A 65,765-nucleotide genomic window follows, 5' to 3' on the forward strand; every position below is an offset into this window, starting at 1 on the left:
CTTGTCTTTCCTGAACTTATGGCGAGGATTCAGGAACTGTCTATGCATGTCGAAGCAAGAAAACTTGCGACCGGCCTGAAGCCAACGAAACTCAAGAGCTCCCTTGCATGTGGGGCACGGGAACCTTCCATGCACACACCAGCCAACGAATAGCGCATACGCCGGCAAGTCATGCGTCGAGTACATGTACCAGACACGCATTATGAAGTTCAGTTTGCTATAGGCATCGTATGTCTTGAACCCATTATCCCAGGCTTCTTGTAATTCGTCCTTAAGCGGTTGCATGTACACATTCATATTTTTCCCCGGATAGTTGGGCCTTGGAATTATCAACGTCAGGAAAATGTTCTTTCTTTGCATAATCTGTCCGGGGGGGAGATTGAGTGGAAAGACAAATACGGGCCAACAACTGTATTGAGCTGCTGTCATACCAAACACACTGAACCCATCCGTGCTGATGCCGACTCGAGGATGCCTCAGATCTGCCGCTTTGTCACCATGTAATTCATCAAACTTTTTCCACGCAACACCATCCGATGTGTGTACAATCATCAGATTCCCATCTGCATCTAGTTCGGTTCTTTTGCCCGTTTTGTGCCATGTCATCTGTCTGGCCGTCTCTTCGACCATGAAAAGACGTTGAAGTCTTGGTACGATTGGCATATACCGAAGAACACTAACGGGGATTTTGGTCTGTGTCTTCTCACCCATACCGTTGTCTACCACAACATACCTGGAAGACTTGCAAATGGGACAATAGTTCAAGTCCGCATAGTCAAGCCTAAACAAGACACATCCTTTCTCACAGGCATGTATCTTATCATAGGGAATCTTCAGTGCACGGAGGATTTTGTCCGACTGGTACAGGTTTGCAGGCATTACATGGCCTTTGGGTAGAAAGCGTCCAAATATTGTCATCATTGCATCGTAGCATTCTCTGCCCAAGTTGAACTGAGCCTTCAGAGCCATTACTTGTGAGATGGCATCCAACTGACAAAGCTCAGTGTGCTCATGGAGCGGACGTTTTGAAGACTCCAACATTTCATTGAAGGCCTTTGCAGATTCCTCCATCTCCTCGTCCGAATCTCGAGCATCATCAAAGTCTTGCACCATGTTTTCCATCCCGGTACCATGCTCGTCGGTGCGACGACGATCCACCTCAGCTCGGTCACATTGGGCAGACTCACCATGAAATGTCCACACCGTATAATCGGGCGTAAAACCACTCTTCTGCAGGTGTTTGCCCATTTCAGCCTCTGTCCTCTTTTCCCAATTGCCGCACCGTAAACAGGGCACCAGGTTTTCCTATGGCCATTTGCAAATGCGGCTCGCACAAACCCCTTGGTTTTTGTGAACCATTCAGTGCTCCATTTGTTCTGACCAGTGTGACCGGTGTACATCCACGCACGATCACTCATCTTGACTTTCAGAGCTACTAGACACACAACAAATATATATATATATATAATTCACCATGTATATATTCATCAGTTGATCTACTTTGTCAATTTTATTACGTCCATGCAACCTACACTCTAATAGGTAATGATAGGTCCTAATCCCACCCGAGTATGTTTAGATTGGGTTCATTTTCCCATGCTATGCTCCGGATCCTATGCAAAATTTCGGTAGCACCTCCCCGATACACGTCTCTGCAATAAACAGAGAGGATGTGTACCCGGAGAACAACAGGGGAGGCACTGACGAAATTTATGCGTCGGATCCGGAGCAAAGCATATGGGAAAACGAACCCAATCTAAACATACTCGGGCTGTCCATGGATAGCGTTGGACAATTCGAAAGAATCAAGGTTATAAATATGCAAATGCATGCATATTTATATCTATGACGCTTTCGAACGGGAGACACATATTGGTTACGCATACTGATGATTCAAGACACATATGTAGCTAGCTATCAAGTTTCATCGGAATAGATCAAATAATTAATGGGGGAGGAGGACATGTCATTTGTGCTCACCCACGAACGAAGGGGCAGAGCTTGTCAAACGCACGGCGAGGTCGTCGAACACCAAACCTCGCAGCGATGAAACAACTGCACATTTAAAACTACCCGATCAACACAATTATATATGATGTTTTTCATAACAAAATCGAAAGATATATGACCTAACTAATAATTCACAAATATATGACCCCGTCGGCTTCTGGAAGGCCAAAGAACACCTTTTCGGGAGGTGTCGGGGGCTGGGGTGTCGTGTCGGTCTCGGGGTGCCGTGTCGGTCTCGGGGTGCCGTGTCGGGGTCGGGGTCGGGGTCTCGGGGTCGGGGTGTCGGGTCGGGGTCGGGGTGCCGTGTCGGTGTCGGGGTCGGGGTGTCGGGTCAGGCTCGGGGTCGGGGTGTCGGGGTCGGGGTCGGGGTCTCGGGGTCGGGGTGCCGGGTCGGGGTCGGGGTGCCGTGTCGGTGTCGGGGTCGGTGTGTCGGGTCAGGCTCGGGGTCGGGGTCTCGGGGTCGGGGTGTCGGGTCGGGGTGCCGGGTCGGGGTCGGGGTGCCGTGTCGGTGTCGGGGTCGGGGTGTCGGGTCAGGCTCGGGGTCGGGGTGTCGGGTCGGGGTGTCGGGTCGGGGTGTCGGGTCGGGTTGTCGGGTCGGGGTGCCGTCTCGGGGTCGGGGTGTCGGGTCGGGGTGCCGGGTCAGGGTCGGTGTGTCGGGGTCAGGGTTGGGGTCGGGGTGTCAGGGTCGGGGTCTAGGGGTCGGGGTGTCGTGTCGGGGTGCCGGGTCGGGGTCGGGGTGCCGTGTCGGGTCGGGGTTTTTTCCTCTTTTTTCCTTTTCTTCTTCTTCCTATTCTTCCTCTTCTTCTATTTTCTTCTCCTCCTCCTCTTCTTCTTCTTCCTTTCCTTTTTCCTCTTCTTCTTCTCCTCCTCTCCTCTTTTTTCTTCTTCTTCTTCTTTCCTCAAACTAAACTAAACCTAAAACTAAAACTAAACCTAAAACTCCAACTAAAACTAAATCTAAACTAAAACAAAAACTAAAAGGAAAAAACAGAAGAAAAAAAACAGAAAAAAACAGAAAAAAGGGGGGCTCACCTGGGGGTGGAGGAGGCCGGTGAAGGAGGGGGGCGGGGCGGTGGAGGAGGCGGCCTGGGGCGGCGGGGGGGGGGGGGGCGGGCCTGGGGCGGCGGGGGGCCGGGCCCTGGCGGTGGGGCGCGGGGCGGCGGGGGGCCGGGGCAGGGGGGGGCGACGGGGCGGTGGGGGCTACGGGGCCCCGGGGCGGCGGCGAGCCGGGGCGGCGGGGGCGACGGGGCGGCGGGGGGCCGGGCCCGGGCGGTGGGGCGCGGGGCGGCGCGGGGCCGGGGCGGGGGGGGCGACGGGGCGGTGGGGTCGACGGGGCGGGGGGGGGGCGGCGGCGGGGTGGGAGGAGAGAAACGGCGAGGGAGAGAAGAAGTGAGTAACGGGCGGGGGCTACGGGCCGTTAGGTAGTGAGCTCTTTGCCGTCCGCCCCTCTTTGCCGTCCGCTTTTTTGCCTCTTTGCCGTCTGCTAGCGGACGGCAAAGAGGTGGCCCGTTAAGTTTTTCCCAAACAGGCGGGGGGTGGGGGCCACCTCACTCTTTGTCGTCCGCCAGCGGACGGCAAAGATTCTTTGCCATCTGCTGGCGGACGACAAAGAGCTGGCAGATGGCAAAGAGCTTCTTTGCCGTCTGCCCTTTCTTTGCCGTCTGCTTTTGGGTAGCTGATGGCAAAGAGCTTCTTTGCCGTCAGCTAGCAGACGGCAAAGAGCTGGCAGATGGCAAATTAGCTGATTCCAGTAGTGTATGTAAGAAAGGAGCAAGTGCATCTACTTATTGGAACAAGCCTGACAGTGGGAAAGCTATAAACTTATAATGACCGCGTTCGGATAAAAGATTGCAACCAAGCAGATCTGGAAAATGTATTATCAACTATAAAATATGGGTTGCAAACCAAACAACTAAGCATACTTTTTCAGATGATAACTATTGCAAACCAAACAAGTAAGCAGAGCACATGTATATACCTGTATCACTGTCTTGGAGCCAACAAACGCCTCAATTTTTCTCCAACCGCGATCGAACCTGTTACGCAGAAACACAAACAGAGAGATACATGTAACTAACGAGGACAGACAGACAAGGTAACAAGAACTCCACAGCTCAATTAAGCCTATGCTTCTTCTTTCACTCTAGTGTACCATTGTGGCAAAGCCATATATGTATGTACAGAGGAACTTTGTTTCGTTTCATTCTGAAAATATGCTGCCATTCTGGAAACTTGGATGACTGTTTTTCAATGGTTTTTGAATGAAAACATTATGACAGCTTGCAAACACAGGACCATGTCATTATCATGGCAGTCCACTATATATTTTTATGACAAAATACATCATTATCATGGCACATTATGGCCATTTTCTTACATGATGCCAAGCTGATGACTGACATCTGTTCTTGGCAAATGATGAGTCTCTGGTGCCCCTTGCAAATTGTTGATGCCACATTGTACTTGTACCCCATATGTTTAACCCCAAACACACAAACATCACCACAAGGACTGAGATAAAAACTAATACTATCATGTACTTGAAGAAACCCTGTTCTTTTCTCTTTCCCTGTTGAACCTGACACACACTACATCATCACATATTTTCCTAGAAATTCAGTACAGCATGTTGGGGGTGAGGGGCATCACCTCGAATCACCTAGAGGACGCCGACGGGGAGAGAAACCTAGGGGGAAGGAGGGGAGGAGAGAGGAGGAATCACCTAGAGGACGCCGGCGTCGAGGAGGCTGCGGGCGGCGATCCGGAGGAAGGGGCCCATGATGTCGTTGTTGAGCCGGGGCCAGGCGTCACCATCGTCGGCGTCCTTGGCCGCCTTCTTGACCTTCCGAGCAGAAGAAGGCACGGGCGGTGAGAGGAGGAGGAGGAGAAGCTAGGGTGATGGGGGAAGGGAGGGAGGGGACGTACGTGCTGGGGCGGGGCGGCGAAGGAGCGGCGGGGCGCGGGGGCGGCGGCGCGGGGGAGCTGCAGTGGTGGGGGGCGGCGGGGGTGGAGTCCGGCGGGGGTCAGGGCGGCGGCGTTGTGGGTCGGGGCAGCGCGCGGGTGGATCTTGGCGAGGGAGATGGACGAAGGGGAACTGGCGAGGGAGAGGGAGGAATTAGCTATAGGGGGAAACTTACTAATGGCGCACCACGAAGCGGTGCGCCATTAGAATGTTTTTTATATAGCAATGGCGCACCCACGATTGGTGCGCCATTAGTAAACTTTTCTTTATATAGCAATGGCGCACCAGCCAGAGGTGCGCCATTAGTAATCTTTTTTATTATTATTATTTTTTGTTGCATCTAATAATTTTTTAGAAAATGAATATGAATATGAAACAGTAATAATTTTTTATAAAAACAGTAATAATATTTATGAATATGAAAAAAAATCATCAAATTTATTATTTGAAAATATAATCAAATTTGTTTTTTTTGCAATTTTAGTTGCATTCATTTGTGACGGTGGAGCGGGCCGGGGAGGGTGCGGGGGGTCGGCGGCGGCGGTGGAGCGGGGGAGGGTGTGGGGGGTCGGCGACGGCGGCCGGTGGAGCGGGGTAGAGGTGCGGGGGGTGCTCGGCGGCGAGGGGGACCGGATCTGGCGAGGTGGGATAGCGATCGAGATGGAGGGGGATCGAGATCGAGTGTCCATGAAATTTAAAAATATTCATGAGTTCAAAAAGTGCCCATGAAATACAATCGAGAAATGAAGGCTACAATTTAAATACAATCGATCTTAGCTAGCTATCTGTTCACAATCTTCTTGCCCTTATTTTTCGTAAATGGAGTTCTTCTCTTGAACGGACGTCCTTTAGGTAGGGTGGTCCTGCTTCTTCTTGTGGTGTATGCTGATACTTCATCGTCGTCGTCATGTTCCATCTTCGGGTCGCCGTACTTGTCGAAGTCTTGCTCATTGGCAACTCCATCCATTCCGATGATCTTCCTTTTGCCTCTCCTCACGACTGGGCTTTGACGGGTCGGTAATGAAGAAGCATTGGTCCACTTGGGAAGCTAGTACCCATGGCTCATTTTTCGCGGTGACGTTCGCGCCTACGGTCTTGGATTTGGCTTCGGGTATAACCATGGTGGTGAAATACCGGTCTTCTTTTATGACGCTCTTGGCCCATCTGACACGGAACATCGAGACCTTCTCTCCAGCGTAGCTCAGCTCCCAGATCTCCTCGATCCTTCCGTAGTATCTGTCCTTGTCGTTACCGGTGTAGGATTCCATCGTTACCCCAGAGTTCTGATAACCATCGCTCTTCATGTACTTGTCCTCGGTGTAGAATGTGTAGCCATTGATATCGTACGCCTCATACGTCATCAGGTTGTGCTCGACGCCCTGTGACAAGGCGAATATGAGTTGTTCTTTCGCGGAAGAATCCTCATGTAAAGGGTATGACAGAAGCTTCTGCTTGAACCAACGCGTGAAACATGAGTTGTGCTCTTTGATTATATCTCTGTCTGTCCTCTGTTGGCTTCGGTCATTGTACACCTTCTCAATAAAGGTTTTGTGCTCTACCACCCAAGGATCGACCACGTCTATGTGTTGTAGCGCGACTAGGTTTGCTCTTTCAAAGTCGGCGAGTCAACCATCGAAGTCGACATGCATTTCGCGGCGACCCTCACGGTGACCCCATCCAGCGAGCCTGCCGAGGTGCCTGTTGACGGGCAGACGAACGGGGTTCTCGATGCCTAGAGAATTCGTGCAGTAGGAGATGCACTCTTCGGTCAGAAAGCCCCTGGCTATGCTTCCCTCTGGACGTGACATGTTGCGAACGTATCCTTTGATGACACCATTCATCCTTTCGAACGGCATCATGCTGTGCAGGAACGTCGGGCCGAGTTGGATGATATCCTCCACGATATGGACCAGCAGATGCACCATAACGTCGAAGAATGCGGGCGGGAAGTACATCTCAAGCTCGCATAGTATCACCACGATCTCTTCCTGTAGCCTTCTGAGTTGCCTCACGCCAACCGACTTCCGAGAGATGACGTCGAAAAAGTTGCATAGGCCAAATAGCGTTCCACGGACGTGCGCGTCCATGATCCCACGGATTGCAACTGAAAGTATCTGTGTCATCAGCACGTGACAGTCGTGCGACTTCATCCCGCTGAACTTCTGCTTCGCTGAGTCTAGGTATCTGCTTATCTTCCCCGCGTAACCGCAAGGATGTTTTACTCCTACGAGGCAGGTGAAAAACTGATCGATCTCCTCCTGACTTAGAGTGAAGCACGCGGGAGGGAAGTCAATTCCGGTCTTCTTGGCCTTTTTGCCTTTGCGACGACTTTCCGTGTCCTGCTTCGCCTCATCATCATCATCATCAATAGCGTGAAGCTCCTCCCTGATGCCCATTGATTTCAAGTCTGCCCTTGCTTTTGGCCCATCTTTGGTCCTCTCTGGCATGTTGAGCATGGTACCAAGCAGACTCTCGCACACGTTCTTCGTGATATGCATGACATCAAGGCTGTGAGGCACACGGTGGATCCTCCAGTACGGCAAGTCCCAGAAAACAGACCTCGTTTTCCATAACTTCAGCAGTGGCTCTGGCGCCTTTCGCTTCTTTCCCGGCTCTGGCGCCTTTTGCTTCTTTCCCGGTAGTGGGCAATCTTTCCAATTTTTCAACAGCTCGTCTATTTCCTCGCCGCTCCTCGTACGCGGGCGTCTTCGGGGTTCGGTTTCACCATCTAACAGATCCTTGCATTTCCTCCACGGGTCATCGTCGTGAAGCCACCTTCAATGTCCCATGAACACGGTTTTCGAAGACCCGGGATCTCTATCTAGTTGGCGATACGTTGTGTCATCCATGCACCTGACGCATCCAGAAAATCAGTGGACCACCTGCCCCGCGAGATATCCGTAACCGAGATAGTCGTGCACCGTCGTGAGCAGTGCGGCTCTCATAGGGAAATATTCTTTCTCTGCGGCGTCCCACGTATTGGCTGGCGTTTTCCACAGCGTGTATAGCTCCTCTTTCAGCAGCCCCAGATACAGATTGATGTCGTTCCCTGGTTGTTTCGGCCCTTCAATTAGCATACTCATGTGAATGTACTTCCTCTTCATGCACAACCAGGGGGGAAGGTTGTACATCCACACAAACACAGGCCAGGTGCTATGTGTGCTTCTCTGGCTGCCAAACGGATTGACTCCATCGGTGCTCGCGCCCAGCACGATGTTCCTTGGATCGTTCCCAAATTCTGGGTTTTCGAAGTTCAACGCTTGCCACTGGCTCCCATCCTTAGGGTGACTCAGCATCTTGTCTTTTTTATTTATCTCCCGATCATTTGTGTCATCTTCTCGCTTCTTCTCCTCCCTATCCGTGTGCCAGGGCAGGAGCTTTGCTACCTTAGGGTCCGCGAAATACCGCTGCAGACAAGGAGTGATCGGAAAGTACCACACCACTTTTCGAGGAGCTTTCTTCCTCTTCTTGTATCGAGTGACGCCGCACACCGGACATATGGTAGACTCTGCGTGCTCGTCCCGATAAATGATGCAATTGTTCATGCACACATGGTATTTCACGTGCAGTAAATCCAGAGGACACACGATTTTCTTCGCCTCCTTGAAACTGGTCGGGCACTTGTTCCCCTTGGGAAGAAGTTCGTGCCAGAATGACATGTTCTCGTCGAAGCATGCGTCGGTCATTTTGTGTTTTACCTTCATCTCCAGAGCCATGAGCGTTACTTTCAGGCGGGTATCCTCGGGCCTGCATCCTTCATACAATGGAGTAACCGCGTCTATCTCCAGTTGATCCAGCTTGGCTTTCTCTCGGGTGGCAGCTCTTGCGTTATCCGTCGGCTTGAGAAGCAGCTCTTGAATATGAGGGTCCTGCACCCAGCCCATCGATGGTCCATCGTCGTCTGCTCTGCCGGCATCTTCATCTTCATGATCATGCCCTTCGTCTGCTCCCGCATCTTCCTCATCATCATGTCCGACATCTTCTACATGATGACTGTGTACAGCATCACCGTCGTGATCATGTCCTGAAGATTCTTCGTCTTCTCGCCCGCCCGAGCCACGGTGGTTGTCTTGCTGCCCATCCTCATTTCTTGCCCGACCCCCATGGACGACTTCATAGTCATCTTCATCACCTTGCCACCGATAGCCATCCATGAAACCACGCAAGAGCAGGTGGTCCCGCACCTGCCCGAAATCCGGGTCCGCAATAAGGCTCTTCAGCTTGCATCTTCGACACGGACATCTTATCTCCGTCTCGTTCTTTTCAAGCATCTCGGCCTTCGCGGAGCTCAAAAACCTATTCACAATGCCTTCGGTCATCGTGCGGACCATGGTCGCCTGCGGGGTAGAGCAAAACGATATTTTAGAACCAAGAAAAAATTTGGCATGACTTTCCCTAAAAATAGGACCAAAAAGAATGCATAGTGCCAAAATTCTCGCCGAAACGGAAATGAATCAACATTCCGGCAAAATATTGACAACTATCGCATTTCAAATACCGGTACCTGCAAACACAAACATATATGCAACACCACAAACATATGGAACACCACAAATATACATAGATCTAGCTAGGCCATAAAAAGTGCATGTGCACGTTGTTCGAGAGGGAGAACAACATAAAGATAGCTTCCCCCTTACTTACCTATCAAAAAAGGTAATTTAACCACTTAATTTGGATGAATTTATGGTGAAAATGAGGTGAGGAGGAGGAGGCAGCCGAGACAAGCTTGGAGGAGGAGGTGGAGAGAATGAAGTGGGGAAAGTGAGTGGGTAGGTGTGGTTGTCCAAAATATCTAGCTCGTCCTAGGTTACTAATGGCGCACCACCACCTAATGCGCCATTAGTAACCCTGGTTACTAATGACGCACCTACTGGTGGTGCGCCATTAGTAGTTTTGGAAAAAACAAAAAAACACTAATGGCGCACCAGGGAACTATGCGCCATTACTAGTATAAACTAGTAATGGCGCACTGTTCCCTGGTGCGCCATTAGTAGTTTTGCAAAAAAATAAAAAAATAAAAAATATATAGTAGTGGCACACTATGTGGCTGGTGCGCCATTACTAGTTAGAACTAGTAATGGCGCACTGTGCCCTGGTGCGCCATTAGTATGTTTGGAAAAATTAAAAAAAATTGTTACTAATGGCGCACCGTGTGTCTGGTGCGCCATTAGTGTCTTTCACACTAATGGCGCACCAGCACATGGTGCGCCACTGCTACATAGCAATGGCGCACCACATTTCTAGTGCGCCATTAGTGGCCATTCCATCTATAGCCCTTTTCCTAGTAGTGATATCAACTAATCCATGTCTGATCATCACGTGAGATGGGCTAGTCATCAATGGTGAACATCTCTATGTTGATCATATCTACTATATGACTCATGTTCGACCATTCGGTCTCCAGTGTTCCGAGGCCATGTCTGTACATGCTAGGCTCATCAAGTTTAACCCAAGTATTCTGCATGTGTAAAAATGGCTTACACCCGTTGTATGTGAACGTAGAGTCTATCATACCCGATCATCACGTGGTGTCTCGAAATGACGAACTGTAGCAACGATGCATACTCAGAGATAACACTTTTACCTTGAAATTTAGTGAAGGGATCATCTTATAGTGCTACCGTCGTTCTAAGCAAAATAAGATGCATATAAGATAAATATCACATGCAATCAAAAATATGTGACATGATATGGCCATCATCATCTTGTGCTTTTGATCTCCATCTCCAAAGCATCGTCATGATTTCAATCGTCACCGGCTCGACACTTTGATCACCATCGTTGCGTCGTGGTCGTCTCGCCAACTATTGCTTCTACAACTATTGCTAACTCATAGCGATAAAGTAAAGCAATTACATGGCGTTTGCATTTCATACAATAAAGAGACAACCATAAGGCTCCAGCCGGTTGCCTGATATCTTACAAAACATGATCATCTCATACAATAATGTATATCACATCACATAATATCCTGCAAAAACAAGTTAGACGTCCTCTACTTTGTTGTTGCAAGTTTTACGTGGCTGCTATGAGTTTCTAGCAAGAACCGTTCTTACCTACGCAAAAACCACAACGGTGTTTCATCAAGTTTGCTGTTTTAACCTTCTTCAAGGACCGGCCGTAGTCAAATTCGAATCAACTAAAGTAGGAGAAACAGACACCCGCCAGCCACCTTTATGCAAAACTAGTTGCATGTCAGTCGGTGGAGCCGGTCTCATGTGCGTGGACATGTAAGGTTGGTCCGGGCGCTTCATCCCACAATACCGACGAATCAAAATAAGACGTTGGTGGTAAGCAGTATGACTATCACCGCCCACAACTATTTGTGTTCTACTCGTGCATATCATGTACGCATAGACCAGGCTCTGATGCCGCTGTTGGGAATCGTTGCATGGAAAACAAAACAAAAATCTACGCACACGCAATGTTCTATCCATGGAGATGCATAGCAACGAGGGGGAGAGTGTGTCTACGTACCCTCGTAGACCGTAAGCGGAAGCGTTTCACAATATGGTTGATGTAGTCAAACTTCTTCGCGCTTCAACCGATCAAGTACCGAACGCACGGCACCTCCGCGTTCTGCACACGTTCAGCTCGGTGACGTCCCTCGCCTACTTGATCCAGCAAGACATCGAGGTAGTAGATGAGTTCCATCAGCACGACGGTGTGGTGACGGTGATGGTGAAGTGATCTCCGGAGGGCTTCGCCTAAGCACTACGAAAATATGACCGGGGGTGTAAACGGTGGAGGGGGGCGCTGCACACGGCTAGGCAACTGTCTGGGGTGTGCTAGGTGCCCCCCTCCTCATATATATAGGTGGGAGGGAGAGGGGAGAGGGCAAGGGGCACCCCAAGTAGGTCTGAATCGTACTTGTGCTTCCTGCCCTTGGCCGCCCCCCCCCCCCCCCCCCCCCCTGCCATGTTTATCGGAGGGGAAAGGAAAGAAGGGGGAGATGGAAGGAAGGGGGAATCCTATTCGACTCTTTCCTTTCCCTTCCCCTCTTTCCTTCTCCTCCTAGGCCGGCCCATATGGGGGCGCACTAGCCCCTTGTGGATGGTGCATTTCCCCTCTTGGCCCATAAAGCCCATATCTTTTGCCGGAGGTGCCCGGAACCACTTCCGGTGACTCGATAAGTACCCGGTACCCCCCGAAACACTTCCGGTGTCCGAATACCCTCGTCCTATATATCAATCTTTACCTCTCGACCATTTTGAGACTCCTCGTCATGTCCATGATCTCATCTGGGACTCCGAACAACATTCAGTCACCAAATCACATAACTCATATAATACTATATCATCATCGAACATTAAGCGTGCGGACCCTATGGGTTCGAGAACTATGTATACATGACCGAGACACCTCTCCGGTCAATAACTAATAGAGGAACCGTAATGCCCATATTGACTCCTACATATTCTACGAAGGTCTTTATCGGTCGAACCGTTATGACAACATACGTAATTCCCCTTTGTCCATCGGTAGTTACTTGCCCGAGATTCGATAGTCGGTATCTTCATATCTAGTTCAATCTCGTTATCGGCAAGTCTCTTTACTCATTCCGTAATACATCACCCCGTGACTAACTCCTTAGTCATTTGCTTGCAAGCTTCTGATGTGTATTACCGAGAGGGCCCAGAGATACCTCTCCGATACTCGGAGTGACAAATCCTAATCTCGATCTATGCCAACTCAACAAACACCTTCGGAGATACTTGTAGAGCATCTTTATAATCACCCAGTTACGTTGTGACGTTTGATAACACACCAGGCATTCCTCCGGTATCCGGGAGTTGCATAATCTCATAGTCGAAGGAATATGTATTTGACATGAAGAAAGCAATAGCAATAAAACTGAACGATCATTATGCTAAGCTAACGGATCGGTCTTGTCCATCACATCATTCTCCTAATGATGTGATCCCGTTATCAAATGACAAAACATGTCCATGGTTAGGAAACCTTAACCATCTTTGATCAACGAGCTAGTTTAGTAGAGGCTTACTAGGGACACTTTATTTGTTTATGTATTCACACATGTATTTAAGTTTCCGATCCATACAAACCTTTATCATGAATAATAAACCTTTATCATGAATAAGGAAATATAAAATAACAACTTTATTATTGCCTCTAGGGCATATTTCCTTCACATATCGCCCACATCGTCACAAGCACCCTTGTGAGGTCCTCCGCCAGCAAAGTGTCCACGAGCCAATGCATCCAATGTATGGGATCATTCATGCGGTTTGATATTGCTAACTCTGTCAACTCCTTGTCCACTAAGGCCCAGACACACCTAGCCATCCGATAGTCAAACAGGGAGTGACGCCATGTATCATTAGTCACCCGACATATTGATAGCACACAAGGCATTCAGGTGTTTCCGCCATGCTCCGATGCTTGCGCACATTGCCGGTCCAGACACAACTTTTGCCAGGAGTGTGGCGATCAATTTGACCACCCTAAAAATTGTGGCATGCCACACTTGTGACACAAAAGTGTGGCAAAGTGTGGAGGGCAACCAAACATGCCCTTAGTGTCATTTCCTTTGCATCTGAGACTTCTTATGCATGTGATTCATTTTGCACCTATGGCAATCCATGAGGCACCTAGCAAATGGTTTTCTTTATATTATTCTATGTTACTCAATATTCTATATTTTTTTCTATGATTCCATAAATATACTTCTACGCATTCCCGCATCAACACGTGGAGCTTCATCTAGTTGTTAAAATAAAAGTCACCAGATATTGAATAGGCACTCCCCCTATGCATGGAGATGCAATATTCGTTGAAAGTGAAAAATATGGTCAAGCCTTTTAGATGCTAGTCGAAGCAAGAAAATACACCTACTACAATTATACTCCCTCCATTTCTGTATACAAGGCCACTTCATTTTTTATGTCAACCTTTGACTTATAATTTGGTCAACAAAATATGGGTTACATGTCATCAAAAATATATCATCGGAAAGTTCTTTCAAATGTGCATCCAATGCCATACTTTTTGTGGCATATAACTCACTTTTTGTTGGTAAAATTAATGGTCAAAGTTAGACATAAAAATATGAAGTGGCCTTGTGTACTGAAATGGAGGGAGTATATTATTTTTGAATTGATAAATGTGAGCGGAAGAGAAAAAATTAACTAAATATGCGATAATTTTAAAAATGTGTACTAATATTAAAAAATTGAAAAACAGGGGGAGCTCCCTGGCTCCACTTTGATAGGAAGAAGCTTGACCAAACCTAGGTCCAGTACAGGTCTCAAGTGTTTTAGCCAAAGCATAAAAGCAGAGAAAGATTAAAAATAATGGGCCCAAACTACGAAACCGAAAAACATTCTCCTGGAGATTTCTTCCAATATTACAAGGAAATTGAAGCTATGAATGGCGACGCCAAATATGCAGCTTCAAGGGTTGAGACAGGGCTCTCAGATACCACTCCAATGTGCTTCTTGCATGCTGCATCACCATTGTCACCAGCTCCAGGGTCAACTTCCGGGAGATGACCTCCACCATTAATGCTAGGGTTCATGGTCACCCCCACTCCAGCTACAAAGGCAAACGTATCGTCTACTGAACATGTTGGCAGAATTGCTCCACCTTGTCCAGTATATGATCTTTGTAGATCAGGCCCCATTTTCTAACCAGCGGTATGACTAGACACCAGATCAGGTTGAGAGATATCCAAGAAACTCCATTAAAAACAATATTGTTCCTGTTTTTCCACAAGGCCCAGAGAACAGTAGCACAGATTCTATTTAAAGCATCTAGACTTTTTCCTGCAACCCAAAGAGAGGGAATTGAAGTAACATTGCTCCCTAAAGGTCTACCAAAGAACTCACTAACTTTACCCCGCACTTGCTTTGCTACTATGCAATCAAAAAACATATGTTGAATGGACTCATTACAAGAACAGAAAACACGGTCTTTAGGATTCCTGAATTTTCTCTTCTTGAGGTTATCCCTAGTGATGAGCTTGTTGTGGAACAAGAGCCACAAGAAGACATGAATTCTGGGTGGGATCAACAGTTTCCAAACAGCAAAAATGTAAAAAGGCACCACCCCTCTAAAACTAATGATTGCATACAGGGCAATAGATGAATACTGCCCGGAGTTTTCATATTGCCACAATAGAGAATCAGTAGTCTGTAAAGGAAATGCCCTTGGCTATCTCAGTAAGCTCAAGCCAGGCATTCATCATATTATCATCAAAGTTCCTTCTAAAAGAAAGTTTATGTGTCTGATCATCCCAAATCTGTTGGATAGTCTGGCACTGGTCTCTACAGATGCAGTAAAGATCCCGGTATTGCATAGCTAAAGGGGATGATCCAAACCATAGATCCTCCCAGAACCTATTGTTTTTACCATGTCCTACCATCCATCTAGACCCAAATTTGACAGCTTTAGCTACCTACCCAAATAACTCCCTTCCCGAAGTTAGAGGCCCGAAAGAATCACTACAGAAAATGTTTGGGGAGTTAGACATATATTTGGCATCTACAAAATTCCTCCATGTTTTCCCTTATCCATTAATGTATCTTTTAACCCACGACCCTAATAAACAGATATTTAGATCATGCAGGTTGGGGATCCCAAGACCCCCAAACTCTTGTCTCATACACACAAGTTGCCAGTTAGCTAGATGAATTTTCCTGTGCCCCAAGTCATTCCACAAGCAGTTAGTCATTTGAGAATTACTAAGGTCAATAGCCCACTTGGGGAACTTGAAAAAGGAGATCAAGTAGATGGGGATGCTTGCTAAATGGGATTTAATTAAAATGATCCTGCCCTTATAAGAAAGCAATTTCCCCCTCCATCCAGCTATTCTCTTCAGTATCTTATCTAATAAAGGCTGTAAATCTTCCCTAGAAAACTTGTCAAAGTGAAGAGCAATCCCTAGATATTTAATGGGAAAGGACCCAATAGGGCAACCAAAAACATTAGAAAGCTCTACAGTTCTGTGGGGTGCTAGATTCAATGGAATGAGCTCACTTTTGTCATAGTTGATCTTCATCACGGACACTTGCTCAAAGCAGGTGAGGACCTATTTCATGTTAACAGCCAGATTAGGATCACTATCTACAAATAAGATAGTGCCGTCTGCATATTGTAGACTAACAACCCCCCAGGCAAAACATTATGACATGGACCTTCGACCAATCCAAAACTTGTAGCTTTATTAAGCATTCTAGTCAACACATCGACTACAAGATTAAACAGCAGAGGAGAAAGGGGTCTCCTTGCCTGAACCCTCTACTAGTAGGAAAGAGTCACTCTCATAGCTGTTAAGTATATATTAATATTAATGTCATTGAAAATAAGTATATATGCCGGTGTCTTATTGGTCTGCCAAAACTTATTCACGTTATGTTACACAAGTGCATGCATCGCAGAGGCAAACTCTGTATCTGTATGACAACGATAGCACACTAGATTAATTCAGCCGCGTACAGCTAGCTACTGAAGTCGGGTTGGCTACTCAATACCGTACAAGTGCTTGTGTAATTCGTACATCTCTGTGTCATCCGGAAGAACCGCTCTTACACTCTCCCTTTGCTTGCACCTCTTTGCCCACTGCGTGAGCTTGGGGCACTCCACGTCAAGGTGAAACCGTCCAAGCTGCTCGTACCCATGAAACATGCTTGAAAATGGGATAGTAACGATGTCTAAGAATCCGAATTCGTCGCCAGAAAAGAAGGCCTTGTCCCCGAGCACCTCCTCTAGGCGTTTGAGTTGCTCGACCAACTCATCTTTCTCCTCGCCCTTGCTCTCCAGAAACCTTACTTGGGCGCCGAACACCTAATTTCATTCAGGTCATCACATACTCATATAAATTAACGCATCGCATCGACGAAACAAAATTTACTCCAACAGAAAAGTGACAATAATTTGCATATATACCTTGTGGTCAACGAAGTCAGCCCAGAACCTAGCGTCAGCCCTGTCGACTGGGTCGCCGGGGAGCAGACGGGTTTCCTCGCCCCAGACCTCGTCGATGTACTCGACGATGTTGACGGAGCCGCAGACTGGACGGCCGTGGTGGATCAGGATGGGTACCATGCGGAGAGCAGGGTTCATGCGCCGCACCAGATCGCTCCTCTCGCGGACGCGGAGGTCCTCCTCCACGTACTCGAACGCCACGCCTAGCTCACGCAGCGCGATCCGCACCCGCATGCCGAACTCGTTGGCCCAGAAGTCGACGCAGGTCACCTCGCTCTGCCGCCCGGCCTCCGTCTCCATGGCTTTCTCCATGTCCTGTCCTGTCTTCAAGGTGGGAAGAATTGCAACTTTGGATTGGGTCCAACTCTGGTCATTGCACACAACTGGGATTTATATATAGGCGAACCAACCAGCTCCACTGGAGGGTTCGATGGCATCATGTCTGACGCCTATGTCATTGGACCCGCTATAGTTTCAACAAGTAGAGAAAAGTAAACATCGATCAGGGAAGGGTACCCAGTCTAACGCTTAATATTCATTGACAGGCACCGGTACTTTTCTCCATGCAAGAAGGCAGCACATGTGCGATTTAGAGGAGATCCTGCTGCTTTCCATTGCATCATGGCTGACACACACACTAATAATTAAACACTTAATTAGACCGCTGTTGTTGTATATGCCCGACAGGTGGAAAGTCGGTCCCTATCAGCTGATAGCGATATCTGTTTTAACTTAACCTATGAAAGAGATGAGGGAACCTTCCAAGTTCCAAGTAGCTAACGCATGCCTAGTTGAATATCTTTCCCTAATCTCTCCCTAATATAATTATATATATATATATATTATATATATATATATATAAAATATAATAAAGCACAGATCGACTTTGTCGGGTTCACCGTCACAATACGCTTTCTTTCTGTAAATTTACGCTTTCACCAATTTAAAATATATAAGCGAGGTGGTACTAATTCGGGGAACCACGTCGTGTGCATCAAACGATCCAAACAATACCCGCCCGTGCGCTTCGGCCCAGTAAATCAGGCCCACATGCCCGTTTGCAGCCCAACAAATAATGGCGCAACCACCAGAGCTAGTTGTGTTTGTTGTAGAAAAGCACGGGCTCTCCCTCTCCTCCCGATCTCAGCCGCCACGAGGCGACCGACCCCGGCGACGCTCGATCCGGTGCTGCACCGGCCGCCGGTCGACGCCGGCGAGGATTTGTGCCCTCTCCCGACCCACGTCTCTCTCTCGCGAAATAGGATTGGGCGCCGCCGCCGTTTTCCTGGTTGAAGGCGGCCAGAGCGCCGCACGGGAGGCCTTTGTCGAGCGAAGCCCTGGATCACGCACGGCGTTCCCGCGGAGGGACAGGGCGGCGGATTCGAGGATGGGCGCGGCAGGCGGAGCTCTGTCCTCCTTTGTCCTCTCCCATCGAGCGCTGAATCGAAGAAGCATAAGCTCACCCCACCTCCATCCCGTCTCCTCTCCTACATCGGCCACACCACGCCGCGCTCGTGGAGCGGAGTCGCAGAAGCACGACGCCGACTGCGGCGGAGTGAGGAGAGCTCGTCCGGTCGTCTTGTCCCTCCAAGGCAGGATCAGGCCCAACCTCCACGCCACCAGCTCCACCCCATATCTCTTGCCTTTCAGGTTAGTTTCAGGTCCGCTTAAAAGTTTCAGGTTAGCTCATCTAAAAAGCAGTTTCAGGTTAGTCCGCATAATTTAGTTACAAGTGTTATTTGGTTGACTGTCGTTGTTACTTATCCGATCTGAATCTAAAGGTTCCATGTTTCTGACAAAACAATGGCTGATTTGCTAGCTGTAGAGCGCAAGCTAAATGATACAGGCTCTGCTGTGAAAACCAACGGGTCTCTTCTTTTACAAGCTTTTGCTACAGTTGAATTACTCAATATGTGTGTGTGTTTTATATCATCTGGTGATCAAGTTTTAATGTATCTTGATGAAATGTAGACCTTTGTAACATATTTGCACCTTTGGAGTAACACATGATGTCCTTTATCAGTATGGCTGATCCTTCGCCCTTATTTCCTCTACTTGTTGATATGTGTCTGCTGGAACAAGCTGGTTCAATGGTGCCTTCAGCAAAGTCGCCGAGGCTGGTCATGTTGCCGGCTCAAGAACAACAGAAAAGTTCCAGATAGTTGTGTCAAATATATCAGCCAAAGTAAGTCAATAATAAATTTTACTTGGTAAACTAATGACCAGAAAGATAATCAGTGCCATTAAAGACATGTAGAAACACTAAAGAGCTGCATTCTGCACTTACTGTGTAGTCCAAACTGCGATGAAGCAGAACTTTATTTGCCTTATGGTCAATAGGCATGCCCAGTAAACATACCTTTGAAACATCCTCTTGCTGCTGCCAGTGCACACATGATTCTCAAGTTTGGGAGCTAACCGATCATAGTTCTAGCGTTAGGTGCTACTCTCTTCCCCTGAACATTAGCAAGCCAACATCATATTCTTGCCTGCAGATAGTAGAGCCAGTCCTGATCCCTGATTAGAATTCAATCATTTAGATAAACTCCCAATTAAGAGACAAACACCCAGCAAGGGATATAGAGTCGAGTGCTGGAACAATTGGTCCATTCAGTCATAGTTTTTTTTTCTATTCACTCTAGGACGTATATGTTTTGAGATATTTGCAGAATATATGATGCTGTGATAACAATAGTGCTGTTGCTCGCTGCTTTTTTTAGCTTTTGGCAACATAAGTGGCATTTCGAAAGGTAATTTCTTTTTTGCATAGCTCCACGAGTAAATGTGCTTTTGAAAAGTCTTTCTTTAGTGAATCTACATGCACATTTTCTCATTCTTTGCGGTATATTATTTCAAATAGTGTGGTTTATTTGCAAGCTTACTGTGTCACAACATTGTTTGCTGCTTCTCATTGTCCAATTCATCTTTTTTTTTCCTCTTGCTGTAATAGGGACCTGCTGTCGTTGCTTGAGCTTGTTGAGTTTGTTCTGGGAGCTCCTCTTCCTGGGGAAAATCTGTTGGAAACCTTGAGCAAGCATCTAATGTTGGCTGTGTCATCAAGCTTTGGCTTGTAACTGTGTATTTCTCTCCTTCTCATCTTCTTCTTTGAGGAGGTTTATTTTCAGGGAGTCTTGACAGATTTGGTAGATGATCTAAATTTTCTTTAGAATTTTAGAACCACTATCCTTTTTAGTGTCGGTGTTCAATTGATTATAGATGATAGTGACATTTTGGACCATGGTCCTGGTTCGGTGTGGTTTCATGATTGTCATACAGTACACTAAATTTTCTGAGTATTGCACAAGCCTGAGTAAATATGGGTCGAGGTAATCTAACCTTATACTACATATTCAATTAATACACGTTCTTATTGAAAAAGATATACCAAATACCATTTTGTAATGGATAGCACACTTTTAAATAATGCACATAACAATTAACGCTTTCCTTGTAGTGAAGAACAACTGTGTTTGCACATACAATTTTCACTTAATTTGAGGACATGTCCAATTTTTCTCCCGTTGCAACGCACGGGCATATTGTGCTAGTCTCTCCCTAATAATAAAGCACGGATTGACTTTGTCGGGTTCACCGTCACACCTTTTTTACACAAAGGTCCCTGTGGTTTTTTAGAATTTACCCGCAATCCAGAAAAACGTTTAGCTCCAGAAGTCCGACTCCCTCGCTGTCCCGTCCGCACGTATCGAATAGTCCCACCGTGCCCCCATACAACGAAATCCACCGATTTATATACTTTTGCAGATTGGCTGTCAACAAGCCAAGCAACAGGAGCTCCATGAGATTGACCGGAACAATGATGATTGCCCAGAGCAGAGCAGGGGCCGGTAGCCGGAGAAACAGGAGCATCAGGGGCGCCCTTGGGGGGGGGTGTGAGGCAGGACCGCAGGAGGGGGTGTCCCCCGGCGAGGACAGGTGCGAGGCGAGGGGTGGAGGAGGTCGACCAGACTCCAGCGGCAGACTGAGGGCAGGCGCCGGCCATGGCTGCGCCGTTCCTGTCAAGGCAGAACAGAGGGAGGACCTAGATGGACGCGGGGGCGACGGCTGCACATGCGACGGGAGCAGTCAGGGATCACAGAGCCTGGCGGTGCTAGCAGGGGAGGAAGGAGCAGTCGAGCGATGGCCGACCCGCTTGCGGGGTTAGGTTACAGACGCTAGGAATGGGCCTGCTGGGACGTCTTGGCCCAACTCGTGCCGGCCTGTTTCTCGCGTGCGTTTCTTCCATAGAAAAAAGTAGCTGCATAAACAAACAGAAAACTAGCATGCGTTGGATCACTCTACTTTTTTTTAAAGCTGATTTGGGCTAAATATGTTAGGCATGCCGTATACAAATTCGTGGGTGGAAAACTTGAAGTCTACGTCTAGGATATTTTCATGAATTTATCGGTGGAAAAATGGAAGTCTTGGCGTAGCCGGTGTTGGAGCTGTCGATCGAACAAAGGAGTCATGCATCAACATCTAGATTCATCCCCTAACGATTTATCCACCATCCTCTACTCCCGGCCCCGATTGAGGTGAAGGTCTTCAAAGAGTGTGTTGAAGCGCGCTAACGACGTTGGTGTTGGTGCGTGTGTAATGGGTGGTCTAGCCGAAGTGGCGGGCAGAGGAGGCAGTAACAACACGCTTAACAATGAATCATGTCATGGCAGATGGCTGGTTTTTGTGACACTCCCCTACTGTATGAAAAGAAATTATATTTTCACGAGTTTATCGGTGGAAAACTGGAATTCTTGGCGTAGCTGGTGTTGGAGCTGATGATCGAACAAAGGATTCACGCATCAACATCTAGATTCATCCCCTAAGGATTTATCCACCATTCTCTCCATCCTCTACTCCCGGCCCCGATTTAGGTGAAGGTCTTCAAAGAGTGCGGTGAAGCGCGACGTTGGTGTTGGTGCATGTGTAATGGCGACGTCGCTCGACTGCTCCTTCCTCCCCTGCGAGCGCCGCCAGGCTCTGTGCTCCCTTAGGAATGGGCCGACCTATCGTGCGGGGGCTCTATGCTTCCTAATTAATCAGTTAGAATCTGACCCAATATAACTGAGCCACCTATTACTTTTAAAATGCGGTGGTGCTGAAATAGGGAGGTGCACATTCTTGAGGTCTTAGGGCATGCACGTCAGGGATGTGTGATATTATTTTTCTTCCGTTGCAACGCACGTGCATGTTTTGCGCTTCTTCACATGATTTTACGCTTTCAGTTTGAATTTAAAACATATACACGAGGTTTACCCAAGGTGGTACTAATCTATATACGTGCCCATGCATCAAAACCATCAGGTTCGATGTGTGTTCCTACCGACTTGGGCCTGCAGGCTGGGTCGTTGGCCCAGCTTCAGTTGAACGCGAGAAGAAGAAAAATAAATGAAATTGGGACGTGGACAATGGGATTCAAACTCTGGTCTGCTGTGTAAATGCTAACGTAGCAGACCAATCAAGCCAGGCTTGTGGGTATTACAACGGCGGTGTCTGGCTCTTTAACATAAAGCAAGGCGTACTGGGGCCAAGGGAGTTGGACGCTTGATGGGCACGGGAGTGCTGGGCCGAGACGGCTGCCGCGGCCCACGGGGCGGACAAGGAACAGGACGGAGGCTTTTTCATATTTGTTTACTTATGAAATAGTCCCACCTTGCTATTTTGCATTAATTTTTACCAATTTATATACGTTCTTAGGTTATCAGGCATCATGGAGCTGCTTCGGAAATTAAGCAAAGAATAAGGCATGAATATCTCATTGAGAAACAAAGAAGGAAGGCCCATGGAAAGAGAGAGAACGGAAATAGAGGGTAATTAATTGAAAAGTAACCGGCTGGCAAATGAGATTCATGACATGCTTGATATAAGGAAAAAGAAAAAGAAAGAAAATAGACACTGATTGCGTGAGAAATAAAGAAGAAAGGAAAGAGAGAGGAAGGAAATAGGAGGATTGAGGGAGGATCCTACCAAAATAGGACATGCATGCGGGATTTGTGGGCGCCATATATTCTTTGTTGGCCTGAAATTTAGTATCAATGGCAGGCGTACTGGCCTCATTCATATCTTATATGAATATAAAAATGATGTGGCATTTTTTTTCCTACATGCAATCCTCACTAAATTCACGTCATTTTTTTTCTGTTGCAGCGGACAACATGACATGTTTTACTTTCACTTATGATCCTTACTAAATTTGCACCAATTTTATAACACATTGAATGGTATGTCTGCGCATACAATCCTCACTAAATTTAAGTCATTTTTTACCGGTGTAACCGACGGGCATATATGCTATATTTTGTATAAATGGAGGTATAATATTATTTCGCCTCCCATTTGGTATGTCCATGTCGTTTCTCCATACTTAGTTAGGCTATTCTACCGATCGTCTATCCTAGGCCACCAGGCATCTGCCCTGTTCATCCGTGTTACGTTCCACCAATAAAAAAACAGCGCCCTCCCGACCCGTCTGTGCAACCCGGTCCAACAAATCAGACCCACCAGCCCGTTTAGGAGATGAGGCAAAAATAGTAGACTGTGATAGCAATCAAACTGCAACCTCCACTGTTCTTTGGTGTTGATCGTTTTAACCCACAAAAAAAGGTGTTGATCATTTTAAACTAAAGTTGAATTTGGTGTTTGTTTGTGTCCTTTACGGACTGGAACTAAACTACTACGATGTAAAATCTGGATACACAAATACAAGGCGCAAGCATTAGATTGTGCAGATGTGGCCGGGATCTCAAACACGATTTTTTCCTACATGCAATCCTCACTAAATTCACGTCATTTTTTTCTGTTGCAGCGGACAACATGACATGTTTTACTTCCACTTATGATCCTTACTAAATTTGCACCAATTTTATAACACATTGAATTGTATGTCTGCGCATACAATCCTCACTAAATTTAAGTCATTTTTTACCGGTGTAACCCACGGGCATATATGCTATATTTTGTATAAATGGAGGTATAATATTATTTCGCCTCCCATTCGGTATGTCCATGTCGTTTCTCCATACTTAGTTAGGCTATTCTACCGATCGTCTATCCTAGGTCACCAGGCATCTGCCCCGTTCATCTGTGTTACGTTCCACCAATAAAAAAACAGCGCCCTCCCGACCCGTCTGTGCAACCCGGTCCAACAAATCAGACCCACCAGCCCGTTTAGGAGATGAGGCAAAAATAGTAGACCGTGATAGCAATCAAACTGCAACCTCCACTGTTCTTTGGTGTTGATAGTTTTAACCCACAAAAAAAAGGTGTTGATCATTTTAAAGTAAAGTTGAATTTGGTGTTTGTTTGTGTCCTTTACGGACTGGAACTGAACTACTACGCTGTAAAATCTGGATACACAAATACAAGGCGCAAGCATTAGATTGTGCAGATGTGGCCGGGATCTCAAACACGACCGTTCGCTGGTCTGTACATGTAGACGATGCAATTCTTTATTGGTTCCAAGTTAGGTGGAACGTTCCCGTGTAGTGGACATCGTGAGAGACAATGAGGACAAACAAAATAAGTGGTAACAGGGATGGTAATGCACGGGCATTTGACTAGAGGCAGGCGAGACTGGTGCCTTCTCTTTAGGACTTCATGTGATGCATTCTGATCCAGCATAATCCGGTAAGCCTGCGCTTCTAAAGCAGCCTGCTCCGCGGCCATCCTGGTATCCTCAGCTGCCAAATCGGCCCTGGCCTGAACAATCTGATCCCTTACTTTCGTGATTTCCGCTTTGTGTGCATCCTGATCTGCCGGGTTAGCCTCCGCCATCAGTGTTGCCAACGTATCAAATAGATCAGATAAAACTTGAGCCGGCGGCCGCACTGGGCCTCCTGCCCCGGCCGCCGTTGCCGCTACCGATCCGGAGATTACTGCCGGCGCGGTCGAAGAGTGGAGTGCCGATTGTGTACCAGCCATGAAGATTCCAACCCGGTTTGGCAGATCAGAGGGGTCCGGAATACTGTCGCCATCGGAACAGCCCCCCATCCAGCCATCTTGAAGCTGATATGACGACTCGGTTTCTCCGGTTGATGACTCGTCGCCGGAATAAACGACGGTCTCGTCATCTGATGCCGGTTCAAGTTCCGCACCATTGATGAATCCTACGAACGCACACTTCACAGCGGGCTGAACCCGGGCAGGGCTCGCACGCTGAGCCGTCTCGACGAGGTCGGTGCACTAAAATAAATCCAGAAAATGCGAGCACCAATGTCAAGTCTAGGACTTGAACTCTGGTGGGCTGGGGATACCACTGTCCTCCTATCCATCCAACCATAGATTGGTTCGTACATGTGTGTGTCTTGAGCCATGCTTATATTAGGCTATGGAGGTGTTATTTCTATTTCCCGTTGCAACGCACGGGCATGTGTGCTAGTAATAATAAAGCACGGATTGATTCCGTGGGTTCACCGTCACAATACGCTTTTCCCCGTGAATTTACGCTTTCAATTTTTTCCACCTATATTATTTTCTACATCCGAGGTGATACTATTCATCCAAATCCAATCCAAAAACGTTTAATTCCAGAATGTTTGCATAAAGCCCCCTTAAGTATTCATACTTTTCGTCCGTCCTTCATATATATCCTGTGTTTTTCGTACATCAAAAACAACAACGCGTCAAAAAATAAATTGCTGTACGTAGGACTCGGACCTGGTCTGCCAAGAAAGCAAACGCCCTTGCAATCCAACTCAACTAGCCAACACTTACATAAAAAAACCGAAGAAGGCACCCTGTTATTGACCAATAGAGTTTCCTAGAAAATAAAAGAAGCCGCCCGACTCTGTACACGGGGATAAAAAATGTTTTGTTTCCATGGGCCTTTTTTAAGACAGAAATGTACGTTCATGGGCCACGCGTGGTGCATCAAAAATTTAAGTGTTGCGTGAGAATCGAACTCATGATCTTCCCCCGATAGCTGCAACCAACTTGGCTAATGGATGCTAATTTATCCCACCTCGCTGGTTTAGATGTATGCCTACCAGTTTATATACTTCGTAATTTACATGAAATATCAGCAAGACAAGAACTGGTAAAACGGAATTACGGGCTGTCTTGGAGGAATTAAAGGAAGGATGCATTTCGACAATTAAAAGAAATTATGTGGATTGTATTAAAAGGAATTGTGTTCCTGTCTTAAAAGGAAAGATCAACAATTAAAAGGAATTGTGTGCCTGTCTTAGGAAAAGAGGATGGGAAAGGATTCCAACAAATGGGAGGATCATAGAAATTGTTGATTCAGTGGTATTTGCTCCTATTAAACCTTGACGCACACCTGCACGGTATGTGGCCGATCTGAACAGCACATACATGTATTTCATGGCTGATCGGAAACACACAAAAAACTGGTTGTCGTGACGAACCCTCAATTGTATTACAATTCTTTCTCAATTATCAGTTTGTTCTTAGTTTTTCATTTTAATTAACTTCCAAACAATTATTTGATTTTTTTTGTCTCATCATTTTTGTTGTTCGACTGTCTTGGATCGGTTTGCTTACAATCGATCCATTAATAAACATCACTAGCTAGCCGCAACGCTTGCTCATAAGTGAGACCAATTAATCTAAATTTGTTCATTTGTTGGAGATGTACTTTAAGGCTGGAGGGAGGTCAAGCTTGAAGATAACTGACTCTGATACTCGCAGTGTATGAAGGCTGCCTTTATAGGACCAAAAATGACTACTTGTGGATGCTAATATGAAATTAGGCGACGATAACATCGTAGCCCTTTTAGTCTCAGTTACCTTTTAAAAGTCCTTATCTTATTTTGGCATATAATTTCAAATAAAATTATCTCCACCACATCACCATAGCCTGATTCTTGAGTCCTGGACAACGTGTTCATTTAGTAAGAGGATGCGGCCATGTGGGGATAATAGTGTTTCACCCATTGCAACGTACGGACATATTTGAAACATGACTATTGATATTCTTAGGAAAAATTTGACACTTTTGCTGATGGCCAACCTCATCGCCATGGAATTGATCATGTTTACCGTGATTAGGTGGAATATACATGACCACCATTGACGAACGGGAGAAGTGTTTATCGTGATTAGGTGGAATACATGACCACCATCCACGGATGGGAGAAGTGAACAGACCGATGTGTCGCTAGGTACGTGTAAGGATTTTGTTCACCCGTTGCACACTAGTAGAAAACAGGGCTTTGGTTCGGCCAGAAAAGAGCATTAATCCCGGTTGCATTACGAACCGGGACTAATGTGAGCATTAGTCCCGGTTCGAGTGGCTAGGGCACCGTACAGGCATTAGTCCCGGTTCAAATGGGACCTTTAGTCCCGGTTGGTGCCACAAACCGGGACTAAAGGGTGCGATGCCCATTAGTACCGGTTCGTGGCACCAACCGGTACTAAAGGTTAGACCTTTAGTCCCGGTTCGAGCCACCAACCGGTACTAAAGGTTTAGTCCCGGTTCGAGCCACCAACCGGTACTAATGGGGTTTGAGGCATCACGAACCGGTACTAAAGGTCCCATTTTCAAACTCTACCCCCTCCCCCCGCGGATCGCCTTTTCAGTTTTGTAAAAAGCAAAAGAAAATGATAAAAACTTCAAAAATTAAAATCCTTCCAGATGTAGTTATGTTACTACATGTACTAGTTAGGAAAATTTAAAAACTTAAATTTGGACATGTTTTGCAAAAAGTGTAGGGAAAATGTAAAACGGCTATAACTTTTGCATCCGATGTAAGAAAAAAACGTATAATATATCAAAATGTTCAGCACGAAAATCCGCATCCGATTTTGACAGCCTACGGCCTATTTGCAAATTTTTAGAATCCTCAAATTCTAAAAGGAAAAAAAGTTATGCTCAAATTTCTGTTTTTTTTGAATTTTTGTTAAATCTGGTCAAACTACTTGTTCAAGAAGTATTAGTGTTACTAAATAATTATTTAAGAATATTAGTGTTACTAAATAATTATTTCAATTTTTTTGAATTTTGGTCAAATCTGGTCAAACTGTGGTCAAACAATGGTCAAACTAATTATTGAAGAAATATTAGTGTTACTAAATAATTATTTCAGTTTTTTTGAATTTTGGTCAAATCTGTTCAAACTGTGGTCAAACTATGGTCAAACTACTTATTCAAGAAATATTAGTGTTACTAAATAATTATTGGTTTTTAGAACAATAGTTTCAAACTCAAACAGTGAAATGTGTGACTTCATGCTCAAGCTAAATCCCTGAGGGTTAATAGGATTGACATCTTACTATTGTTAGGAAAACAACAAGTGCAGACTTGGAAACGAGGGAGAATAGAATACGGAAGTTAAGCGTGCTCAGGCTGGAGTAGTGAGAGGATGGGTGACCGTCCGGAAAGTTAGATGATTTGAAATGATGAGGGGTGATTAGAGATTAGAGGTTAAATTGAGCAGTGATGAGGGGTGATTAGAGATTAGAGGTTAAAATAATTCAGAAATTTGAAAATAAAAAAAAATCATAAAATTTCCTTTAGTACCGGTTGGTGCGGGACTAAAGATGGACCTCCAGGCAGCGGCCACGTGGAGGGCCTTTAGTCCCGGTTCGTGTAAGAACCGACACTAAAGGGGGGGCTTTAGTAACGACCCTTTAGTCCCGGTTCCAGAACCGGGACTAAAGGCCCTTACGAACCGGGACTAAAGGCCCTTTTTCTACTAGTGACAACGCACGAGCCTTTTTGCTAGTATGTCCAATATGCGGGAGGAAGAACCGTAAAGATAGTTGTTGGGAGGTCCCAACTGTTAATGTATATTTCAGCATGTAATCAGTGTAGTTATGACTACAGATTAGCTAGGATTATTTCCTATTATTTGATCCTTGAGATCTCATGTAATCCTATGTATTCTTAGCAACCAAGACTGCCTCCATACTAATACACAGCAAGTCCGTCGAGTTACGTACGGCAAAACATATTCTATCTCTTTCAACTCCAACGGCCCACTCCCCGGCTTCTTAGAGTGTTCAATTTAATTGCAATGATTAGTTAATTAGCTAATTTGTACAATTACAACTTGTTTAAAATCACGCGTCGGTTTCCTTATCCTCTCCCCCTACTACAGTTGAGAGCGGCGAAAGGGAGAGTCGTCAAGTTCCCCTCTTTTCCGCCGGCGAGGGCGCTGATCCTTGCCTCCTCCGGCCGCTCCGGCGGCGGGAGGAGGTGGGGATCGCGTTCCTCTTGCACCAATGTGTAGATAGGGTAGCGGTAGGCCCCGGCGGCGACGTGGTGGTGGAGTTCTCGTCGTTGTTCCGGCGGAATAAATCCGCCAGCCTTCTCCCCCTTGCTGGCGTTGCGGTGGCCGGCTTGTGGACGGCGTTCTTCTACCGCCGTTCGGTGGTAGTTCAAGCCTTGCATCCGTTGGTGGCAGCAGCGGATGGCGAGTCCATTTTGCTCCTCGTTGATCCTGGGATCCGACGAGTTCCCGACTCTGGCCGGTTGGCAAGGCGACATTAGCGGCTGTGCTTCCCGAGTTATGTTGTCCCCTACCTCTTCGTCGTTGCGCCGGTGAGTTTCCCATCGCCGGTGCGGAGGATGGGTTTTGCAGTGCTTGTGGGGGAGGGCGTTTAGATCTGTTGTAGGCCTTGCCGGTGATGGCTTCTTCGTCGAGGTGCTTGTCCTTTGGGCCTATGTATGATGACTTCCCGTCTGCCATGGAGGTTCGCCGGCGAACATGCGGACCTGCAGCGGTAGCGGCGCGCCATCGACTCATTCCGGCGGATGCGGCTGTGTGGTGGTTTGCTGAGGACTTGGTTGTAATTTTTAATCTTTATGAGGAGCTGCTCGTAACTGGTTGGGCTTATTAATAGATCTGAGGGCTTTCTCGCAAAAAAAATGACAACTTGTTTAAAGTTCTCATTTCTACCCTGCACTCCCTTCGTTTGAAAATATAGCACGTATAATATTATCTATTTCACTACAGAGCGGCATAGTTTCACGCAACCCCACATCTGTACTTCAACCGATGTGCTGGTGATATCATTGTAATGCCATATAGCCATCGATCTGCGTGGACGCTCGGCAAATCGAACGATACACACGCTGTCGTGCTGGAAGAATACATGGGGAATTGTTCGGGCCGTACAATTGCGGTAATTTTATTCTAGTAGAACTTTGTAAAGTTCAACCATGCAAGTTTATAGGTAAAACTTCAAAATTAATAGTACCCAATAAATACAATATAAAATGTTTCACCATGTATGTAATGATGATATTATTTGGTATTATTGGTGTAGACATTTTTCTCTACAAATTTTCTCAAACTTAATGAAGCTTAATTTTTTTATAAAATAAATCTATTAGCATTATATTTTGGAATGCAATAAAGGGATAAAGGCTTTATCCCAATATTTTAGTGGCATTGATGCATGAACAAGAAGGGATAAACATACTTCGACAATATGGCGATGTTTACGCTTGGTAGAGCCGTTCTGTTGATGAGCATGAGGACAAAGATACAGGATGAGCAATGCCAATATCGCGAAAGAATGAGTTGAGTTTTTCATACTCCCCTCCCCAGTCACTTTGGACTGTAATGATTTTTCTATCAAATTGACGCTCAACAAGTTTCTGAAATTCTTGGAATACGGAGAGAACTTTAGATTTGAACTTAAGCAAATATATCCAAGTAAATTTGCTAAAATCATCAATAAAACTAACATAATATTTTTTCTTCCAAAAGAATCTCTTGCATGACCCCATACATCACTAAAAATAAGTTTCAAAGGAGCATGAGACACACTATTTGACATAGGATAAGGAAGTTGGTGACTTTTTGCACATTGACAAGCATCACAAACAGACTCAGTATTTTGACTAGATGACAATGAAAGATTGTCTTTATTCACTACTTGCTTGACTATGATCGAAGAAGGATGTCCTAATCTTTGATGCCATCTTGCCAAGGAGGGCTTGACGACGGAGTAAACTTGACGATGACGCTTTCGACTAAATGCTCCGGATGTGATGGGATACAAGCCTCCGATGCATCTACCGTGATGAAGGAGCTCCCTCGTTGCGCGATCCTTAATAAAAAAAGTACGTAGGATGAGTTTCAAAGAAGACATTGTTATCGGCGGTCAAACGAGACATAGATGCAAGATTTTTATCGGCTTGTGGAACATGAAGGACATCTTTAAGAACTAGATAACGTTTAAGAGTAGGGGAATTAATAGATACTTGACCAATATGACGTATGTCCATACCTCCACCGCTAGCAGTGTGAATCTAGTCGTTGCCGAAGTATTTCTCCCTCATGGCCAGCTTCTCTAGTTCGTTGGTGACATGATCGGTAGCTCTCGAGTCTGCGTACCAGATTGTGCCATCTCCACCACCTTGCTCCCTCATTGTGGCCGCAACGAGACGTGCATCAGGGACATAGTCCTCATCTTAATGATGCCAGCAATCCATGACTTCATGGCATGCCTTCTTGCATAGCTGACATCGAACGCGGGTGGAGGAGGAAGATCCAGAGGAGGTGTTGTTGCTGGTGTAGCCACCTCCTCCAGAGCACGTGGGAGCGTTGTTGTTGGTGAAGCCGCCCCCACCAGAGCGCATGTTCTGGCTATTGCCGTGCCCGCTGAGGGAGTCCTGGACTAAGGGGTCCTCGGGTGTCCGGCCTGTTATTCATTGGGCCGGACTGATGGGCTGTGAAGATACGAAGGCCGAAGACTATACCCCTGTCCGGATTGGACTTTCCTTGGCGTGGAAGGCAAGCTAGGCAACCAGCTGTGAAGATTCCTTCTTATGTAACCGACTCCATGTAACCCTAGATCTCTCCAGTGTCTATATAAACCGGAGAGCATAGTCCGGATAGGACATTCATAGCCATATACACACAGGCTAGACTTCTAGGGTTTAGCCATTACGATCTCGTGGTAGATCAACTCTTGTAACACTCACATTCATCAAGATCAATCAAGCAGGAAGTAGGGTATTACCTCCATAGAGAGGGCCCGAACCTGGGTAAACATCGTGTCCCCCGTCTCCTGTTACCATCGATCCTAGACGCACAGTTCGGGACCCCCTACCCGAGATCCGCCGGTTTTGACACCGACATTGGTGCTTTCATTGAGAGTTCCACTGTGCCGTCGGCAAAGGGCTCGATGGCCCCTTCGATCGTCAGTAATGACATTGTCCAGGGAGAAACCTTCCTCCCTGGACAGACCTTCGTATTCGGTGGCTTCGTACTGCGGGCCAACTCGCTTGGCCATCTGGAGCAGATCGACAGCTACGCCCCTGGCCATCAGGTCAGATTCGGAAGCTTGAACTACGTCGCGGATATCCGTGGAGACTTGATCTTCAAGGGATCTGAGCCTGCGGCGATCGCTCCCCCTCACCCCGATGAATGTGACTTAAATCTGTCATCGGATCACACCCAGGAGATGGTTCCTGCTGCTGCAACGGCCTTAGAGCCAAAGCAGGTCATGCCATCCGAGGCCGCAGGGTCCGCGGCGTTGGAGCCGCACATGGACTCAATGCCCCACAATATTCGCTTTAACGGAACTTCGGACTTGTCTCCGGCTATAAGTTCCGGACTGTGTACGCCCGCGGACACCGAGCTAGATCGGTTATCGATCTTCGAGTTCAGCGCCGCTGACGTTTTCCAGCACTCGCCTTTGGGTGACGTGCTAAAATATTTAAAGAATTTGTCCTTGGAGAAGGACTCACAGCCGAACTACGTCCGGTTCGAGCTAGAGACGGATGACGAGGAATTTTGCTTCCCACCCGCCACCCACTTCATAGCCACTGTCGATGACTTAACCGACGTGCTTGACTATGGCTCCGAAGACATCGACGGTATGGACGACGATGCCGATCAGGAGCAAGGCCAAGACCCGCCATTCACTCGACGTTGGACGGCTACCTCTTCGTACGACGTGTACATGGTTGACACACCCAAAGGATCTGGCGACGACAAGGAAGAGCCAGATGCGAATAAAACCTCTGAGACGCGGTCCAAACACTGACGCCCCAAGCGCCGTTCTAAGCCTCATCGCTCAAAGCACGACAACACCGGCACCGGAGAGAATAGTACTCCAGGCGACGCCGAAAACAATGAAGACCCTGTCGGAGCTACATCCGAACAGGAGGAACATGACAACAGGCAAGACAACCTTGATGAACAGGTCATAGAAGATGACTCGGAGGACGACAGTTACCGTCCACCCTCCAAGGAGGAGACAAGCCTCGGCAACGAAGACTTCATCGTGCTTGAGGATCCTCTGGAGCAGGAACGCTTTAAGCTTCAGCTCATAGCCACTGCAAGGAGCCTGAAAAAGATCTGCTTGTCGACAGATGGACTGATGTCCTGACAGCCAAAGAATACAGCCTCAGGCGCCCAGCCAAGAGCTACCCGAAACGCAGACTGCTACCTCAATTCGATGAGGAAGCACCGAGCACACATCTGTTGGGGAACGTAGTAATTTCAAAATTTTCCTATGCACACACAGGATCATGGTGATGCATAGCAACGAGAGGGGAGAGTGTGTCCCCGTACCCTCGTAGACCGAAAGTGGAAGCGTTAGCACAACGTGGTTGATGTAGTCGTACGTCTTCACGATCCGACCGATCCAAGTACCGAACGCACGGCACCTCCGAGTTCAGCACACGTTCAGCTCGATGACGTCCCACGAACTCCCATCCAGCAGAGCTTCGAGGGAGGGTTCCGTCAGCACGACGGCGTGATGATGGTGATGATGTTGCTACCGACGCAGGGCTTCACCGAAGCACCGCTACGATATGATTGAGGTGGATTATGGTGGAGGGGGCACCGCACACGGCTAAGAGATCCAAGGGATCAATTGTTGTGTCTCCAAGGGGTGCCTCCCTCCCCGTATATAAAGGAGTGGAGGAGGGGGAGGGGGCCGGCCACCCTTGGCGCGCCCCATGAGGAGTCCTACTCCCACCGGGAGTAGGACTCCCCCCTTCCATGTGGGAGTAGGAGAGGAGAGGGAAGGAGAGAGGGGGGAAAGGAAGGGGGGGCGCCGCCCCCCTCCTTGTCCAATTCGGACTGGGGGGGTGTGCGGTTGCCCCTTGGCCGCCCCTCCTCTTCTCCACTAGGCCCAATAGGTCCATTAGTCTCCCCGGGGGGTTCCGATAACCCCCCGGTACTCCGGTATATGCCCGGTACTCCCTGAAACTATTCCGGAGTCCGAACATAGTCGTCCAATATATCGATCTTTACGTCTCGACCATTTCGAGACTCCTCGTCATGTCCGTGATCACATCCGGGACGCCGAACTACCTTTGGTGCATCAAAACACATAAACTCATAATATAACCGTCATCGAACTTTAAGCGTGCGGACCCTACGGGTTCGAGAACCATGTAGACATGACCGAGACACGTCTCCGGTCAATAACCGATAGCGGAACCTGGATGCTCATATTGGCTCCCACATATTCTACCAAGATCTTTATCGGTCAAACCGCATAACAACATACGTTGTTCCCTTTGTCATCGGTATGTTATTTGCCCGAGATTCGATCGTCGGTATCTCAATACCTAGTTCAATCTCGTTACCGGCAAGTCTCTTTACTCGTTCCGTAATACATCATCCCGCAACTAACTCATTAGTTGCAATGCTTGCAAGGCTTAAGTGATGTGCATTACCGAGTGGGCCCAGAGATACCGCTCCGACAATCAGAGTGACAAATCCTAATCTCGAAATACGCCAACCCAACAAGTACCTTCGGAGACACCTGTAGAGCACCTTTATAATCACCCAGTTACGTTGTGACGTTTGGTAGAACACAAAGTGTTCCTCCGGTAAACGGGAGTTGCATAATCTCATAGTCATAGGAACATGTATAAGTCATGAAGAAAGCAATAGCAACATACTAAACGATCAAGTGTTAAGCTAACGGAATGGGTCAAGTCAATCACATCATTCTCCTAATGATGTGATGCCATTAATCAAATGACAACTCATGTCTATGGCTAGGAAACATAACCATCTTTGATCAACGAGCTAGTCAAGTAGAGGCATACTAGTGACACTCTGTTTGTCTATGTATTCACACATGTATCATGTTTCCGGTTAATACAATTCTAGCATGAATAATAAGCATTTATCATGATATAAGGAAATAAATAATAACTTTATTATTGCCTCTAGGGCATATTTCCTTCAGTCTCCCACTTGCACTAGAGTCAATAATCTAGTTCACATCGCCATGTGATTTAACATCAATAGTTCACATCTTTATGTGGTTAACACCCATAGTTCACATCAATATGTGACCAACACCCAAAGGGTTTACTAGAGTCAGTAATCTAGTTCACATCGCTATGTGATTAACACCCAAAGAGTACTAAGGTGTGATCATGTTTTGCTTGTGAGATAATTTCAGTCAACGGGTCTGTCACATTATGATCCGTAAGTATTTTGCAAATTATATGTCTACAATGCTCTGCACGGAGCTACTCTAGCTAATAGCTCCCACTTTCAATATGTATCCAGATTGAGACTTAGAGTCATCTGGATCAGTGTCAAAAACTTGCATCGACATAACACTTTACGACGAACCTTTTTTCACCTCCATAATCGAGAAACATATCCTTATTCCACTAAGGATAATTTTGACGGTTGTCCAGTGATCTACACCTAGATCACTATTGTACTCCCTTGCCAAACTCAGTGGTAGGGTATACAATAGATCTGGTACACAGCATGGCATACTTTGTAGAACCTATGGTTGAGGCATAGGGAATGACTTTCATTCTCTTTCTATCTTCTGCCGTGGTCGGGCTTTGAGTCTTACTCAATTTCACACCTTGTAACACAGGCAAGAACTATTTCTTTGACCGTTCTATTTTGAACTACTTCAAAATCTTGTCAAGGTATGTACTCATTGAAAAAACTTATCAAGCGTCTTGATCTATCTCTATAGATCTTGATGCTCAATATGTAAGCATCTTCACCGATGTCTTTCTTTGAAAAAACTCCTTTCAAATTCTCCTTTATGCTTTCCAGAAAATTCTACATAATTTCCGATCAACAATATGTCATTCACATATACTTATCAGAAATGCTGTAGTGCTCCCACTCACTTTCTTGTAAATACAGGCTTCACCGCAAGTCTGTATAAAACTATATGCTTTGATCAACTCATCAAAGCGTATATTCCAACTCCGAGATGCTTGCACCAGTCCATAGATGGATCGCTGGAGCTTGCACATTTTGTTAGCACTTTTAGGACCGACAAAACTTTCTGGTTGCATCATATACAACTCTTCCTTAAGAAATCCATCAAGGAATGTAGTTTTGATATCCATTTGCCAGATTTCATAAAATGTGGCAATTTGCTAACATGATTCGGACAGACATAAGCATCGCGACGAGTGAGAAAATCTCATTGTAGTCAACACCTTGAACTTTGTGAAAAACCTTTTCCGACAAGTCTAGCTTTCTAAATAGTAACACTACTATCAGCATCCGTCTTCCTCTTGAAGATCCATTTATTTTCTATGGCTTGTCGATCATCGGGCAAGTCAACCAAAGTCCACACTTTGTTCTCATACATGGATCCCATCTCAGATTTCATGGCCTCAAGCCATTTCGCGGAATCTGGGCTCATCATCGCTTCCTCATAGTTCGTAGGTTCGTCATGGTCAAGTAACATGACCTCCAGAACAGGATTACCGTACCACTCTGGTGCGGACCTCACTCTGGTTGACCTACAAGGTTTGGTAGTAACTTGATCTGAAGTTACATGATCATCATCATTAGCTTCCTCACTAATTGGGTAGGAGTCACAGGAACAGATTTCTGTGATGAACTACTTTCCTATAAGGGAGCAGGTACAGCTACCTCATCAAGTTCTACTTTCCTCCCACTCACTTCTTTCGAGATAAACTCCTTGTCTAGAAAGGATCCATTCTTAGCAACGAATGTCTTGCCTTCAGATCTGTGATAGAAGGTGTACCCAACAGTCTCCTTTGGGTATCCTATGAACACACATTTTTCCGATTTGGGTTTGAGCTTATCAGGATGAAACTTTTTCACATAAGTATCGCAACCCCAAACTTTAAGAAACGACAACTTTGGTTTCTTGCCAAACCACAGTTCATATAGTGTCGTCTCAATGGATTTAGATGGTGCCCTATTTAACGTGAATGCAGTTGTCTCTAATGCATAACCCCAAAATGATAGTGGTAAGAAACATCATAGATTGCACTATATCCAATAAAGTACGGTTATGACGTTCGGACACACCATTATGCTGTGGTGTTTCAGGTGGCGTGAGTTGCGAAAACTATTCCGCATTGTTTCAAATGAAGACCAAACTCGTAACTCAAATATTCTCCTCCACGATCAGATCGTAGAAACTTTATTTTCTTGTTACGATGATTTTCCACTTCACTCTGAAATTATATGAACTTTTCAAATGTTTCAACTTATATTTCATCAAGTAGATATACCCATATCTGCTCAAATCATCTGTGAAGGTCAGAAAATAACGATACCCGTCGCGAGCCTCAACGCTTATCGGATCGCATACATCAGTATGTATTATTTCCAATAAGTCAGTTGCTCGCTGCATTGTTCCGGAGAACGGAGTCTTAGTCATCTTGCCCATAAGGCATGGTTCGCAAGCATCAAGTGATTCATAATCAAGTGATTCCAAAAGCCCATCAGCATGGAGTTTCTTCATGCGCTTTACACCAATATGACCTAAACGGCAGTGCCACAAATAAGTTGCACTATCATTATTAACTTTGCATCTTTTGGCTTCAATATTATGAATATGTGTATCACTACGATCGAGATCCAACAAACCATTTTCATTGGGTGTATGACCATAGAAGGTTTTATTAATGTAAACATAACAACAATTATTCTCTTAAATGAATAACCGTATTGCAATAAACATGATCAAATCATATTCATGCTCAACGCAAACACCAAATAACAATTATTTAGGTTCAACACTAATCTCGAAAGTATAGGGAGGGTGCGATGATGATCATATCAATCTTGGAACCACTTCCAGCACACATCGTCACTACACCCTTAACTAGTCTTTGTTCATTCTGCAACTCCCGTTTCGAGTTACTAATCTTAGCAACTGAACTAGTATCAAATACTAAGGGGTTGCTATAAATACTAGTAAAGTACACATCAATAACATGTATATCAAATATACCTTTGTTCACTATGCCATCCTTCTTATCCGCCAAGTATCTAGGGCAGTTCCACTTCTAGTGACCGGTCCCTTTGCAGTAGAAGCACTTAGTCTCAGGCTTAGGTCCAGACTTGGGCTTCTTCACATGAGCAGCAACTCGCTTGCCGTTCTTCTTGAAGTTCCCCTTCTTCCCTTTGCCCTTTTCTTGAAACTAGTGGTCTTGTCAACCATCAACACTTGATGTTTTTCTTGATTTCTACCTTCGTCGATTTCAGCATCACGAAGAGCTTGGGAATCATTTCCGTTATCCCTTGCATATTATAGTTCATCACGAAGTTCTAGTAACTTGGTGATAGTGACTAGAGAACTCTGTCAATCACTATCTTATCTGGAAGATTAACTCCCACTTGATTCAAGTGATTGTAGTACTCAGACATTCGGAGCACATGCTCACTAGCTGAGCAATTCTCCTCCATCTTGTAGGCAAAGTACTGTCAGAGGTCTCATACCTCTCAACACGGGCATGAGTATGAAATACCAATTTCAACTCTTGGAACATCTTATATGCTCCGTGGCGTTCAAAACATTTTTGAAGTCCCGGTTCTAAGCCGTAAAGCATGGTGCACTAAACTATCAAGTAGTTATCATACCGAGCTTTGTCAAACGTTCATAACATATGCATCTGCTCCTGCAATAGGTCTATCACCTAGCGGTGCATCAAGTACATAATTCTTCTGTGCAGCAATGAGGATAATCCTCAGATCACGGATCCAATACGCATCATTGCTACTAACATCTTTCAACATAGTTTTCTCTAGGAACATATCAAAAATAAACTAGGGGAGCTACACGCAAGCTATTGATCTACAACATAGATATTCTAATACTACCAGGACTAAGTTCATGATAAATTAAAGTTCAATTAATCATATTAATTAAGAACTCCCAGTTAGATAGACATCTCTCTAATCATCTAAGTGATCACGTGATCCAAATCAACTAAACCATGTCCGATCATCACGTGAGATGGAGTAGTTTTCAATAGTGAACATCACCATGTTGATCATATCTTCTATATGATTCACGCTCGACCTTTCGGTCTCCAGTGCTCCGAGGCCATATCTGCATATGCTAGGCTCGTCAAGTTTAACCTGAGTATTCTGCGTGTGCAAAACTGGCTTGCACCCGTTGTAGATGGACGTAGAGCTTATCACACCCGATCATCACGTGGTGTCTGGGCACGACGAACTTTGGCAGCGGTGCATACTCAGGGAGAACACTTATACCTTGAAATTTAGTGAGAGATCATCTTATAATGATACCGTCAATCAAAGCAAGATAAGATGCATAAAAACATAAACATCACATGCAATCAATATAAGTGATATGATATGGCCATCATCATCTTGTGCTTGTGATCTCCATCTCCGAAGCACCGTCATGATCACCATCGTCACCGGCGCGACACCTTGATCTCCATCGTAGCATCGTTGTCGTCTCGCCAACTTATGCTTCTACGACTATCGCTACCGCTTAGTGATAAAGTAAAGCATTACAGGGCGATTGCATTGCATACAATAAAGGGACAACCATATGGCTCCTGCCAGTTGCCGATAACTCGGTTACAAAACATGATCATCTCATACAATAAAATATAGCATCATGTCTTGACCATATCACATCACAACATGCCCTGCAAAAACAAGTTAGACGTCCTCTACTTTGTTGTTGCAAGTTTTACGTGGCTGCTACGGGCTGAGCAAGAACCGTTCTTACCTACGCATCAAAACCACAACGATAGTTCATCAAGTTAGTGCTGTTTTAACCTTCTCAAGGACCGGGCGTAGCCACACTCGGTTCAACTAAAGTTGGAGAAACTGACACCCGCCAGCCACCTGTGTGCAAAGCACGTCGGTAGAACCAGTCTCGCGTAAGCGTACGCGTAATGTCGGTCCGGGCCGCTTCATCCAACAATACCGCGAACCAAAGTGTGACATGCTGGTAAGCAGTATGACTTGTATCGCCCACAACTAACTTGTGTTCTACTCGTGCATATAACATCAACGCATAAAACCTGGCTCGGATGCCACTGTTGGGGAACGTAGTAATTTAAAAAAATTCCTACGCACACACAGGATCATGGTGATGCATAGCAACGAGAGGGGAGAGTGTGTCCACGTACCCTCGTAGACCGAAAGCGGAAGCGTTAGCACAACGTGGTTGATGTAGTCGTACGTCTTCACGATCCAACCGATCCAAGTACCGAACGCACGACACCTCCGAGTTCAGCACACGTTCAGCTCGATGACGTCCCATGAACTCCGATCCAGCAGAGATTCGAGGGAGAGTTCCGTCAGCACGACGGCATGATGACGGTGATGATGATGCTACCGACGCAGGGCTTCGCCTAGGCACCGCTACGATATGATCAAGGTGAATTATGGTGGAGGGGGCACCGCACACGGCTAAGAGATCCAAGGGATCAATTGTTGTGTCTCCAATGGGTGCCTCCCTCCCCGTATATAAAGGAGTGGAGGAGGGGGAGGGGGCCGGCCACCCTTGGCGCGCCCCATGAGGAGTCCTACTCCCACCGGGAGTAGGACTCACCCCTTCCATGTGGGAGTAGGAGAGGAGAGGGAAGGAGAGAGGGGGGGAAGGAAAGGGGGGCCGGCTGCCCCTTGGCCGCCCCTCCTCTTCTCCACTAGGCCCAATAGGCCCATTAGTCTCCCTGGGGGGTTCCGGTAACCCCCCGGTACTCCGGTATATGCCCGATACTCCCCGAAACTATTCCGGAGTCCGAACATAGTCGTCCAATATATCGATCTTTATGTCTCGACCATTTCGAGACTTCTCGTCATGTCCGTGATCACATCCGGGACTCCGAACTACCTTCGGTACATCAAAACACATAAACTCATAATATAATCGTCATCGAACTTTAAGCGTGCGGACCCTACGGGTTCGAGAACTATGTAGACATGACCGAGACACGTCTCCGGTCAATAACCAATAGCGAAACCTGGATGCTCATATTGGCTCCCACATATTCTACGAAGATCTTTATCGGTCAAACCGCATAACAACATACGTTGTTCCCTTTGTCATCGGTATGTTACTTGCCCGAGATTCGATCGTCGGTATCTCAATACCTAGTTCAATCTCGTTACCGGCAAGTCTCTTTACTCGTTCCATAATACGTCATCCCGCAACTAACTCATTAGTTGCAATGCTTGCAAGGCTTACATGATGTGCATTGCCGAGTGGGCCCAGAGATACCTCTCCGACAATCGGAGTGTCAAATCCTAATCTCGAAATACGCCAACCCAACAAGTACCTTCGGAGACACCTGTAGAGCACCTTTATAATCACCCAGTTACGTTGTGACGTTTGGTAGCACACAAAGTGTTCCTCCGGTAAACGGGAGTTGCATAATCTCATAGTCATAGGAACATGTATAAGTCATGAAGAAAGCAATAGCAACATACTAAACGATCAAGTGCTAAGCTAACGGAATGGGTCAAGTCAATCACATCATTATCCTAATGATGTGATCCCGTTAATCAAATGACAACTCATGTCTATGCCTAGGAAACATAACCATCTTTGATCAACGAGCTAGTCAAGTAGAGGCATACTAGTGACACTCTGTTTGTCTATGTATTCACACATGTATCATGTTTCCGGTTAATACAATTCTAGCATGAATAATAAACATTTATCATGATATAAGGAAATAAATAATAACTTTATTATTGCCTCTAGGGCATATTTCCTTCAACATCTCCCTCGCGTAATGCGGAACGACCACCACGTGGTCGAGACAGGGCGGCCGACCGGCCACCCCGCGGCCGGGATAAAGTGGCAACTCAGGCCAAACAGCTGGCCGCCCCACCGCCTCGTAAAAATAGTGACGGAAGAGTTCGGGGTCACACGTACGACCTCCGGCAGATCCTGGACGATAGAGCAGGACATACAAGATCGATCTACGGATTGCGAGAGCGTGCCTCGAGGCACGACGACGGCTACCTATTCGGACGTGATAAACCTAACCACGCCCGAGCCGAATACCGCAGACGGACTCCATTAGAGCCCCGCCGCGATGCAGCCCGCTATAGAGGCGCCGCACACCCTCTCTGCTTCACAGACGAGGTGCTGGATCATGAATTCCCGAAGGGTTCAAGCCTGTCAACATTGAATCATAGACGGCACAACCAATCCTGCAGTATGGATTGAGGATTTCATTCTCCATATCCACATGGCTTGAGGAGATGACCTCCATGCCATCAAATACCTCCCATTAAAACTCAAAGGTCCAGCTCGACACTGGTTAAATAGCCTGCCTGAAAATTCCATCGGCAGCTGGGAGGACTTGGAAGAGGCTTTCCTTGATAACTTCCAAGGAACTTATGTCCGGCCACCAGATGCCGATGACCTAAGCCACATAATTCAACAACCTAGAGAATCAGCCAGAAAATTCTGGACTAGGTTCCTAACCAAAAAGAACCAGATCTTTGACTGTCCGGATGCCGAAGCCCTAGCGGCCTTTAAGCATAGCATCCAGGACGAATGGCTCGCCCGCCACCTCGGCCAGGAAAAGCCGAGGTCCATGGCAGCCCTCACGGCACTTATGACCCGCTTCTGCGCGGGAGAGGATAGTTGGCTGGCTCGCAGTACAAACACAGCCAACGAAACAGGCCCCTCTGAGGCCAAAAGCAGCACCGGCAAGCTCCGGCGCAACAGACACAAACGCCAAAGCAATGGCGATAACACCGAAGACACTACAGTTCACGACGGATTCAATGGCTCCAAGTCCGGCCAGCGAAAGAAGCCCTATAAAAGGAGCAGCGGAGGACCATCCAGCTTGGACCGCATACTCGATCGTCCTTGCCAGATACACGGCACCCCAGACAGACCGGCCAGCCATACTAACAGAGATTGCCGGGTATTCAAACAAGCTAGCAAGATAAACAGCAAAACCTAGGAAGGGGAATCACAGAGCGAGGACGATGACGAAGAGCCCCGGCAGCCGAACACCGGAGGGCAGAAGAAATTTCCCCCTCAAGTCAAAACGGTGAACATGATATACGCTACGCACATCCCCAAAAGGGAGCGTAAGAGAGCACTTAGGGACATCTACGCGGTAGAGCCAGTCGCCCCAAAATTCAATCCGTGGTCATCATTTCCGATCACCTTCGATTGTCGAGATCACCCAACCAGTATCCGCCATGGCGGTTCAGCCGCACTAGTCCTCGACCCAATTATCGACGGGTTTCACCTAACACGAGTCCTGATGGACGGTGGTAGCAGCCTCAACCTGCTCTATCAACACACAGTGTGGAAGATGGGCATTGGCCCCTCACGAATCAAACCAACAAAGACTACCTTTAAAGGAGTCATACCAGGCGTAGAGGCCCGCTATACGGGCTCAATCACGCTGGAGGTGGTCTTCGGTTTTCCGGACAACTTCCGAAGTGAAGAGTTAATCTTCGATATCGCCCCCTTCCGCAGCGGCTATCACGCGCTGCTCGGACGAACCGCGTTTGCTAGATTCAATGCAGTGCCACACTATGCTTATCTCAAGCTCAAGATGCCCGGTCCACGCGGCGTTATAACAGTCAATGGCAATACGGAACGCTCCCTCCGAACAGAGGAGCACACCGCCGCCCTAGCAGTAGAAGCACAGAGCGGCCTTCTCAAGCAGCACCATAGTATGGCTGTCGAGCCCATGGACATCATTAAGAGGTTCCGGACTACGCTGCAACAGGACGGCGCGGCTCGTCAAGAGCTTGACTAGCAATTCGGCCTCCGTCCCAGTCTCAATGAGGTAGTGGCATTCGTACCACGCGTACACAATTACGCACTCGAAACCCCATTGGTATTGACGGAGGCATACCCCGTTCGCAATCCACAGTACGGCTTGACCGACCCCGGGATTTGCATGCTTTTACTTTTCCTTTTTTACGGGTTTTCTTCTCTTTTCGAGGACTACACGGACAACCCGCCAGCAGAACACACCAAGGAGGCAGGGAGCTCTGGCTTACAAGAGAATCCCCAGGTGGTCTCTACTAAACTATGGCCATAATTGCTTTTCATACTCGCATGTAGCTCGCCCTCGGTGGCGGCGTGTTAAATAGACTTACTTGCTTATCGCATTACTTGTACACAGTACGCCTCGACGTACTAGTTACACCACAATGATGAATACACGGTAGCGTCAGCTTATTACTTCATTTTTCCTGTTTCCTCACCTCGGTATTAATTAATCATTGCACACGTACACCATGGTACGTATTACTACGCCAGGGGCTTCATTACACCCTGCATCACGACAATAAAAGTCCGAACACTTTTACAGTATAGTTCGGCACCCGGAACTTATAGCATTATATGCATCGGCTCCGAATCATGTCTTTGGTCAATAGTTGGGTTGCCCGGCTCCTGTGCTTACTACCATACGTTCCGCTACATTGGCTAGGGTAGTAAAGGGAGAACTACTGTGATTGTGTCCCGGTTCATCCGGACGAGCACCTCAGTAGAGAAAGCCGAAAACTGACTGTCATGATGCGGCGAGAGCCGGTCAGCTGTTCGAGAGGTTCCAAATCGTTGGAGATTTTTTCCACTTCTTGCGAAGAATCGGTTCTTCCGATTAGGCGTGTTAACGCCCCAAATTCGGCCTTCCGAACACTAGGGGCTTCGCCAACTTTGTTAATTGTCAAACTCCTATGGCTAAGTGAGGGCGGTAAAGGCCGCATAGTCTGATTGCCTTGTTCGTTGTGCTAAACACCTCCTTTAAGGACCAGAATGTCGAGTAAAGAGTGTTTAGATTTATCCCTAACACCCCCGTACTATCTACGTGGGGGCAGAAGCCGACGACTGGTCAACCCTCAGATTTAATAAACAGTCGCACATGAGGTAAAATTTAAATCATAAACATTATACTACATAACATCATTGTTCCATATTACAGAACAAGGTAATACACATGTTCTCATGGGAATATAACATCCTTCGAACATTGTTCCGCCACAAGGCTTGACCCCTCCAGAACACCGTCAAAATAGTGCTCGGGTCGACGATGCTCCTTGCCCTCCGGCGGTCCCTCGTGTTGGGGATCGTTGCAGAAATTTAAAATTTTCTACGCATCACCAAGATCAATCTATGGAGTCATCTAGCAACGAGAGAGAGAGGAGTGCATCTACATACCCTTGTAGATCGCGAGCGGAAGCGTTCAAGAGAATGGGGTTGATGGAGTCGTACTCGTCGTGATCCAAATCACCGATGATCCTAGCGCCGAACGGACGGCACCTCCGCGTTCAACACACGTACGGAGCGGAGACGTCTCCTCCTTCTTGATCCAGCAAGGGGGAAGGAGAAGTTGATGGAGATCCAGCAGCACGACGGCGTGGTGGTGGAAGCAGCGGGATTCCAGCAGGGCTTCGCCAAGCGCTACTGGAGGAGGAAGAGGTGTCACGGGAGGGAGAGGGAGGCGCCAGGGCTTAGGGTGCGGCTGCCCTCCCTCCCCTCCACTATATATAGGGGCTAGGGGGGCGCATGCCCCCCTTGGAGATCCCATCTAGAGGGGGGGCGGCGGCCCCCGTGGCGGCGGCCCCTCGGGGGGCAACGGCCCCCTTAGGGTTTCCAACCAGGGGGGCGCATGCCCCCTCGGGGGGCAACGGCCCCCTAGGCGCCTTGGGCCCTTGGGTGGGGCGCACCAGCCCACCAGGGGCTGGTTCCCACGCCACTTCAGCCCATGGGGCCCTCCGGGATAGGTGGCCTCACCCGGTGGACCCCCGGGACCCTTCTGGTGGTCCCGGTACAATACCGGTGACCCCCGAAACTCTCCCGGTGGCCGAAACTGGACTTCCTATATATAAATCTTTACCTCCGAATCATTCCGAAACTTCTCGTGACATCCGGGATATCATCCGGGACTCCAAACAACTTTTGGTTAACCGCATACTAATATCTCTACAACTCTAGCGTCACCGAACCTTAAGTGTGTAGACCCTACGGGTTCGGGAGACACGTAGACATGACCGAGACCGCTTTCTAGCCAATAACCAACAGCGGGATCTGGATACCCATGTTGGCTCCCACATGTTCCACGATGATCTCATCGGATGAACCACGATGTCGAGGATTCAAGCAATCCCGTATACAATTCCCTTTGTCAATCGGTACGTTACTTGCCCGAGATTCAATCGTCGGTATCCCAATACCTTGTTCAATCTCGTTACCGGCAAGTCACTTTACTCGTTCCGTAATGCATGATCCCGTGACTAACTACTTAGTCACATTGAGCTCATTATGATGACGCAATACCAAGTGGGCCCAGAGATACCTCTCCGTCATACGGAGTGACAAATCCCAGTCTCGATCTATGTCAACCCAACAGACACTTTTGGAGATACCTGTAGTGCACCTTTATAGCCACCCAGTTACGTTGTGACGTTTGGTACACCCAAAGCATTCCTACGGTATCCGGGAGTTGCACGATCTCATGGTCTAAGGAAATGCTACTTGACATTAGAAAAGCTTTAGCAGACGAACTACACGATCTAGTGCTATGCTTAGGATTGGGTCTTGTCCATCACATCATTCTCCTAATGATGTGATCCCGTTATCAATGACATCCAATGTCCATGGTCAGGAAACCGTAACCATCTATTGATCAACGAGCTAGTCAACTAGAGACTCACTAGGGACATGTTATGGTCTATGTGTTCACACATGTATTACGATTTCCGGATAACACAATTATAGCATGAATAATAGACAATTATCATGAACAAGGAAATATAATAATAACCATTTTATTATTGCCTCTAGGGCATATTTCCAGCACCTCGGTCATCAGCTTCTTGGCATCCAGCTTCACCCAATGCGTCTTGACGCGGGCAAAGGCCATACGCGCACCTTCAATGCAGACCGACCGGTTCACGGCTTCGAGCCGCGGACAGGCACTCACAAGCCACTGCACAAGTCCGAAGTAGCTGCTAGGTATAGGATCGGCAGGCCACAGCCGGACTATCAGGTCCTTCATGGCTAGCTCTGCCAACCTGTGCAGCTCGACCAACTGCTTTAGATGGTCGCTGAAGGGTACCGGATGTTCGGATCCCAGATGTTGGGACCAGAACAGCTTCACCGTAGACATCCCTTCCTCGGCTCTGTAATACTCGGCAGCATCCGATACACTGTGCGGCAGATCCGCAAACGCCCCTGGAAAATCCAAATTCAGGATAAGTACAAGGAACGTTTCTTCTATATACTTGCTATGCATGGTGAAAGACTTACCCGCTGTAATCATCTTGGCCGCCTGAATTTCCTGGAGGGTGCTCTAGGCTTCGGCTCGTGCATCATGTGCGCTCTGGCGGACCTTCGCCAATTCAGACTCTTGCGCCTTACAATCGCGCTCCAGGGACTCAAATCTTTCTATCGCGCCCTGGAGTTGTTGCTGCGCCTCGCCAACCCGGGCCTCGTGTTTCTCGCGCGAGGCACGTTCCTTGGCCACTTTGTCCTCGGCCTCGGCTAGCGCCTTCTTAAGAGTTGCCACCTCGGTTGTGGCCCCTAATAAAGTTTATGACACTTTAGTCCAATCGGACTATTCATTTTTTTCAAAATATACCTACAGGTTACTGCATACCTTGGTTATCCTCCAGCTGCTTCTTCACGATCAGTTTCTGCTTCAGTCCGGAGACCTCCGCAGCATGAGCAGTGGCAGCCTTAAGCGATACCTGCTTATTCACATAGACAACTCATGTTAGACTCCTGCGATATTTATTCTTGATCCTCTGTTCGGCTCTTCTTCTCGAACACCAAACAGAGCATCAGGGGCTACTATCTATACTGTGATATTTTTCCTACAATCACATTGCTTACCTAAAAGCCCGTTAGAAGGCTAGTGCAGGCTTCTGTTAGTCCGCATTTGACGAACTGAACCTTCGCTATCACCGTGTCCATAAGGACATAGTGTTCATCCACAATAGAGGCGCCTCGTAGCGTCTCCAGCAGATTATCCGGCGCCTCTGGTTGGACAGAGGTCACCGGTGGAACAGGCATATTCCCTCCTCGTAGGGAATGCCGCTCGCTGGACCCTCGAGCCGTGTAGATCTCCGGAATGGTATCTGGCTGAGGTCCAAAGGGAACTCGGGCCCCGTCGCCAGTACCCATGGGGACTTTTTTCCCCGCATGTCCGCTGGCCGAAAAGTCATCTTGGGACGCCACCCCGATGATCTCCGGAATCTCCCCCCGGCCTGGGAAAGCCTTTTTGGACACCACCTCGTCATCACCCTCGGGTGAGACGGAATGAGCAGGTGGCGGAGATATGCTAGCCATCTCCTTCGATTCCAGCGAATCCTCAGTCGAGGATTGCGGGGAGCCATCACGTGCCGGACTGCAGTAACAAGGCTTACAATATGTCAATACTACAAACCAGGAAGGCCATACGGTTGCGGATTCTGGTACTTACGAAGCGGCCCGAGGCTTGGTCCGGCGAGGTCGCTCCGGACTGCTATCAATGTCCTACACGGAGTTATCCGCTTGGGAGCCTTTAACCCTCTTAGGCGCTTTCGCCTCCGGATCCGGGGGGCGCCCTCTTCTTCCTCCCCACCTCAGGTGGGGAATCGTTTTCTTCTTCTTCCTCTTCGTCGTCGTCATCGGACGAAGAGGAAGTCTCGTCCTCGGACGACATGTCCGAAGCGCCTTTTTGGCAAGGGCCTTTCTTGGTCCCTTTGGCCACTTTCTTGGCCGTCTTCTCTGGCACGTCATACGGCGCCGGAAACAACATCTTCGTCAGAAGTGGGAATTCTTCCTCCTCAAGAAGCGGAGCCGGACAGTTAATCTGCTCCGCCACCTCGATCCAGGCCTGGTAAAGTAGGTGGAGGAACTCATTATCCATCCTCAAAATATGTCGGTGAAGGGTGTACCTCGAAAACACTAAAGACTTACCGAATTGGCCTGGCGCTTTGAGCTAAGCCCGTGATTTTCAGTCGTGGCCGGGGGCGTCTCGCCGGCCTTGAAGAGCGCTTTCCAGATGCCTTCGTGCGTTGTGCCGAAGAGCCCTCGCAACGTCTGGTGCTCGGCGGGGTCGTACTCCCACAAATAGCAAGTCCGGCATCGGCACGGAAGGATCCAGCGAATGAGCATAACCTGGATCACATTCACAAGCTTGATCTTTTTGGTTATCATGTTCTGGACGCATGTCTGGAGCCCAGTTATCTCGTCCAAGGATCCCCAGGTCAGGCCCTTCTCTTGCCAGGAAGTGAGCCGCATCGGAACTCCGGATCGGAATTCAGGGGCTGCTGCCCAATCGGCGTCACGCGGCTCGGTGATGTAAAACCACCCCGACTGCCATCCCTTCACCGTCTCCGCGAAGGAGCCTTCGGGCCAGGTGACATTGGGCATTTTGCCCACCATGGCGCCTCCGCACTCTGCTTGTTGACCACTCACCACCTTCGGTTTCACGTTGAAGGTCTTCAGCCATAGGCCGAAGTGAGGCGGGATGCGGAGAAAGGCTTCGCACACAATGATAAATGCTGAGATGTTGAGTACAAAGTGGGGGGCCAGATCGTGGAAGTCCAACCCATAGTAAAACATCAATCCACGGACAAATGGATGAAGGTGGAATCCCAGCCCGCGGACGAAGTGTGTGAGAAACACAACCCTCTCATGGGGCTCGGGGGTAGGGACGATTTGCCCTTTTGCCGGGAGTCGGTGAGCAATCTCCTTGGCTAAATAGCCAGCCTCCCAGAGCCCCGCGATGTCCTTCTTCTTAACGGAGGAGGCCATCCACTTGCCTCCAGCTCCGGATCCGGACATGATTGGAGTGCCTTCTCGAACGAGGAAAAGCTAAAGCTTGGGCGCTAGGGCTCGAGGACAGAAGGAATGAAGATGAAGAAGGGTGTGGGTGAAGGGAGAGTGTCCTTATCCCCTTATAAAGGCCGCGAATATCAAGCGCCTCCCCACTCGTCCTAAAAACTCGCCTATTCCCAAGGGCCGTATAAACGGCACGGTTGAGTTACCCATGCCCGCATTGATGAGAATCCCGCAATTAGGGGACACGATCTCTGCTTCGACAAGACGTGCCAATAGCAACCTCGTCTCGGAACGTGGGATGGTAGATAAAAACGGTTCGAAATTATGACCGGACAGGCGCAATGTCATGTTGTAAAGAAGCTGTCAACAGATTAGATTCGTACAAATATTATATTCTCTCTGCGGTTGTGTATGGTGTGTGTAACAGGTCCGGATACAATCATCGCATCCAAAGACTATCTTGGAGTTCGGAGAAAGGGGAACCCGCCTTGTAATGCCGAAGACAATCTGCGCGCTGGACTCCTCGTCATTGAAGCCAGGTTCAGGGGCTACTGAGGGAGTCCTGGACTAAGGGGTCCTTGGGCGCCCGGCCTGTTATTCATTGGGCCGGACTGATGGGCTATGAAGATACGAAGGCCGAAGACTATACCCCTGTCCGGATTGGACTTTCCTTGGCGTGGAAGGCAAGCTAGGCGACCAGCTGTGAAGATTCCTTCTTATGTAACCGACTCCATGTAACCCTAGATCTCTCCGGTGTCTATATAAACCGGAGAGCATAGTCCGGATAGGACATTCATAGCCATATACACATAGGTTAGACTTCTAGGGTTTAGCCATTACGATCTCGTGGTAGATCAACTCTTGTAACACTCTGTTGGGTAACGTAGCGATAATTCAAAATTTTCCTACGTGTCACCAAGATCAATCTAGGAGATGCTAGCAACGAGAGAGAGGGAGTGCATCTTCATACCCTTGAAGATCGCTAAGCGGAAGCGTTACAAGAACGCGGTTGATGGAGTCGTACTCGCGGCGATTCAAATCGCGGAAGATCCGATCTAGCGCCGAACGGACGACGCCTCCGCGTTCAACACACGTACAGCCCGGGGACGTCTCCTCCTTCTTGATCCAGCAAGGGGAGAGGAGAAGTTGATGGAGAACTCCAGCAGCACGACGGCGTGGTGGCGATGGAGCTCGTGGTTCTCCGGCAGAGCTTCGCTAAGCACTACGGAGGAGGAGGAGGAGTTGGAGGAGGAGAGGGTTGTGCCAAGCCAGGGGTGTGGTCGCCCTCTCTCTCCCTCACTATATATAGCTAGGGGGAAGGGGGTGGAGGAGGCGCCCTAGGGTTCCCTAGGGGAGGGGCGGCGGCCACAGGGGAAACCTTAGATGGGTTTGGGCGCCCCCACCCCTGGGAACCTTGCCCCCCAAGCCGGGAGGGGTGGCTGCCCTAGGGGAGGCGCCCCCACCTCCCCACGTTACGTGAGAGGGGTTGGGAGGGGCCCACAGCCCCTTAGTGGGCTGGTTTGCCCCTTCCCCTTGGCCCATAAGGCCCCCCAACGCTTGCCGGGGCCTCCGAAACCCCTTTCGGACATGCTGGCCATAGCCTGGTACCCCCGGAACAATTCCGGACTCCAATACCCTTCGTCCAATATACCGATCTTCACCTCCGGACCATTCCAGAGCTCCTCGTCATGTCCGGGATCTCATCCGGGACTCCGAACAACCTTCGGTAACCACATACTATTTCCCATAACAACTCTAGCGTCACCGAACCTTAAGTGTGTAGACCCTACGGGTTCGGGAACCATGCAGACATGACCGAGACACCACTCCGGCCAATAACCAATAGCGGGATCTGGATACCCATATTCGCTCCCACATGTTCCACGATGATCTCATCGGATGAACCACGATGTCGGGAATTCAATCAATCCCGTATACAATTCCCTTTGTCTATCAGTATGTTACTTGCCCGAGATTCGATCGTCGGTATCCCTATACCTTGTTCAATCTCGTTACCGGCAAGTCTCTTTACTCGTTCCGTAACGCATGATCCCGTGGCTAACTCATTAGTCACATTGAGCTCATTATGATGATGCATTACCGAGTGGGCCCAGAGATACCTCTCCGTCATACGGAGTGACAAATCCCAGTCTCGATTCGTGCCAACCCAACAGACACTTTCGGAGATACCTGTAGTGCACCTTTATAGCCACCCAGTTACGTTGTGACGTTTGGTACACCCAAAGCATTCCTACGGTATCCGGGAGTTGCACAATCTCATGGTCTAAGGAAACGATACTTGACATTAGAAAAGCTCTTAGCAAACGAACTACACGATCTTGTGCTATGCTTAGGATTGGGTCTTGTCCATAACATCATTCTCCTAATGATGTGATCCCATTATCAATGACATCCAATGTCCATGGTCAGGAAACCATAACCATCTATTGATCAACGAGCTAGTCAACTAGAGGCTTACTAGGGACATGTTGTGGTCTATGTATTCACACATGTATTATGGCTTCCAGTTAATACAATTATAGCATGAACAATAGACAATTATCATGAACAAGGAAACACAATAATAACCATTTTATTATTGCCTCTAGGGCATATTTCCAACACACTCATATTCATCAAGATCAATCAAGCAGGAAGTAGGGTATTACCTCCATAGAGAGGGCCCGAACCTGGGTAAACATCGTGTCCCCCGTCTCCTGTTACCATCGATCCTAGACGCACAGTTCGGGACCCCCTACCCGAGATCCGCCGGTTTTGACACTGACACCCGCGTCCGCCGCCACCGCTGCTGCGGCCCCGCCCTTGCTGGTTGCGCCCACGGCCTGCTCCACGACCACGTGAAGGGGCGTTGGCAGAGGATTGGCGGATGTTCGTCCCATGAAGAAGATTGAGGCGGGCATCTAAGCTCAGCAGCTGGGTGAAGAGTTCATGTAAAGTCACGGGCTCGACCCGCGCTGCAATAGCCGGCACAACCGGGTTGTAGTCGAGGTCGAGGCCGGCCAAGACATGGGAGATGATCTCAGCACTGCCTCGTGCCGCTCCCGTGCATGCAATCTCATCGGACAACATCTTAATCTTGGCAAGGTACTCAGTCATGGTTAGTTTACCTTTTTTAGATTTGTGAGCTCTATTCGAGTGTTGATGGCTTGGGCTTGGTTTTGGGCAGCAAACGTGGCATGGATCGCTGCCCACACCTCCGCCCGAGTCTCCAAAGTGACGAATTGTGCAAGAATCTCGCGAGACAGGGAGCCTGTCAAGAAACCTTGAACCTGCTAATGTTGAGCGTACCAGAGATACCTTGAGAAGTTTGCACTCTATTAGTCCTTCCCATCCTTAGTGATGGTGAGAGTTTCCGGCGGCGCCTGGCTCGTCGGATGGAGGTGGTGCGCCATCTGGGCGCCCTCGATTTGTAGCAGCACGATGGTTTTCCACATGAGGACGAATTGTTCCTTGTGAGCTTCTCCTGTGGTGGTGATCCGAGGGACATGGCTTGAGAACTACTGGATGAAAGGGCGAAGGTGGATGTGGAGGCGAGGGAGGTGGTGAGCGCACTCATGGTGCTGGGTTGGGTGGAGGCCGAAGTCATGGCTAGGTTTTGGGGAAGGCTAGATGCGATCTCTTCTCGATCTAGGAAGAAGATGCTCTGATTACCATGTAAATATTGTGGGAAGCGTTGAACCCTTTTCTCGGGCCGCGATTGTATTTATATTAGGGATGTTGTGGCTTACAAGTCTGACGATCGAGAGATTGATTATGAAGTTACAAGAGAAGGTCGATACAGGAGGAGATAAGCAGAAGTAGAGATAGGAGAGGATTACAAGTTAAGCACTAGTCCTGTCTCAATACAACAATATTCCAACACATTTTGTTCATGTTGAACGCGAGATTTTTTCCCCTTCGGCAAGAGCTTGAGGACCTTCATCAAAGTAATAATGATCGACTTCTTATTCGCCGGAAGATGGAGAGACTTGATGAGCTTTGTATATGGAAGAGATGATGTGGTTGCAGCGGAGTAGAATTATGTGGTTGAAAGAGGGGGACCGCAACACACAATATTTCCATAAGCAGGTTGTATGGCGCGCCCGTAGAAATAAGAAGGTTGCTAAAGGTTGATGGGTCTTGGTGCAATGTTCCGTCTGAGATGAAGAGGATGACACAGTCTTATTTCCAGGAAGTGTATACTAAAGACCCAACCTTGTTAACTAATGATGTGCTGGAACTAATTGTTCCGAAGGTTTCAGATGCTATGATTGAAAGTCTGAATGCACCCTTCTCCGAGGAGGAAATTTCATGCATTGCTTCAAATAGGACCTCTAAAAGCTCCAGGCCCGGATGGTTTTCCATCGAGATTTTATCAGAGGAATTGGTCCTGTTTGAAAGTGGAGATTATTGATGTTGTCAAGTTATTTTTTGGGACAGGATTTATGCCAAGTGGGTGAATGATACAGCTATTGTTTTGATCCCAAAAATAGCTCATCCGATATCTTTGAAGGATTTCAGGCCTATATCTTTGTGTAATGTGATTTATAAAATAGTCTTGAAGTGTATGATGAATCGTTTGCGGCCGCTTCCCGGACGGCTTATTTCTGATAATTCTATCATTGCCGTTGAATGTATTCATCATATCCAGTAAGGGAATAGTGGAGGTAATTCCTTTTGTGCATATAAGTTGGATTTATCTAAAGCTTATGACTGTGTTGACTGGGATTTCTTGGAGGGAGCTCTTATTAAGTGGGGTTTCTCTAATCTCTGGATCTCGCGGGTAATGGAGTGTGTTCGCTCTGTCAAGTATTCAGTAAAGTTTAATGGAAGATTACTTCAACAGTTTTCTCCTACCCAGGGTCTCCGTCAAGGTGATCCTTTATCACCGTTCTTATTTGTCTTTGTTGTTGACGCTCTGTCTGCTTTATTACATGATGCTGTACAAGAGAAGGGTTTACAAGCTATAAAGATTTGTCGAAGAGCTCCTCCTATTTCTCATCTTTTATTTGCGGATGATTCACTATTATTTTTTCGTGCGGAGCTGGATCAAGCGGCGATTGTCAAAGATGTTTTGAGCACTTATGCTATAGCTACGGGTCAACTTATTAACCCATCCCAGTGTTCCATCTTATTTACTGATGATTGTCCTGATACGGATTCTGTGGAGGTCAAAAGGATTCTTGGTGTGACTCAGTAAGTTTTTAATGCAAAATATTTGGGTCTCCCTATACCAGACGGGGAATGCATAAAGGGAGGTTCGAATTTTTACAATCATGTATGAGTAAGAGACTTGTGGATTGGAGTGAAAGATACTCATCTTCGGCGAGTAAAGAAGTTTTGATCAAATCTGTAGCCCAGGCCATCCCTACCTATGTAATGAGTGTTTTCAAACTTCCTTTCTCGGTATGTAATGATTTGTCAAAGTTGATGAGACAGTACTGGTGGGGCGTGCAAAATGGTAAGAAAAAGATGGCTTGGATGGCATGGGATAAATTGGTTCTACCTTAACCCAAAGGAGGGATGGGATGCAGGGATATGAGGGCGTTTAATCAAGCTTTGCTTGCTAAACAAGTCTGGCGACTCCTTGTTGCACCTGAATCGCTTTGTGCAAGACTGCTACGGGCTAAATATTATCCAAATGGGAATCTATTGGATACAGTTTTTCCGAGTAACTCGTCAGCGGTTTGGAAGGGTATCGGACATGGATTGAACTTGGTGAAAAAAGGTATGATCTGGCGAGTCGGCAATGGTAAACTTATTCGAACTTGGCGAGATCCATGGATTCCTACGAGTGTCCTTTTACGCCTATTTCCCCTAAAAGAAATTGTTGTCTAAACAAAGTTGCTGATTTTCTGGATGCCAATGATGCATCGAAGGTAAATTTATTGGGGAAAAAATTCTGCCATGTTGACGTTGACGTTGAAGCTATTTTGAAAATTCGTACATCGCCAAGACAGCGGGAATATTTTATTGCTTGGCCTTTTGAGAAGTCGGGCTCTTTCACTGTTAGGAGCGCTTATCATTTAGCTATGGGTGAGCACGTGGACCGTTTATCACAAGGAGCAACCAGCACATGTCCTGGTGGTGAACGTGGTATGTGGAATATTGTATGGCGTGCCTTGGTTCCTCCTAAGATGAAAGTTTTGCATGGAAGGTAAGTACTGGTACACTAGCAACTAACTTAGAAAGGAATCGACGTCATATTAGTACAAGGGCAACCTGTGGAATGTGTGGGCGAGAAGATGAATCATCATTTCATGCTTTACTAGTCTGTCCCAATGCGGCAAGCTTATGGGACGCGATGAAGGACTGTTGGCCATTGCCGAACAGGTATGATATTGATGTACGGGTGATGAATGGTTTCTTCACTTGCTTGCTGGTCAGCAGAGCAATGTCCGGGACATGATCATTATGGTGCTCTTGAGGGTTTGGCATCTACGTAATGAAGTCATGCATGTGAAATCTATTCCACCTACGGAGGTGTCGTGTGATTATCTATGCAGCTATTTTAACTCTTTGCTACAATTAGGCTGCATGGGTGTGGAAGAGGTGATCAAAGGTAAGGCTCCAATGTTGATGGAACCGGTGATTGAGAAAATTCGGTCGTCATCGCCATGCCTTCCTTGGCCGGCTCCTCCGCCGGGGTGGGTAGCTCTCTCTTGTTGATGGTTCTTATTGTGCGGAAGACGGAGCTGCATGATCGGGTATGGTTTTACGTGATGATAAAGGTGGTGTTATTTTTGCGGCTTACCGACGCATTTATCATTGTAATGAGGCGCTGGAAGCAAAGTTACATGCGATTATGGAAGGAGTAAGTCTCGCGATTCAGCGGTCCAATCGACCAGTTCAGCTACAATATGATTGTTCGGTAGCTTTGTTAGCACTGTCTAATGATTCACTGGATAGATCAGCATATGGTCATTTCTTGGCAGAAATCAAAGGTTTACATGAGAATAGGGTGTTTGTTTGTGTTAAAGTTTCTCGTGATCAAAATAAAGTTGCACATTGCTTAGCAAATTATGGTAGGTCTGAGGATAGCACTGCGTGCTGGCTTAACCAATCCCCTCCTTTTATTTCTGAACTTGTTGCTAAGGATTGTAATTCTGTGAGTTTGAAATAAAACACCCTATTACCATCACAAAAGAAAAATTGACCTAGTTTAAAGGGAAAAACATCGACATACTATGCCTAACAAATACACAATACAAAATTCACCATGTATCTAACGACAATATTTATTTGGGAGGCAAATTTTAACTGCTCATACATAGAGGACTAGATTAATTCAGCCGCAGCTACTGAAGCTGGCTTCTTTACTCAATGCCGTACCACTCCTTGTGTAAATCGTACATCTTTGCCTCATCCGGAAGAACCTCTCTTACACTCTCCCTCTCCTTGCACCTCTTCACCCATCGCATGAGGTTGGGGCACTCAACCTCGAGGTCAAACCCTCCATGCTGCTCGTACCCACGAAACATGCTTGAAAATGGGATGAGGACGATGTCCAAGAACCCGAATTCGTCACCAGAAAAATATCCCTTGTCGCTGAGCACCTCCTCTAGGCGTTTGAGTTGCTCAACCAGCTCTTCCTTGGCCGCGTCTTTCTCCTTGCTCTTCAGGAACCTTGTTTGAGTAGGGAACACCTAATTCCCAAGTCATCCACGTAAATTATCTTCCCACAAATTTGGTATGATTTATTGACTCAGAAAGTTGCAACGATAAAGGAAAGTATACCGACTGCCTACTACCTTGTGGTCAACGAAGTCGGCCCAAAACCTCGTCGATGTACTCAAGGATGTTTTTTTTTTTTTGCGACTGGATGTACTCAAGGATGTTGAGGGGAGCCGCAGACCGGACGGCCGCGGTGGATGAGGATGGGCACCGAGCGGTGGATGGGGTTCATGCGCCGCACCAGGTCCTCCTCGACGTACTCGAACGCCGCGCCTAGCTCGCGCAGCGCGATCCGCGCCCGCATGCCGAACCCGTTGGCCCAGAAGTCGACGCACGTCACGGCGCTCTCGCTGGCGGCGTCCATGGCTTTCTTCGGGTGTCTGGATCAGGTTGGAAGTAGAAGAAGCTTGGGTGGAACTTTTTGCGTGAAGGCAGGACGAAACTGAGATTTATAGGCGATCCAGCTCCACGCTATGGCATCATGGCTGACGGCTGCATCATTCGACTCTGTAGGGTTCGAACTTTTAAGTGCTTTTATAGGTATCACGGTCATGCACGGCAAGGTCCATGTCTCCATGCATGAGGTACACTTTTTGTTGTTCCACGTTGCCGCCCGTCTACTGCTCGCACTAGCTAGTCCGTCCATCACCGTAACAGATTTCTGAGAGGCTGTCAAAATGATGTACTTTTTTTTAATTCGTCGAAATGATGTATATATATCCTTTTGGTTTGTCTGGTAGACTCCGGCGATCCACTCGGGGATTTGGCCAGGGATGTAAGTGGCAAATAAATGGCATCCACAATCCCGTTTAGTTAGTTTTGCTAGCTTGATAGTTTATTTTCCTCAAACAAACAAAAAACCTTTTTGAACTTTCATATCATAAGTGGAATTTAAACAGGATTAAACGGGACCCAGTAGACATCCCTAGGTTTGGTGCAAAACACTACGGTATACCCTAGCTAAGCTGGACGAATTCCGAGGAAGGGAAAACGTCAGATCATGGCAAAACTGAGATCTGACTATGTGCAAGTTGCCTGGTTTTTGTTTTTGTATCAATCGATTTCGTACCACAAAAATACGACTAACCACAAACTTGTTTTAGTTTATTTGCTTAACCAGCCCAAATGAGAACAGGGTGTCACACTGTTGGCTATGATAGCACGGTGCTATCTAGCCCATCCGGGTTCGACTCACGGAGTGACCCGTGGTACTTAGAGTTTCTTCAATAAAAATATGCCTCCAAGGACTAGTCCTGGATGGTCTCGTTTTTTTTTCCTTAACCAGCCCAAGCCAACCCTTTGAAAACAAATCTTTATAAAAGATCAGCCGGGTTTTGCCGCATCAAGCGGCCGCCGCCATGAACCATTGGAGTGGAGCACCTGCGCGGGCGGCGAGCACGGGTGCGGCAGTGCTCCCAGCATGGCCGGCCGGCCGACATGACTCGAGATCGTGGCTCGCGGATCGCACGGCCTCCCACCCGGCGAGGAGACCGAGCACCTCTACGGCACATGCAGAGCCATTGGTACACGGAAGACATGTTCGTACACGGGCGGCTCGCCGTTTTCTTGTGTTGTTGCTTGAGTTCATGGCGGCGGTTCTCTCGTAGAGGCCCTTAGGTGCCGGTCCAGTAAGCTGCGATGACGAATCAACTCCTTATGGATAAAACGTTTGTTAAACAGATTCGGGTTTGGAACAATGCTCGATACCTTGGTGGGTACGGCTGTCATATATTTATAAGAGGGAACCGTACAAATACCGGTTATGTTACAACACGTATATCTGATATATACTTAGTCTAACACCCTCCCTCAATCTTAACTATGTCCTGACACACTCAGAAGGTTAAGATTGCGACGACATCCTTCAAAAGAAGGCAAGGGCAAGGGTTTAGTGAAAATATCAGCAAGCTGATCCTTCGAAGAAACAAACTTAATCTGAAGGAGCTTCTGAGCAACACGTTCCTTCACAAAATGATAGTCAACTTCGATGTGCTTCGTTCGGGCATGAAATACTGGATTGGATGAAAGGTATGTTGCACCGATGTTATCACACCAAAGAACAGGCGGCTGAGTTGGGGAGACCTTCAACTCTCGAAGCAATGACTGCACCCACATGATCTCAGCTGTGGCATTAGCAACAGCTTTGTACTCAGCTTCGGTACTACTCCGAGACACCATAGCTTGCTTGCGAGCTTGCCAGGCGATCAAGTTAGGCCCAAAGAACACAGCATGTCCCCCCGTGGATCGCCGATCATCAGGACAACCAGCCCAGTCGGCATCAGAAAATGCTGAGATCTGTCCAGAACGCGCAGGCTGAAGATGGAGACCATATGAACCAGTGTGACGAACATAGCGCAAGATGCGCTTAACAGCTGACCAGTGAGAATCACGTGGTGTATGAAGATACTGGCACACACGGTTAACTGCAAATGATATGTCTAGTCGAGTAATGAGCAAGTACTGCAGTCCACCCACAATGTTGCGGTACTCTGTGGCATCCTCAGGAGCAAGCAAGTCACCAGCAAGAGCTGTCAGTTTGTCTGTAGCAGACATGAGAGTCGTAGCAGACTTGCACTGCAACATACCGGCACGACGCGGGAGGTCCTGCGAGTACTTCTTCTGAGTAAGAGTCAAGCCACCATCAGAATGAAGAACCTCTAGGCCCAGAAAATAATGCAGTCTCCCAAGATCCTTAACAGCAAACTCAGCACCAAGAGAGGACACGAGCCGATCTGTAGCAGAAGCAGACGAACTGACAAGGATGATGTCATCAACATATACCAGAATGTACATAGTCACCTCAGGTCGCTGTAAAATAAACAGAGACGTGTCTGCTGTAGAAGGAACAAACCCATGCGCACGAAGAGCAGCGCCAAGACGGGCATGCCACGCACGCGGGGCCTGCTTCAAACCGTAGAGAGCTTTGACAAGGCGACATAAATGATGTGGCTGAGCAGGGTCAACAAAACCTGGCGGCTGACGCATATAAACCTCTTCTTCCAGAACTCCATGAAGAAAGGCATTCTGAACATCAAGCTGTCGAAGCGACCATCCGCGAGTAACAGCCAAAGAGAGAAGAACACGAATAGTAGTTGGTTTAATAACAGGACTGAATGTGTCTTCATAATCAATGCCATACCGTTGTTTGAACCCCTTGGCAACCAGGCGTGCCTTGTACCTCTCAATGGAGCCATCAGCATGTTTCTTCACCTCGAATACCCATTTAGAGTCAATGATATTAATACCAGATGGAGGTGGAACAAGACGCCAAGTGTTGTTTCTTTGAAGGGCATGAATCTCCTGCTCCATCGCAGCACGCCAATGCGGGATGCCAAGCGCCGCTCGAAAATGTCGTGGTTCAGTCGTAGGGTCAGCCTCAGCATGTGCCACACAGGCCGCAAGCCACGCGACAGTGCCGTCAGTGCGCTTCTTCGGTTGGAAGATGCCACTTTTGCTGCGAGTATGGGGACGCAGGACGACAGGCGGAGGTGGCGCTGGAGCTGCCATACCAGAGGAGCCACTATCCATCAGCGGCGAGGAGGACGCACCGGCAAGCGAGTCAACAGGCGGATCCGGTGGCACGGTCAGGGTCGGCGAAGACAGACAGGGCGTGATCGGCGTCGACGGACCAGGCGACGAAGACTCGGTGACCTGCGAGGCCTCCGGCTCAGGGGAGAGCGCCGCGGGTCCAGCCGGCCCGGCCGACAGCTCCGCAGGTTCGGCCGGCCCAGGCGACAGCGAGGCTGCTGGCCCCAGCGACTTGGTCACCCCGTCGGATCCTCGTGCATGGGGCATGCACGCGTGATCGACGTCGGGGTCAGGCGGGGTAGTGGCGGGGGCAGCCTCGTCGAGCGCCTCATCCGGCGTAGCAGCAACTGGCGCAGTTGTGGCCATATCATCATCCAGAAGCTCAAGTCGAGCGCCTCGTCCAGTCCCTGCACCATGGTTAGGCAACAACAGAGGAGAATATGCAGCATCCACAAATTGATCAGGCAAAACTGGAAAAGAGTGCAACTCAGTGACAGGAGTATCGGTGGGTGATGTGAGCGTGGAAAACGGGAAGACAGTCTCATCGAACACAACATCACGAGAAATGTAAACACGATTTGACGGGATGTGAAGACACTTGTAACCTTTATGGAGAGGACTGTACCCAAGAAACACACATTGTTTAGATCGATACTCAAGTTTATGCTTATTGTACGGACGAAGATGCGGCCAACACGCACAGCCGAACACTTTGAGGAGGGAGTAATCTGGAGTTTCATTAAGCAACACTTCGAGTGGAGACTTCATGTGAAGGCGTCGTGTGGGAATCCTGTTTATCAAAAAACAGGCAGTAACAAAAGCATCGCTCCAGAACCGAAACGGGACAGAGGCATGTGCAAGAAGTGTCAGGCCAGTTTCAACTATGTGACGGTGTTTGCGCTCAGTTGCACCGTTCTGCTGATGTGTATGAGGACAAGACACATGGTGTGAGATGCCAAGCTTCTGAAAGAAGGTGTTAAGGTTACGATACTCACCCCCCAGTCTGACTAAACATGGATAATTTTGTGCTTAAGCAATCGTTCAACATGTGCTTGAAATTGCATAAAGACATGAAACACATCAGATTTGCGCTTAATAAGATAAATCCAAGTAAAGCGACTGAAAGCATCGATGAAACTGACATAATAGTTGTGACCACTAACAGAAGTTTGGGCATAGCCCCACACGTCTGAAAACACAAGTTCAAGAGGAGCCGTGACAACACGACTTGATACAGAAAAAGGCAACTGATGACTCTTGCCTTGTTGACAAGCATCACACACTAGAAACTCCTTATTACTCGACTCAACAGGAAGATGATGGCGATGAAGCACATGGCGCACAATGGGAGTAGCGGGGTGGCCAAGGCGAGAGTGCCACTGCGTCAACGACACCCGAACACCACTGAAAACTTGAGAGACTCGTGGCACATCAAGTGCGTATAAGCCGTCGCGAGCTCGACCACTAAGAAGAACGTCCCTCGTGTCCCGGTCCTTAACAAAAAAATGGAAAGGGTGAAACTCAACAAACACATTGTTGTCACGAGTTAATTTAGGAACCGAGAGTAAACTACGTGTGACTGAGGGAACACGAAGGACATCAAGCAGATGCAAGGTTTTAGTGGTGCGTGAAAGAAGAGATGCCTGACCAACATGTGAGATGGGCATACCTGATCCATTGGCCGTGCGGACCTGATCGTGACCGGTGTAGGGCTGGCGAGTGGCCAGCTTGTCAAGCTGACTCGTCAAATGGTCCGTAGCGCCCGTATCCATGTATCAGGCAGGATCCACCGAGTATGAAGGAGTGAACCCGGGATCCGGTGTAGCGAGAGCAGCTTGCTTCTCATTGCCCTTCCCATTGTTCCCAATGCCAAGAAAATCTCGTTTAAAGCGACGATGGCAGCGAGACGCCAAGTGCCCCTCGATGCCGCAGAGTTGACACTCAACCCCACCACCACATGCCTCGCAGTGGAGCCGCTTGCGACCAGCCGTCGGAGGTGGAGCGGGCGGACGGGGCTGGTTGCCTGAGGTCGGCGGCGCCTTCTTCTTGGCACCGCGGGCGCCCCCGCGGAGAGCAGCGTTCACAGAAGGGCTCTCCGTGTAGACGCCAACGGAGCGGCGAGCGGCGAGCCTCTGTTCGGCGTTGAGAAGGCGTGCATAGAGATCGCGAGGCGGCATCGGTGTGTCACGTCCATTAATGTTTTCAACGAGAGAATCATAGTTCTCATCAAGCCCATTGAGAATGAACGAAGTAAACTCCTCATCACGAAGAGGCTTCCCAATAGACGACAGTGTATCAGCCAAACTTTTGACCTTGTTGAAGAAGGCCGTGACGGAGAGGTCATTTTTCTTGACCTCACCCAGCTGGTTACGAATGGCAGAGGAACGGGCCAGCGACTGCGAGGAAAAGCTGGAGTCGAGCGTGGCCCATGCATCCCTCGACGTCGCGGCAAAGACCACCATGCCGGCCACGGAGGGTGTGAGCGAGGACTGAATGGCACCCAGAATAGCTTGATCCTGAGCGATCCACCGACGATGAGCATGGTTGGACACCATGACGGAGCCACCAGCGGCCGAGGGCACCGGAACCATGGCCGGGGACACGGCAGCGTACCATCGACATACCCCTCAAGGTAGTGACTACGCATCAGCGGCAACACCTGAGCGCGCCACAGGAGGTAGTTGTCAGCAGAGAGCTTCACCGTCACCAGGTGAGCGAAGTGGAAAGGTCCTGGTTCTGCCACCGATGCGGAGAGCTGCGAGTCGTACGTCGGAGGAGCACTGTACGGAATCAGCGCATCGGCCGACGGAGACGTACGTTAGTGTTGGTGATGACCGTAGGGCGCCGTAGGAGGTACGCCGTAGGGCTGCAGCGACGCGACGTGCGGCACAGAGACAGCGTAGGGCGCGCCATACGGCACCTCGTAGGGCACCGCGGAGGACGAAGCATACGGTGCCGGCGCGACATACGGCGACGACGGCGCGACGTACGGCGCTGGATACGGCCCACCGTACGGCATCTGGACGGGAGTGCCACGAGGGCCTGAGGCCGGCGGCGCAGCAGAGTTCGCAGCGGCGCCGTAAGGTAGCTGCGCGGGGACGCGATCCCGATCCTGCATGGGGGCACCGTAGCCAGGGTTGACGGCCGCCAGGGATGGATCGCATCGATCCTGCATGTGGGCACCGTACGCTAGGGATGGATCGCTGCATGGCTGCGCGGGATCAAACGCGTGCGACGCCAGGGCGGCATCACGGGCGATCGAAGGCGCGGGCGATCGGGGCGCTGGAGGACGCGACCCCGATGCGGACGGACGGGCCCAGGCGAGCGGGGTAGACGCCATGAACGGCGATTCCGTCGCCAGGGTTGACGGAGGCGGCGCGGCGGCGAAGGCCGACGCGGTGGCGGCAGAGGAAGCGGAAGCACGGCGCGGACCGAACGCGTCGTCTGATACCATGTTAAACAGATTAGGGTTTGGAACAATGCTTGATACCCTTGGTGGGTACGGCTATCATATATTTATAAGAGGGAACCGTACAAATACCGGTTATGTTACAACACGTATATCTAATATATACTTAGTCTAACAACGTTTTTGGTACTTTTAAGCAACGGTTGCCAGTCTTCTTCTTCACTTCGTCAAGCTGCCGGTGTCCGCTTTTGTTTCTCTTTCTTCTTCTTGTTTTCTTTGGGTTTGGTTGTGCTGCGGCCCTAATATGCTTGTTGTATTTTGTGGTTGTTTTATAATATAAGGCGGGGAAACTTTTTTATCGTTTTAAGCAACAAAACCCTCTACAGTGGTAGTTTTTTGTTGATGTTTCGAAAATGGTAGTTCAGTAGGATGACAACCCCAAATGTGATAGTCTTTTAGTTAAATATTCAGTCAATCAACATAACAGGTTTGAGACAAGCTTTCAAGATGATGTAGCTGAGCACAATTCTCACCCATTAGGCGTTTTTCAATGCATGGGAGCTTAGATGAGGTGCTAAACGCATTATAAAGTTTAGCAACCAAAGTCCACAATGCATAGGTGCTTAGCTTGTTGTGGCTAAACTCACTTCATTTAATGATTTGAAACCTAAACTTCTCCATGCATTGGTGGACTTCTTTCATTAAGTGTTTTGCGTAGGTTCACGCCCTTGGAATTGTTTCCTCTTGAGGTCACCAAACCCATCTCTCCCCTCTTATTTGTCTCGTCACAACAGATTTTTTGTCTACATAACAGCCTTAGCACCTGTACAAGATGGAGCGTTGAGAAGGGCCTGATGGATAAAATACAAACCCTTTTGTCAACATGGGATCCAACCCCACCGAGGGTAAAAACCACCGGAATCTTGTTCTCTGTGGCAAAAAAAAATATGCGAAGCGACCGAGAAAGAAGGTCGCCAAGGCCTGCGACGCCCGCACCGAGTTGTCGGTTGTGCACTGTCTCTGCCAACATCTACAGGAGGATAGCGAGAACAACCGATAGAGGCAAGAAGATATAGTGGGTCAAGACATTTAGTACTGCTTTTATTATTTCTCGATGGAGATTGTATCGGTGGACCTAGTAATAATTACTCCCTCTGTTTCACAATGTAAGACATTTTTGCAAGCTGTTTTAGCTTGCCAAAATATCTTATATTGTGGGACAGAGGGAGTACCTTTTAAGCACTTTAGTTCTTCCTTTAAGACTTAGTAGTAATTGGGAGAATTATAGTTGGTTACTCTGAT

At 47.9% G+C, this 65,765-nt stretch overlaps 1 protein-coding gene and 3 pseudogenes across 1 annotated transcript; 1 reads left to right on the forward strand and 3 right to left on the reverse strand.

Annotated features, from left to right (window-relative positions):
• Positions 1-16,387: 16,387 nt before the first annotated feature.
• On the reverse strand, positions 16,388-17,273 carry LOC123050746 (glutathione S-transferase U19). Its single transcript, XM_044473488.1, has 2 exons — positions 16,883-17,273; positions 16,388-16,780 (listed from the first exon to the last, which is right to left on the reverse strand). The coding sequence occupies exons 1-2, from the start codon at positions 17,231-17,233 to the stop codon at positions 16,457-16,459; spliced, it is 675 nt and encodes a 224-aa protein (XP_044329423.1). The 5' UTR covers positions 17,234-17,273; the 3' UTR covers positions 16,388-16,456.
• A 698-nt stretch (positions 17,274-17,971) lies between these two features.
• Positions 17,972-20,159, forward strand: LOC123056159 (uncharacterized; annotated as a pseudogene).
• Positions 20,160-52,772: 32,613 nt separating this feature from the next.
• Positions 52,773-52,909, reverse strand: LOC123056325 (uncharacterized; annotated as a pseudogene).
• Positions 52,910-57,168: 4,259 nt separating this feature from the next.
• On the reverse strand, positions 57,169-57,924 carry LOC123050747 (glutathione S-transferase U20-like; annotated as a pseudogene).
• Positions 57,925-65,765: the final 7,841 nt, after the last annotated feature.

Source organism: Triticum aestivum, chromosome 2D (genome assembly GCF_018294505.1).
Source record: "Triticum aestivum cultivar Chinese Spring chromosome 2D, IWGSC CS RefSeq v2.1, whole genome shotgun sequence".
Taxonomy (NCBI): domain Eukaryota; kingdom Viridiplantae; phylum Streptophyta; class Magnoliopsida; order Poales; family Poaceae; genus Triticum; species Triticum aestivum.

Bases quoted from the DNA above. Each gene is read 5' to 3' on its own strand.
- LOC123050746 (XM_044473488.1), bottom strand. From the start codon at position 17,233: ATGGAGAAAGCCATGGAGACGGAGGCCGGGCGGCAGAGCGAGGTGACC. The intron at 16,781-16,882 runs GTATATATGCAA...GAATGAAATTAG, and splicing joins CTGACTTCGTTGACCACAAG to GTGTTCGGCGCCCAAGTAAG.